The following is a 72089-nucleotide window of genomic DNA, read 5'->3' as shown; positions in this document are numbered from 1 at the left end:
CTAACTGGTCTGGCAGAGCCAGGGTGACAATCAGCTACCACACATTCTTAGCTGTCATTAGTGATGCTGGATAAGAATGGCTTTAGGCTATTTTAACCATTGTGTTTCTCAATGGTGGGGCTTAGCTACCCATTGTAAGTGGGCGCCCATTACCTACTCAAACAACTATGTGTCAAATATGTTGAAATAATGTCAAGAATGTGCCATTAAATGTCAACAATGTTGGCAAACTACTGTAGTAAATGTTCGTAGTAATGTATGAATGGGGGTCTGAGATGATCTACTGTACATTGTGAAAATGATTATAGCGGGGACGATATCGCGCCAATAATGACGGTGATCACCATAAGAAAACAAATGTCTAAATGATATGTGGCAGATAGTACCCCTTGACAAGCTTATGCACCACTTGGCCAACACACAGCTAATCCCCCCAATGTGGTTCCACTTACCTCCCTTTGTTCTTTCCACCTCCGTCGCGCAACCTGTTCTCACAAATATGACGCAGCCAGTGCAGACTTTTAATAGCAGTTGATAATGGTAATCGTTACAGAAAGGATAATGAAAGATGTCAGACCTATGTTCTAAGGCAAGGAATCTCTGTGACAAAATGCCCCATTAAGGTGAAGATGACAACTAGGAAGTTCACAAATTGTTTCTGCACTTTACTCTCTCTTGACAGTTCAGACAATCAGTAAGAACCTTTACTGACAAGTGTCATCTTCCTGAAATTCATTACATTTGACTTTTGAACAGTTTTGTAATTTAGCATATGCTCTTATCCAGAGCAACTTACAATTAGGAATATTCCACCTTAAAACTATCTTTTGGTATTTGTTTCATTAGTCCATTTGTCACAAGTGTCGTTAAGGACAGACCAAGGCGCAGCGGGTATAGTTCTCATTCTTACTTATTTATTTAAAGAGGACACGTAAACAAAGAAAAAACAAACGACAGCAAAACAGTTCCGTAAGGTTCACAGACTATAACGGAAAATAACCACCCACAAAACCCAAAGGAAAACAGGCTGCCTAAGTATGGCTTCCAACCAGAGACAACGAAAGACACCTGCCTCTGATTGGAAACCACACTCGGCCAAACCTGGAAAACGGAACATAGAAAATGAAAACTATAACCAAAATCCCCTAGACCAAAACCCCCAAAACACACAAAACAAACACCCCCTGCCACGCCCTGACCGTACTACAATGACAAAAGACCCCTTTACCGGTCAGGACATGACAGTACCCAAAGGTGCAGACCCCGACTGCACCTCAAAATAAAGAAAAACACAAAACAACCCCAAACCTAAAGGGAGGGAAGGGAGGGTGGCCACCGTCAACGACGGTCCCTGTGCTACACCCCCCCTTCCCAATCCTCCCACTACGGAGGTGGCTCTGGCTCTGGGCGTAGCTCCCGTTCAGAAGACTGGGCTGCATGGCATCGCTGGAGACTCCGGGCTGAGAGGCGTCGCTGGAGGCTCCGGGCTGAGGTGTGTCGCTGGAGGCTCCAGGCTGAGGTGTGTCGCTGGAGGCTCCAGGCTGGGGAGCGTCGCTGGAGGCTCCTGACTGGGGAGCGTCGCTGGAGGCTCCGGGCTGAGGAGCGTCGCTGGAGGCTCCGGGCTGAGGAGCGTCGCTGGAGGCTCCGGACTGAGGAGCGTCGCTGGAGGCTCCGGGCTGAGGAGCGTCGCTGGAGGCTCCGGACTGAGGAGCGTCGCTGGAGGCTCCGGGCTGAGGAGCGTCGCTGGAGGCTCCGGGCTGAGGAGCGTCGCTGGAGGCTCCTGACTGGGGCTTCCAATCAGAGACAACGAAAGACACCCGCATCTGATTGGAAACCACACTCGGCCAAACCTGGAAAACGGAACATAGAAAATGAAAACTATAACCAAAATCCCCTAGACCAAAAACCCCAAAACAAACACCCCCTGCCGCACCCTGACCATACTACAATCACAAAAGACCCCTTTACCGGTCAGGACGTGACACCATTGTTGATATAGTGGGGCAGCAGGTAGCCTAGTGGTTAGAGTGTTGGACTAGTAACCGCAAGGTTGCAAGATCGCATTGCTGAGCTGACAAGGTAATAATCTGTCGTTCTACCCCTGAACAAGGCAGTTAACCCACTGTTCCTAGGCCGTCATTGAAAATAAGAATTTGTTCTTAACTGACTTGCCTAGTTAAATAAAGGAAAAATAAATAAATTGTCCCAAAATGTTTTACATGTCAGCACTCAAGGTTTTCAAGATATATAACTTTCAAAATACAGAAATACAGCTGGTATAATGCAAAAGGTTTCCTTTAAGATAGCTAGGTGAGACAAATGAAATGAAATCACATTATATTTGTCTCATGCTTCATAAACAACAAGTGTAGACTAACAGGGAAATTCTTACTTGTGGGTCCTTTTCCAACAATGCAGAGCTAAGATAAAGATTAAAAATAATAAGAAAAAAAATATAATAGTCACAGAAGGAATAAATACACAGCGAATAACGAATAACAATAACATGGCTGTATACAGGGAGTACCAGTACTGAGTCTATGTGGAGGCTGTATACAGGGAGAACCAGTACTGAGTCAATGTGGAGGCTGTATACAGGGAGTACCAGTACTGAGTCAATGTGGAGGCTGTATACAGGGAGTACCAGTACTGAGTCAATGTGGAGGCTGTATACAGGGAGTACCAGTACTGAGTCAATGTGGAGGCTGTATACAGGGAGTACCAGTACTGAGTCAATGTGGAGGCTGTATACAGAGAGTACCAGTACTGAGTCAATGTGGAGGCTGTATACAGGGAGTACCAGTACTGAGTCAATGTGGAGGCTGTATACAGGGAGTACCAGTACTGAGTCGATGTGGAGGCTGTATACAGGGAGTACCAGTACTGAGTCCATGTGGAGGCTGTATACAGGGAGTACCAGTACTGAGTCGATGTGGAGGCTGTATACAGGGAGTACCAGTACTGAGTCGATGTGGAGGCTGTATACAGGGAGTACCAGTACTGAGTCAATGTGGAGGCTGTATACAGGGAGTACCAGTACTGAGTCTATGTGGAGGCTGTATACAGGGAGTACCAGTACTGAGTCGATGTGGAGGCTGTATACAGGGAGTACCAGTACTGAGTCCATGTGGAGGCTGTATACAGGGAGTACCAGTACTGAGTCGATGTGCAGGGGTACGAGGTAATAACATGGCTGTATACAGGGAGTACCCGTACTGAGTCAATGTGCAGGTGTACGAGGTAATAACATGGCTATTTACAGGGAGTACCAGTACTGAGTCCATGTGGAGGTGTACAAGGTAATAACATGGCTGTATACAGGGAGTACCAGTACTGAGTCCATGTGCAGGTGTACGAGGTAATAACATGGCTGTATACAGGGAGTACCAGTACTGAGTCGATGTGCAGGTGTACGAGGTAATAACATGGCTATATACAGGGAGTACCAGTACTGAGTTGATGTGCAGGTGTACGAGGTAATAACATGGCTATATACAGGGAGTACCAGTACTGAGTCGATGTGCAGGTGTACGAGGTAATTGAGGTAGTTATATATAGGTATAGGTAAAGTGACTAGGCAACAGAATAGATAATAGACAATAGCAGCACTGTGTGTGTGTGTGTGTGTGTGTGTGTGTGTGTGTGTGTGTGTGTGTGTGTGTGTGTGTGTGTGTGTGTGTGTGTGTGTGTGTGTGTGTGTGTGTGTGTGTGTGGCGTCAGTATGCATGTGTGTTTGGGCATATGTAGTGTGCGTGTAGGTGTGTGTTGGGATGTCAGTGTAAGTATGTGTAAAGCAACACCTCACGGCACAACGCCTCTCCCCTGTTTGACCTAGATATTTTGTGTGTATGTATTGATATGTAGCTATGTGTGCCATTTTTAAATGTATGTAATTCTGTCCTTTAGTTGGTCTTGTCTATTAATGTTCTGTATTATGTCATGTTTCATGTTTTGTGTGGACCCCAGGAAGAGTAGCTGCTGCTTTCGCAACAGCTAATGGGGATCCTAATAAAATACTAAATGCCAAACTCGACAGAACATCTTCGTTGTGGCGACAACACCGCCACTTAAATGCCTAGCAGAGGTGAAAGACACACCTTCCAGCACTGATTGCTGATTTGCCTAGCAACAAGACCACAAATTAACAAGAGTGCTACACAAATATGTCTGAAACTAATCTACGTGTACAACTAAGAGTCACAAGTACTGAGCAATCAGACAATTCAAACAGCAGTGATTAAGTAGGCTACTAGGTAAAAGACAGCACTAAAATTAAATTACCCTAGCAAGAAAATACCAACAGCTACTTGCTGAATAAAGAAAGAGACTTGCTACTCTTGTAGGAGCTGATGTTCTTCCAAACTATAGATGACACATTACAACTACTGTAATTCCTGTAAACCCATTCATATCTGACCTAAGTGGAAACCCCGACTGACTGGAAACACTGAAACCGGCCCTCTCAGTCTGTGTCCTGGCCTCAGTGGTCTGGGGGAGATAGAGAACCAGGCATGTGACATATAGGACCTGGCGGGGCCAGAGAACTGGCAGGCAAGCTGAAAGAGAGGGAAGAGAGAGAGAGAGAGGGAAGAGAGAGAGAGAGGGAAGGGGGAGGATGAGAGAAGAGAGAGAGGGGATCCAAGGGAGCCAGACAGACGAGAGGAAAAGATGACTAGCTCTCTGGGAAAGCCATCTGAGCAGTGAAAGGAGAGATAGAGAAACAAAACAGAGGAGAAAGAATGGGATATCATTCATTTAAATAGCATTGAGGGTTATTACCTAAAGATGTCGTTAAACTGTATATATTAACTTGTGCCATGACGTTACCATCAATTGAGTCTATTAACCATTTTAATATTGCTGCTTTGTGAAATGGATGTTGTCGTTTTTTGGATTCCTTTTGGAACCACTTAATTTGATAAATTAGATTAGAGTTGAATTAAAGTTGAATTAAAGGTTTTACGGTGGAAAAACAGTTCAGTTCAGATTTAGATAAGGTTTTAGAAAAGGAGAGCCACCTACTGGCCAGTCAGTCAACTGAACTACTTTGGGTTACTTTATGTGAAGACAATCAGATTCTGGACATTACATTTACATTTGAGTCATTTAGCAGACGCTCTAATCCATAGCGATTTACAGTTAGTGAATGCATCTACAGATAGCTAGGTGGGACAACCACATATCACAGCCATAGTAAGTAAAATGTTCCTCAATAAAGTAGCTATCAGCAAAGTCAGAGCTAGTAAGGGGGGGCGGGGGGAGTCAAGTGCGAGTGTTAGTTTTTATTACTTTTGACCAAAAAAACATAGCCTACCTCATGTTTTCACTTTATAAAGTAACTTTTAGAAAAAACAGATGATAATACCTAACTTGACCATTCTGGGTGTAGTGTCTTTTTAGCTTCCAGTACATATCACCATTTAAGCATTGAGACAATGTTATGGAAAATGCACAAGAATGCAGAATAAACTCACATTTATATTTACATTCCAAACAGATGACACACAATGTCTCCATTGTGCTTGCTGCCTCACAGTGAGTGTGTTCTATTATCTCCACTGAATTCCACTGTGGAGACAAAAACAGAACTCTTGGGCTCAATTCAATCAAACCCACATTGCAGTGTTTACATAGTAACGAGTAAACATGTTTTTTCTCCCTTGTTAAATCAAATTTCTAAATTGGTTTGTTTGCAGAAATAGCAGGTACACAACACTTCCCTAGCAGGTAGCTGCTTCAGGTTTCTGAATACGATGAGTGTATGTGTGTGTGGGCACTGCAGTACATAAACAAGTTGTCTAGCCTGAATTCACCCCTACTGTAATCAAGAAGTCATAAATCCAGAGGTCAGTCAGAGCAACACTACACCCATGCCCTTATAAACCGACAAGATGATCTGATCACCTACAGCGGCTTACAAAAGTATTTGAAGATGCAAAATATGTTTTATTGTTAAACAAACAAGAAATAAGACAAAAAAAAACAGATCTTCAAAGCTCCTTCAGGGTTATCGTTGGTCTCTTTGTTGCCTCTCTGATTAATTCCCTCCTTGCCTGGTCCATGAGTTTTGGTGGGCGGCCCTCTCTTGGTTTGCTGTGGTGCCATATTCTTTCCATTTTTTAATAATGGACTTAATGGTGTTCCGTTCAAAGTTTCAGATATTTTTTTTATAACCCAACCCTGATCTGTACTTCTCCACAACTTTATCCCTGACCTGTTTGGAGAGCTCCTTGGTCTTCATATTGCCGCTTGCTTGGTGGTGCCCCTTGCTTAGTGGTGTTGCAGACTCTGGGGCCTTTCAGAACAGGTGTAGCTATACTGAGATCATGCGACACTTAGATTGCACACAGGTGGACTTTATTTAACTAATTATGTGACTTCTGAAGGTAATTGGTTGCACCAGATCTTATTTAGGGGCTTCATAACAAAGGGGGTGAATACATATGCACGCGCCACTTTTCCTTTTAAAAAAAAAAAGAAATATTTTGAAACAAGTAATTTCTTTCATTTCACTTCACCAATTTTGACTATTTTGTGTATGTCCATTACATGAAATCCAAATTAAAATAAATTTAAATTACAGGTTGTAATGCAACAAAATAGGAAAAACGCCAAGGGGTGAATACTTTTGCAGGGCACTGTAAGCTCAAAGTAGCAGCCAGACAGACAGAGGTTGATAAAGAACTGCTGAGAGGCAGGGAACACAGCCATCTCTTCAGCCTCGAACCCACCCACTCCTCTTATGGAACCGATAAGGATAAGCAGAAGAAAGGTTCTGCATTGTTTCAGATGGAGGAAACATGAAACCAGGGCAGAAGTCAATGGAAGTAGATTATTTTAGGGGACAGATAGGTCATTCATTGCATGATGGGAACTGTTTTGGCATTCGTCCAAGTAGGGTTCATGACAGTAATACAGCAGTATCAACACCAGCTCAGCTTTTCTACTTATACACTATATATACAAAAGTATGTGGACCGACCATTGAACTCTGGAGCAGTGGAAACGCGTTCACTGGAGTGATGAATCACGCTTCACCATCTGGCAGGACGAAGGACGAATCTGGGTTTGCCAGGAGAACGCTACCTGACCCAATGCATGGTGCCAACTGTAAAGTTTGGTGGAGGAGGAATAATGCTCTGGGGCTGTTTTTCATGCTTTGGGCTAGGCCCCTTAGTTCCAGTGAAGGGAAACCTTGACGCTAAAGTGTACAATGACATTGTAGAGGATTCTGTGCTTCCAACTTTGTGGCAACAGTTTGGGGAAGGCCCTTCCTGTTTCAGCATGGCAATGCCCCGTGCACAAAGCGAGGTCCATACAGAAACGGTTTGTCGAGATCGGTATGGAAAAACTTGAATGGCCTGTACAGAGCCCTGACCTCAACCCCATCGAATACCTTCGGGATGAATTAGAACGCCGACTCCGAGCCAGGCCTAATCGCCCAACATCAGTGCCCGGTCTCACTAATGCTCTTATGGCTGAATGGAAGCAAGTTCCCTCAGCAATGTTGCAACATCTATTGGAAATCCTTCCCAGAAGAGTGGAGGCTGTTATAGCAGCAAAGGGGGGACCAACTCCATATTAATACCCGTGATTTTGGAATGAGATGTTCGACCAGCAGGTATCCATTTACTTTTGGTAATGTAATGTACCAGACATTCCTTAGAATACAAAACAACGGCATGCAGAGCCAAGTTGATAAACATTTTCTGACAAATACTGTGTGGCAGTACAGGATATATTTGGACACATGAAATAATTTTGATTCCACTTATTGTATTCTAAATCTGAAACAGCTATTACAACAAAGTCCATTCACAAAGTCATACATAGAAAAGCCAAATGGGTTCCTTCCTATGTAACACAATAAAACAATGATACATTTCAGCAGCCAAGGGGTTTAAATAATGTGTTCATTTGTTTTTGTCGAAGAACCATTTTCCATGTCATTAATCTCAAAGAGCTGTCGGAGAGCCACAGTGCATCACCCCAAGGCTCATACTCATGTGCGCTCTCTGCTGGACGATGGAGGTATAGCAAAACCGTAATGTTATTCACAATGGAATGAGGTCAGTTTCTGAGCTCTGTCCGTGAGTGCGATTTTCAATTAGCTGGCCCCAGAGCAGCATTCATGTCTCCCAAGTTGTTGTGTTATTCTTTGCCTTAGAGTGTGTGTCTTAAGGGTTAGTGCTGGTTTTCTTTTAGCTCGGTATTAGAGCGCTTCCTCTGGGGACCAGAGAGGGTCCACGCCAAAAACAACAGGATGAAAATCAACACTGGGTGGAAGGGTTGAGCAAGGAAGGAGGGCGGTCAGGGACAGTGGGGGTTAGAACTTAGGAGATTTTTCTCTCTAAGTGAGAAAAGTACCCAGCAATGTTTAATATGCAGTTTGAAACAGTGGTCCTGTTGTGTAGGAAACCAGGGAGCAGTCCAGACACCTGGCACACACAGACAGAGACATTGCTCAGCTTGCCTCTGCCTTGTTGGGGGCAGGACTGTGATACTTAGGGTGGACAGTCATAGGAGCATGGGGACTGGCACTGAGGAAAGATGGAACCAGGCCTGAAGGGTTTGTGTGTGTTAGCTTGCATACATGCTTGCCTGCGTGTGTGTGAACCTGGGTCAAAAGGATCCTGTGGGAAAGCAGTGTGTTTCCTGGAGGACCTTCCTGGAGGACCTTCCTGGAGGACCTTCCTGGAGGACCTCTCTCTCTCGGTGCAGAATGTGACTCCATTAGGGCCAGGTCTTCAGCAGCTCAGCGGCGATGTGAAATATTGGTTTCCTGTCCACATTCCCTACCTCCCCAGCTGTGTTATCGTTGGCCCTAAGAGAGGTACCAGGCTGGGAGGCTGCAGCCTAGCGGGGCCTCCCCAACCTCCCCACGGCCCCTCGGGACTGCCTGCCTGTGGTATTGCTTAACCCACAGACTCTTGGCAGCCAGTTAGGTCCACTTTATTTTATCTGACCTCTTTCGACTTGTTTCACACCCTCTCTGTCTGTTTAATTGTTGTTTCCTCTGAGGGTGAGGCTGGGCTGTCTGAGTCTAAGCTGGATCCATGTGAAGTCCAGCCAGAGCAGAACAGCTTGCATCACTGGCAGACTAGAGATGTCTCCTCCATTAACAAAGGCTATGAGAGGACAAGAACTATGGTCAGTTTTACCACACATCACACCGTCATTTGTAATAGTCAAAAAACTTTATTCAGAAAGGTCTCATCACTGTCTACAAGACAACACACTGAAGATGTGGAAAACAGTGAACTATGTTGAAATGTTCCCGATTGTTTCTGTACTGTATGTCAGCTCAGCTTTTTAATGGCTGGTATTGATGCCTTTGACTTTGAACGTGAAAGCATTAATAATTCATGTAAATGCATTTCTGTGCATATTGGGTGACTGTTTTCTTTTCCATACTAAAGATCAGACAGACGGTCTGAAACAGGTTCACTTTGTACACAGACATTAGTCATCGCTGCAATTTTGTAAATTTGACCACTTTGGTTCATTTTAGAACCCCAACTGTATTTTTATATCTATTTTGTGATTGGCTGTGTAACAGGACATGAGCTCATGAGCTCAGGGCTCATATGCTTGGACACTGGTCCCTGTCGGTAGTAAAAACCATCTAACAGGCATACACCCACGCCCGCCCACACACACACAGATACACACACAACCCCTCCGAATGACACACTGTTTTCACAAAGGTTATTGGCCATGTTGATCATGAGAAAGCCACACTATAAAAAGCTCTCTGGCTTCATGTCAAGACCAACACCAAGCAGAATTGTTTCCCCCTCCTCTCCCTACAATGTTTCAAGAAGTTACAACGTCCAGGCTCGACAGGGGGAAATGTCCATCTGTCCTTCTCAGGTTGTTTATTTTCCCCCTCTGCCTCTGTCTGTGTGTGCAATGACTCAGGCCTTCAAAGGGCGCTTTGATAATTTTTTCCCTGATGCTGTCTGCAGGCCGGCTGGTTGGCTGGCTGGCGATGGAGGCTGCCCGAACACCCCAGTCCAAGTCAGACTACATTCCAGTGTGGGTCTAATAACACCATTACGTCTCACAGATTTGCTGATTGCTTTGAGGGTATAAATCACATCGCTGCAGCCGGGGCTCTATGGCAAACATGCCCTGTGACAGCTTAACCATCAGACTGATGGCCCAGAGCGATAGCAGTGTGAAAAATGAAACACGGAGGATGAGGAGGTGTGTGTGTGTGTGTGTGTGTGTGTGTGTGTGTGTGTGTGTGTGTGTGTGTGTGTGTGTGTGTGTGTGTGTGTGTGTGTGTGTGTGTGTGTGTGTGTGTGTATGCATGTGCATATGTGGGCATGAAAAGCATTATACGAATGTACTAGGCAATTTCCCTCCCGGTGGAGATGCTATCGAGGTCTCAGCCCTACAGTTCATACTAACGTAAACCTGTCAACAAGAACAAGCAGCACTATCATGTTTGCTGTGGTCACAGTGCCCCCACGGTGACCTGTGTAGCTGATGACTTTGGGGACACTAGTAAAGGAAACATAAATCGTACTGTTGCAAACAAATCACTGTAAATCACATTTAAAGCGGTTGTGATAACAAAGGCATTCAATGTTTGGTTAAATTACGTGTGTCATGTTAAATAAACACTAGGATTTGATGTACATCTAGTCTAATAGCTTGGTCCATGAGCTTGTGTTTATTTAGTGGTGATTCCATTTGAACTGATAGTTTCTCCAAAAAGATCTCCCCAAAAATATAGCTATTATACTTAATCACTATGCAGCATCAACCTGGACTCAGGGGTAAACGTAACATAGTGAACGGGACACTTCAATTAATATGATATGTTACATTTTGTATGGTATGTATTAATTTGTGGATCTACATCATCCATTTCGTATGATATGTTATGCATTACAATTTGTAAGATATGTTACGAAACGCAATTCATACAATAGGTTACGAATTTGCAAAACGTATGATAAGTTTCGAATTCTAATTTGTTGTTGCTTACGTTAGCTAGGAGGTGGCTAACGCTAATGTTAGCTAGGTGGCTTACGTTAGCTAGGCTAGGGGTTAGCGGTTAGGGTTTTTATTTTATTTAAATTTTTTATTTAACCTTTATTTAACCAGGTAGGCTAGTTGAGAACAAGTTCTTATTTGCAACTGCGACCTGGTCAAGATAAAGCGTAGCAATTCGACGCATACAACAACACAGAGTTACACATGGAATAAACAAAACATACGGTCAATAATACAGTAGAAAAAAAGAAAACAAAAAGTCTATATACAGTGAGTGCAAATGAGGTAAGATAAGGGAGTTAAGGCAATAAATAGGCCATGGTGGCGAAGTAATTACAATATAGCAATTAAACACTGGAATGGTAGATGTGCAGAAGATTAATGTGCAAGTAGAGATACTGGGGTGCAAAGGAGCAAGATAAATAAATAAATACAGTATGGGGATGAGGTAGATAGATGGGCTGTTTACAGATGGGCTATGTACAGGTGCAGTGATCTGTGAGCTGCTCTGACAGCTGGTGCTTAAAGCTAGTGAGGGAGATATGAGTCTCCAGTTTCAGTAATTTTTGCAGTTCGTTCCAGTCATTGGCAGCAGAGAACTGGAAGGAAAGGCGACCAAAGGAAAAATTGGCTTTGGGGGTGACCAGTGAGATATACCTGCTGGAGCGTGTGCTAAGAGTGGGTGCTGCTATGGTGACCAGTGAGCTGAGATAAGGTGGGGCTTTACCTAGCAGAGACTTGTAGATAACCTGTAGCCAGTGGGTTTGGCGACGAGTATGAAGCGAGGGCCAACCAACGAGAGCGTACAGGTCGCAGTGGTGGGTAGTGTATGGGGCTTTGGTGACAAAACGGATGGCACTGTGATAGACTGCATCCAATTTGTTGAGTAGAGTGTTGGAGGCTATTTTATAGATGACATCGCCGAAGTCGAGGATTGGTAGGATGGTCAGTTTTACGAGGGTATGTTTGGCAGCATGAGTGAAGGATGCTTTGTTGCGATATAGAAAGCCGATTCTAGATTTAATTTTGGATTGGAGATGCTTAATGTGAGTCTGGAAGGAGAGTTTACAGTCTAACCAGACACCTAGGTATTTGTAGTTGTCCACGTATTCTAAGTCAGAGCCGTCCAGAGTAGTGATGCTGGACGGGCGGGCAGGTGCGACAGTGATCGATTGAATAGCATGCATTTAGTTTTACTTGCATTTAAGAGCAGTTGGAGGCCACGGAAGGAGAGTTGTATGGCATTGAAGCTCGTCTGAAGGTTAGTTAACACAGTGTCCAAAGAGGGGCCAGAAGTATACAGAATGGTGTCGTCTGCGTAGAGGTGGATCAGAGAATCACCAGCAGCAAGAGCGACATCATTGATGTATACAGAGAAGAAAGTCGGCCCGAGAATTGAACCCTGTGGCACACCCATAGAGACTACCAGAGGCCCGGACAACAGGCCATCCGATTTGACACATTGAACTCTATCAGAGAAGTAGTTGGTGAACCAGGCGAGGCAATCATTTGAGAAACCAAGGTTGTCGAGTCTGCCAATAAGAATGTGGTGATTGACAGAGTCAAAAGCCTTGGCCAGGTCGATGAATACGGCTGCACAGTAATGTCTCTATGGGTTAGGGTTAGCTTAAATGGTTAAGGTTACGGTCAGGGTTAGGGGAAGGGTTAGCCAACATGCTAAGTAGTTGCAAAGTAGCTAAAAATGGTAAGTATTTGCAAAGTTGCTAAAGTTGTCCACGATGAGATTCAAACGTGCAACCTTTGGGTTACTAGACTTCATGTTATATGCCTATCCATCCACCCCAACCAACTACCCTACTTCCATTTTTGTTTTAAGCAACCTTCTGTCTTATGTAATCATACCAAACGTAACATATCATACTCCTTTGAGTTTAATTTTACTATGTTTCGTCTAGTCTATGACACCAGGCGGGCGACATATTAAGAATATACAAATCCAAATACTAATAAAATTTAATCTAGTCTCCAGGATATTATTTGGAATCTGATAGGAGTATAAATATTCCCAAGACAGTCAGGTATTCAGAGAGTAGACAGTACACACATGCTGTATCCCCATCTCAGGTGCCTCGACTCACAGTATACATACTCTGAACGGGGGGGGCTATCTTTAACAGTGGATTATGAACAGACAAAGCCATGCATTGTAGAGCCATGGTGGTCCTCTAAGGAATCTCTGGAGAATCCCCTCCCGTCAGAAGACTGTTGGTTTTGGCCTGAAGCCACCTATAGTCTAGCAGCATGGGAAAAAAAGATGGTTGTCAGATTGGCTAGGTTATGTACTGTACATAATGCTGTACTGATGTCGTTAGAGTGGGTAGTAGTAGATAATATGAAGGCAGGGCGTAACTGAAGGTTTATTCTAGGACAGAAAAAACAATTATTCACTATTAGCAAAGGGAAGCTCCTTATACAGTACAAATACAGTTCAGTATATGTATAAAGTGTTTCTATATAGTATATATGTAAAGTGTTTCTAAATCCCTTTTTCGTCCTGCCTGATAGTTTCATCTGTATGACTAAACCTATCTAGCTCTGCAACCTTTCACTGGGAATTGTGTAATATTACTGACTTTCCTGGGTGAGTATGACTTGAGGCATCTTTTTCATTGATTCCTGTGGTTGTCCTTGGAGTTCCCAGGGTTTGCTGTTGTGCAAGCGGCAATTTATTTCATGCGGTCATCAGATGAAATGATAGATGCACGATAGTTACACAACCATGTGCTTATTCATTAGTGCGCATGCTCAAGCAAGGCTACAGAAGGTCTCAGTTCATTAGGTAAGTAATGGGTATGGCATGGGCACTCTGAAGGTATAACAAAGTGAAAAACGAATCAATTCCAAAGAAACTATTCACATCTGCATGCCACATCTGTATGCCCATATGTTTCTTCAGATTGGGAAATTACACTGAGTATACAAAACATTAAGAACACCTGCTCTTTCTATGACATAGACTGACCAGGTGAATCCAGGTGAAAGCTATAATCCCTTTGATGTTACTTGTTAAATTAACTTCAATCAATGTAGATTAGTTATATAAAGGTTTAAAAGTGGAGGAGACAGGTTAAAGAAGTGTTTTTAAGCCTTGAAACAACCGAGACATGGATTGTGTATGTGTGCCATTCAGAGGGAGAATGGACAAGACAAAATATTTAAGTGCCTTTGAAAGTAGTTGCCAGGTTACACCGGTTTGTGTCAAGAACTGCAACACTGCTGGGTTTTCCTAATGTTTGTTATACTCAGTTTATATGCCTACCAGTAAAAATAGTTGCCTAGGATTACAATAAAAAAAAAATGCTATTCGAACCCAAAAGAAATCCTATCAGATTTTGGAACCTATCCTATTTAATCCTATAGAAGTCCAGTAGGACTGGTTCCAAAATCGGATAGGATTTTCTTTTGGATTATAATAGGATTTTTTATTATTGGAATCCTGTAGGATTTTTTGACTAGGTTCGAATGTTATTATTATTTCATTTTTTGGGAGAGCTGAGTTACTTTATTGTTTTTCTGACAGATGTAAGTACAGATAGGAAGACAGATACAGAAAGTGATTAAGGGCACAGACGCCACACCAGACTCCAACACACTGATGTTTTTGATTAGATTATTGTATATAAAATAATTTAGGATAGAATCTTATGGGAATCCAAAAGAACTGGTTCCAAAATCTGATATGATTTTACTATTGGATCCTAATTGGATCCTTATATTGGAATGATATAGTATTCTATAGGATTTCAATGTTTTTTTTCTGCTATAGGATTCCTATCAATTTTGTCAATGGGAATTGTATAGATATTTACATCAAATTCTAAAGGATTTATCCTCAAAACTTGGCTATACACTATAATTAAATTGGCTGCTTAACATATGGAGCACCCACCCTCCAAACCTCTTAGACAATAACCTATGAAGGTGGACAGTGAACATGTGGACTATAATAACATCATATGCAACCAATATTGAACTGTCACTTGAGATGGTAAAACCGCCGGCCCAGTAGCTATCTCATAAGGGACACAGTGTGAGTAAACATTTGCATTTGGTGCATGTGTCACACATTGAAATGATTGTGCCAACTGCAACACCAATAGCTGTGAAACGTACTGAGATTGTCTGCACGGTTATTTACATTTGTGTCAAAAAGGATTCTATTGGCAAAATCACTACTCCTATAGGACTTTTTGACTAGGGTTCTATAGAGCTCGCCAGCTTGTAGTCCTAAAAAACAGAAATTATTTACCTCTGGTTCGTTCAGCCATTCCTATGGGCAAAATTAATGGGGAAAGAATACGGTTTTGGAATAAACGCCGAAAATAAGGTTAACACAGGCTTATGAGATCTTATACATTTTTTCTATAAGATAATATCAGTCAGTTAACATGACCTTTATGAATTATGATGCCTTTTTTTATTATCACATAATTACTTCAGAATTCACAAAAAGTGACTTTAGCTGATGAAGATTATCTCATAGAACACAACATGGGTGCTCTTCTATTTTCGACGTTTATCCAAAAACCCTATAACGAACCATGGCGGAGTTAGTGCCTACAAAAAGACGCCATTACTATTGCTCTCTATTGCCTAGATGGGCAAAAAGGGGAAAGCGCCATATTTAGCGCCTTATGTTCAGCGTGTTGATGTGAGCGGTGCTTTTTCCCGTGTTCGGTTTGAAGGATACGTGGCGCGCGCCCGCCCGCCACAAACAGAGGCAGGTTGCGTCAATCGGCTCCTGCTTGCCGGATAACCGCTGTGACAACACTGTGCTCCCCATCCCATTATTCGAGTGTGGACAGGTAATCTCAATGTTGTTGTTCATTTAAATCAATTTCAGTAACACTGAACGTTTTCCATAATGCCTTTTTGCGAATTGATGTTGTAGGCTACCCAATAGATTGCTTTTGTTGATCTATTATCTATTTGTTGTTGTAGGTTATTGAGACAGGTTTGTTGAAGATTGCGGGGCTGAACCAATAGGCTCTACATCGTAATATTATGTAATGATTTAAGGCGTATCCTGCGCTTACTTTCCATTTGACTGAAACCGTTGCTTTCTTTGACTGGGCCTTGTTTTGGTCTCTATCTCAGACAGCAGGCTACATTAGAAGCGATGTATCAATTAATCAAAGGGCCACGCCAAATGTTTAATTTAGTAATTGAGTCGTTATGGTAGGAGAATGCATTGGTATTTATCACCACGCTGATAAATGCAGAGAAATTAGCTGAATAAGGCATATTAAGGCAAGTGATCTCCAATCGCGCAAGATTGATGGAGGGAGGTGCGCACTCATGAATACGGGGACTGTTTGCATTGCTGTTCAGTGAGGGGAGGTCCATACCCACACAACAACAATTATATCAATTTGATAAATCAAAATCAAATCAGTTTATCGGTCAGCTAAATGCTTATTTTACTAGCTCCTAACAATGCAGTAAAACAATTAAAATGGGGGGTACAAGAAATCAAGAACAGCGGGACGAAAATGATTAACAAATAGCACTGTAGCAGGAATCAAATGCAATCTTTAAGTATGTGTAATATGCGGGATATTAATCAGGGTCTCCCATGGGGAGCAAGTTCCAAAATGACAAAGAGGAAATTCTCAGATCAGGCAGACACTGGTTTTGAAGTTTGCCTCATCACTTGACCAGACTCATGTCCTCTACATAGAGCCCCACAGTGGAGGTATCATAATACCCATAAAACCTAGTGGTCAAACCGGGAAATGGTTCCAATCTTTTTCCACCATTCATTTTTCCCATAGGGGATTTTAGAAACACTTAAAATAAGGGCTATGTTTCGTTTAGGCTTATCCTGGCATGATGTTTTAATAATCATGTCTAATATTGTGATTGTGATGTCTAATATTAAGGTACATTTTTACATTTTAGTAATTTAGCAGACGCTCTTATCCAGAGCGACTTACAGTAGTGAATGCATACATTTCATACCTTTTTTCCCCCTTTTTTTTCTGTGCTGGCCCCCCGTGGGAATCAAACCCACAACCCTGTCATTGCAAACACCATGCTCTACCAACTGAGCTACAGGGAAGGCTAGTATTGAGGTATTGCACGCCTGAGGTAGAGTACCTCATGATAATCTGTAGACCACACTATCTACCAAGAGAGTTCTCATCTATATTTTTGTAGCCGTCTATTTACTACTACAAACCGATGTTAGCACTAAGACCGCACTCAATGAACTGTATAAGTCCATGAGCAAACAAGAAAATGCTCATCCAGAAGTGCCGCTCCTAGTGGCCGCGGACTTTAATGCAGGCAAACTTAAATCTGTTGTACCTCATTTCTACCATCATGTCACATGTGCAACCAGAGGAAAAACAACTCTAGACCACCTTTACTCCACACACAGAGACGTGTACAAAGCTCTCCCTCGCCCTCCATTTGGAAAATCTGATCATAATTATATCCTCCTGATCCTGCTTACAAGTTAAAACTAAAGCAGAAAGTACCAGTGACTTGCTCAATACGGAAGTGGTCAGATGACGTGGATGCTACGCAACTGTTTTGCTAGCACAGACTGGAATATGTTCCAGGATTCATCCAATGGCATTGAGGAGTATACCGGCAGTCACCGGCTTCAGCAATAAGTGCATCGATGATGTTGTCCCCACAGTGACCGTATGTACATATCCTAACCAGAAGCCATGGATTACAGGCAACATCCGCACCGAGATAAAGGCTATAGCTGCTGCTTTCAAGGAGCGGGACACTAATCCGGACACTTAAAATAAATACCATTATACCCTGAGACGAACCATCAAACAGGCAAAGCATCAATACAGGACTAAGATTGAATCCTACTACACTGATGCTCGTCGGATGTGGCATGGCTTGCAAACTATTATGGACTACAAAGGGAAACCCAGCCGCGAGCTGCCCAGTGACATGAGCCTACCAGACGAGCTAAATGCTTTTTATGCTCGCTTCGAGGCAAGCAACGTTGAAGCATGCATGAGAGCTGTTCTGGACAACTGTGTGATCACGCTCTCCATAGCAGATGTGAGCAAGACCTTTAAACTGGTCAACATTCACAAGGCCGCGGGGCCATCGATTACCAGGACGTGTACTCAGAGCATGCGCGGACCAACTGGCAAGTGTCTTCACTGACATTTTCCACCTCTCGAGTCTCTAATATCTACATATTTCAAGCAGACCACCATAGTCCCTGTGCCCAAGAAAGTGACGGTAACCTGCCTAAATGACTACGTCGGTAGCTATGAAGTGCTTGAAAGGCTGGTCATGGCTCACATCAACACCATCATTCCGGAAACCCACTCCAATTCGCATACCCCTCCAGCAGATCCACAGATGATGCAATCTCAATTGCACTCCACACTACCCTTTCCCATCTGGACAAAAGGAACACCTATGTGAGAATGCTGTTCATTGACTACTGCTCAGCATTCAACACCATAGTGCCCACGAAGCTCATCACTAAGCTAAGGACCCTGGGACTAAACACCTCCCTCTGCAACTGGATCCTGGACTTCCTGAAGGGCCGTCCCAGGTGGTAAGGGTAGGCTACAATACATCTGCCACGCTGATCCTCAACATGGGGCCACTCAGGGGTATGTGCTTAGTCCCCTCCTGTACTCCCTGTTCACCCATGACTGCATGGTCAAGCACGACTCCAAGACCATCATTAAGTTTGCTGACGACACAACGGTGGTAGGTCTCAACACCGACAACGACGAGACAGCCGATAGGGAGGAGATCAGAGACCTGGCAGTGTGGTGTCCGGACAACAACCTCTCCCTCAATGTGAGCAAGGCAATGGAGATGATCGTGGACTACAGGAAAAGGAAGGCCGAACACGCCCTCATTCTCATCAATAGGGCTGTAGTGGAGTGGGCCGAGCGTTTCAAGTACCTTGGTGTCCACATCACCAACGAACTATCACGGTCCAAACACACCAATAAAGTCGTGATGAACGCACGACAATGCCTTTTCCCCCTCAGGAGACTGATAAGATTTGGCATGGGTCCCCAGATCCTCAAAAAGTTCTATAGCTGCACCATTGAGAGTATCCTGACCGGTTGCATTACCGCCTGGTATGACAACTGCTCGGCATCCGACGTAAGGCGCTACAGAGTGTAATGCGTACAGCCCAGTACATCACTGGGGCCAAGCTTCCTGCCATCCAGGACCTATATACTAGACGGTGTCAGAGGAAGGCCCAAACAATTGTCAGACTCCAGTCACCCAAGTCATAAACTGTACTCTCTGCTATCGCACGGCAAGCCCAAGTCTAGGCCCAAAAGGCTCCTTAACTGCTTCTACCCCCAAGCCATAAGACTACTGAACAATTAATCAAATGGCCACCCGGACTATTTTCATTGACCCCACCCCCATCTATTGTTTTTACACTGCTGCTACACGCTGTTTATTATCTATGCATTGTTACTTTACCCCTAGCTACATGTACAATTACCTCGACTGACTTGTACCCCCGCACATTGACTTGGTACCACTGGGCAGAGCTAAATGTACTTGGTGGTGCAGTAACCAAAAGAAGTTGGGATCCACTGGCCTACTGCACAAACCTCAATGTTACAGAACTGTTTTTAATTGTTTAATGTTGCATAGGCTTATGTTTTTTAAGTCATGATTTTTTAAAAGATTTCGGCTTTTGACACAGAAAGTGATCTTGATTCAGAAAAAGTTTTTCACCACTGGTATAGAATCATTGAACCATGGTCATTTCCTGTTTCACACTGTGTATTTAAATACTGTATCCCCGACATAGCTCATCATAATATTTCTACTATTATAGATTATATATACCAGACATTTATTTATACACTGGATTCTTGACATAGTTCAATCTAATATACTGTATCTACTGCTGTACATATCATTCTTAGCTGATCTTGTATAAATTCTCCCGTTGTACATGTAGCGAACATGAGTCAGTCATGGTCAAGTGATGAGGTAGCCCACCACGACCTACGAGGGAATTTCCTCTTGGTCTAACGGTCTAAGACAGAGAGCAAATCAAATGTTATTTGTCATATGCTCCGAATACAACAGGTGTAGACCTTACTGTGAAATGCTTACTTACAAGCCCTTAAGCAACAATGAAGTTTTAAGAAAATAGAGTTAAGAAAATATCTCCTAAATAAACTAAACTAAAAATAAGTAACACAATAAAATAACAATAATGAGGCTATATACAGGGGGTACTTCTGCCCAGAGTACCCTTGAAGTATCCCCCATGTGCATTTTACCATTAAGCCCAGTGGTGCAACTTTCACTGGGGACGAGGGGCATGTCCCCCCCCACATTCTGAAATTGCATTTCTGTCCCCCCCAGTTTTATCATTGGAATGTGATACAAGACAAGGCAACAGTGTGCTTTAGGACCATCCGGACGCCTTCGAGCAGTCGGGTAGGCTGTTTTGAGTGTTTATCCGACTGGATAAAAAAATGTGGTCCCCCCCACTTCAGAAAACAAAGTTGCACCCCTATGGTTTCATGAGTCTTCTCAAGTACCCCTGGTTGCAAAATAGTGCAGTAGGCTATAAGCCCAATACATTATCACTGCATATTGGCTACACTTGAATTGCCCTGTCAATGTTGTTCTTAGACCCTTTTGAAATAATATTTTTTTACTGGACTGATGGCCTTCATCTGGTCAGTCTGAGGGGAAGGAGGGAGCAGCGGTGAGGCTGCCTCTCACCCGACTCAATGTCCCTCCTCTCCCCCTCCCTACGTTGAAAAAAGGGGACACAGTCTTCCAGCTGATGGCGAAACTATGACCAGAGAAGTGAAATATTCCTCAATATTAAAAAAGGGTAGCAAGTAATAACAACGCAAGCTCATTTAAAACTGTTGAACAAAGTGTTGACAGTGCTGAATAACAACTTAAACATGAACTTACTCAAAAAACAGCAGCTCTTTGCTGTATTCGTTGAGTCTCTCTCTAGTCATGTTTCGTTTTGAAATCTCGCATTATCAACTTTGCTGTGTGTTCGAGGCGTCTTTTTATAGTCTATGGCGCAAGGAAACTATGCAGACACAGTGATCTGAGTTATCTGATTGGCCAACGGTAAGCCTATAGGTGCACTTGATTTGATCTCTGGGCCTGCCAGGTGGGCAGAGTTTTACCTTCAAATCAAATCAAATTTTATTGGTCACATACACATGGTTAGCAGATGTTATTGCGAGTGTAGCGAAATGCTTGTGCTTCTAGTTCCAGCAGTGCAGTAATATCTAACAAGTAATCTAACAATTCCACAACAACTACCTAATACACAAATCTAAGTGAAGGAATGGAATAAGAATATATAAATATAAATATTTGTATGAGCAATGACAGAGCGGTGTAGGCAAGATGCAATAGATGGTATAAAATACAGTATATATGTATATATATATGAGATGAGTAATGCAAGATATGTAAACATTATATAAAGTGGCATTATTAAAGTGACTAGTGATCCATTTATTAAAGTGGCCAATGATTTCAAGTCTGAATGTAGGCAGCAGCCTCCCTGTGTTAGTGAATGCTGTTTAACAGTCTGATGGCCTTGAGATAGAATCTGTTTTTCAGTCTCTCAGTCCCAGCTTTGATGCACCTGTACCGACCTCGCCTTCTGGATGGTAACGGGGTGAACAGGCAGTGGCTTGGGTGGTTGTTGTCCTTGATGATCATTTTGGCCTTCCTGTGACATCGGGTGCTGTAGGTGTCCTGGAGGGCAAGTAGTTTGCCCCCGGTGATGTGTTGTGCAGACCGCACCACCCTCTGGAGAGCACTGCGGTTGTGGGCGGTGCAGTTGTCGTACAGGATGCTCTCAATTGTGTATCTGTAAAAGTTTGTGAGGGTTTTAGGTGACAAGCCACATTTTTTCAGCCTCCTCACACACACACATCCAACGCTGCTGTCCCATGCTATAGAGCAGTGATCACCAACCGGTCGATCAGCCAATCCTAGTCCATCACTAAACATTTCTGTAAAAAAAAACAACGATAAAGCCTTGCATTCCTATTTTTTTTATTCATTTCACTCTGTTGATGGTAGGTGTACACTGTCTGTGTGGGTGGACCATTTCAGTTTGTCCGTGATGTGTATGCTGAGGAACTTAAAACTTTCCACCTTGTCCACTGCTGTCCCGTCGATGTGGATAGGGGGGTGCTTCCTCTGCTGTTTCCTGAAGTCCACGATCATCTCCTTTGTTTTGTTGACGATGAGTGAGACGATGAAATGGTTCAAAATGAGAACACTTTGCCTTCCTAGCAGTAGGGCTTGTATCAAGTGCAACTCTTCCTTGCTTTCGCCCCTTGTGAATGGGAGTGGGACCGGCGAGGATATCATGTTACCAAAAGGTGTCCGCTACTCCAAAAATCCCACTCCACTCACGCACGTAGATCAACGGAGATAATCTTGTAAATAGTAACCTTTAGCTTGTGTGTGGTTTTTTTTGTGAGTTAGTGTGCATCACCTTGTAGACAGCTAGTGATGGCTGTTCAACAGTCTGATGGCCTAGTAATAGAAGCAGTTTTTCTGTCGCCGGTAGGACGATAGCCGAGTGAACAGTCCATGGCTTGTGTGGCTGAGATCCTTAATGATCTTCTTGGCCACCCTTTGACTCTGGGTTCTGTAGATGTCCTGGAGGGCAGGCAGCGTGCCCCCAGTGATGCGTTGTGAAGCGGGACTAAAGTCCATTACTAGGCAACCAGACCTTCAATCAAATAATGTTATGGTCTCTAATGGTCTTCAATAGTGAAAGTCCCAAACAAACACTGTATAGTGATTTGCAATGGTAATGGTATTGGGTTCTATTAGGATCGTCACAACATTTTAGTCCCTTTCCCATTTCTCCATTAACATTTTGGGTTTGTAGGAAAAGGTCTTCATATGAGAATTGTACCATAGGGATAACCCTCTCAGAGAGCTGCCACTTGTTGGACTATTCAAGGCGAGTTGGGTTGAAGCATTAGAGACAAACTGAATTTCTTTCATGGAGGTCTGGCTTGAATTGTGAGGATGACCACACAATTCATTTTCATAATGAGCCAAATCTATTGGTTTTCTACCCAAAGTTGCAAAGGAAATTATGTGATCTATTTAATAAACACAAGAGACCTGCAAAATGATAAAAGAGTGTGGCGGTATAGCAGGAACAGTGGCATCTAGTGGTCAAAACCTGGTACTTTCACAATACTTTATGTTAAATAATGCAAGCGACTTCAATGGCTAATTTCTCTGAATACATTACATAGTATGGAGAAGCAATACTTACAAGCCACAGCGTCATACTACTTGTCAAACATAGAGATCGGATAGTGTATACTGGTTGTTGGGGTGGGATGGCATGGGGTGTGGGGGACCCGTGGGTGGCTTTTGAATTTATTTTGGGAATTCCTTCATGTCTTACTCATGGGTAGAAAGAAGTTTGGTCAAAATCGGATGTTGGGTACTATATTTATTGAATATTATCTGAATTCTATAAATTAAAATGGCCATTTTGGGTGCAATCAATTAGCTTAATTTCTCAGAGATCAAATTATATTTCAACAAAATACATTTTCAGGAATGCTAATCGTAACTGTTATTTACTACAGAAACGATTTCAGACAAATCTGAAATAAGTGTCGAATTCCCCTTTCCTGTACTTTTTTTTAAGTGAAACGAACCTTAAGCAAACTTTCTTGTTTACTTTTTGTTAATAAAATACTTTTTCAATTATAGTTTTTAGTCCCGGTCCTGAGTTAATGTGTAGCGGCTAATTATATATCTAATAGGCTAAGGGGAATGAAGCTTCAGTAATGAATGTGATAATGGCTAGGGTCATTTCAAAAAAAGTTTTCCAGTAAATGTGCTTCAATTTTCTTAAAATGTATTGGATGGGGGGAGACCACACTAAAACTCAGACCCTGACTATGGCCCTGGTCATACAGGGTAATGAAACCTATGTGTAATTTTGTAATTTTGATGAATTATCCCTTTAAGCCTCACACACAGACTTCATGTTGGCTCTAACTATGATTATGTCTGTGAAGTGTGAATCAAGGACACATACCGTCTTGTTCACTCTCTTTAGCTTGTCATATTTAATTTGGAGGTTCCCAGCCGCTGTCTTCTCCATAAATATGAATAATAGCAGCATCAATGTTTCAGCAGTCACAGACACTTCTGAGGATCGAGCTCTCAAACATTATCCACTCCTTTCACCCTCCCCTCTCCTCTTCTCTCTGTAGGATGGAAGGACTGCTGGACCAATGGCTATGGAAGGAGGAGTACTGGCTGCCTCCGGGGGTCACCTGGAAGGACATAGAGATCGAGGGGGACCGCTACCCTCTACCCCGGGACCTCTTCTACACCCTGCCGCTGGCTCTGGGCTTCATCGTCCTGCGCTACGTCTTTGAGAGGTGAGGGGGCGCGGGGGTCCTCCCCCCTTTTTTAAAGGAACTCAGTCCGGCTTTCAACTTATTGTTAAAATATTTAATAGAAGAATGCATAATGTCTAATTTCTAAATTGGATAGTGCATCATCAGTTTTCCTCTTGTCATGTTAGTCATTTCATACCTTAGAGCTATTTATAACTTGTCAGAAATGTGTTCATTCAAATATCACATAAATACACATTAGAAATGTCTACATTTATAGAATTGCAAGAAAATGAGCATCAACTGCAAAAGTTTGGGAACCCCTGTCTTATTGGATAGTACATCCCCGTTTTGTCCCGTTAACTTTGTGTTTAGTGACTAGGACTCTGTCTGCTGTCGGCTTTTGCCCTTTGGAAGTATTCCAAGTAGACTACATGCCTGATGAGTAGTCCGTTTTTGCTGGGGCTGTAAAATGTCTCTCTGTTAGGTTCACTTTGACTCAGGCTGTGGCAGAAGGCTGATGGTGTGTCTGTCTGTCAGGCTGATGGACAGCAGATAGACATGGGTTGGGTTACAGCAGACGCTGAGGATGATATGCACAATGGTTTCCCAGAAGCCGCTGGATATCAAAAATCCCATTCTTCCTCATCTGAACTTTTATTTATTCAGGGGAGCCAAATTGAGACCAGGGTTTCATTTTCAATGGTGCCCTGAAAACAAACAGTTCCCAAATCAACATATTCATTCAATAAAACAGCAAAACAATGAAACTACAAGATACAAGAGAGACACTACATTTCAACAACACAAATACATTATTACAATCAACCAAAACACTTGCAAACTTCAGTGAATTCATTCATCATCAGCGTTCTAAACTGGTCTATTGCCACCGGGGATTCAAGATGTAATGAGAATGGTAAATTATTCCAAACTCAAGGCTGGTTTACCTACTGTAGGTTGGTAGAGACACGAGGGACCTCAAGAGTTAACCAACCCTGTGAGCGGGTTTGGTGCCTACATTAATTATACTTTAACAGAGAAGTGAGATATTTTGGAAGCTTGTACAGTAGAGCTTTGTAAACAAAAAGGAAGAAATTAAGGAATTTAGAGCGGTCGAGCCGACCTTCTGATAAAGGATGTGGTGATGAGTATTAAACCTCTCACCTCTGATAAAGCGAATCCACAGTACTTAAGACAGAATTCTGTAGTAAACTGTAGTATACTGTAGAATACTATACTACACACTGTAGTAATCCTCAATCATGTGTAGTACTTAGTATATAATGTTGCAGTATACTATAGAATACTATAATAAATACACAAGTATTATCCACCGAAAAAACACTATTGTAAATACTACACATGTCACGTCCTGACCAGTATAAGGGTTATTTGTTACTGTAGTTTGGTCAGGACGTGGCAGAGGGTATTTGTTTTATGTGGTTCGGGGTGGTGGTTTATTTAGTAGGGCGTTTGATTTATTATTTCCGGGTTTTGGTTTATGTTCTATGTTTTGTACTTCTATGTTCTTTCTGGGTTGGTGTATTTCTATGTGTAGGTTAATGGGAGGTTGGACTCTCAATTGGAGGCAGGTGCTTTCTTGTTGCCTCTGATTGAGAGTCCTATATATGGGTAATTGTTTGGTGTAGTGTTGTGGGAGATTGTTTCTTGTTTTGCCTGTGTGAGCATGACAAGACTGTTTTGTTGATCGTTCGTTCTTCATTTTTGTTATTTTGGTGTTTTCTTGGTTTAAAATAAAATACAAGATGAGCATCCACATTCCTGCTGCGTTTTGGTCCTCCATTCCCGACGACAACCGTTACAACAGAAATGTTCACACAAACACTACAGTCTGAAAAAACAAATTTTTTCAACTATAGTAAATAATACAGTATTTTATTTGCATATACCCTGCCTAACCCCCAACACACACACACACACACTTCTATGTCAAAGATATTAAAACAGAAACACTTTAGCAAATACTACAGTAAATGCTTCAGTATACTACAGTCTGCAAAAACACTACAGTAAATACTATAATATATCGCACTGCAGTCATCAAAAACAATACAGTAAATACTACAGTAAACTACAGTCCGCAAAAACACTACAGTAATTACTATAGTATATACTACATTTTTTTACTACATTATTATACTATAGTATACTGTAAATAGTACAGTATACTACAGGACCTACTACAGGAGAAAATACAGGTCCTGTAGAGAAATAGGCTACTGGTTTCAATGGCATATGGAATGGCATATGGAAGTCTTTATAAAATAATTGCCTGCATGTTTGCCTGCATGTTTGGTTGGATTTTGGCTAGGTTGTGAAGCAAGGTAAGACATGCCTCATAATATGTAGTAAAAGGTTCAGGTTTCAAACAATTAAGTAAATAGTTCCAAAATGCATACTGCATCCAGCTCATTGCAAAGTGGTGGGTGATGCACTGAAGCCTACCTTGTTGCCTGCACTTGAATGGCGAATGGGAAGCGCGTTTCAGTTACCAGTTGAGAAATAAAAATCGTAGCTCTTTTTAATCGTGGTCATTGTTTTTCTTTTTTCTTTTTACACGCGATTGCCTTTATAATTGTTGCACAATGATTGGGCTTATTAAACCACGTTTTACTCCAGCAGCAACAAACAGCGTTTGAGCTGTATCAGCAGCTCTCGTGCTATATCAACGGTTATTTCAGTCAATGAATAGGCTAAAATGTATTATTTAACAATGGGATTCTTTTTCTCTCCTGGACAATTGGCCGGCACCAATTTTATTTATCAGCTTTACATTTTTTCTATCTGCAAAAAGCTGGCTATTACCGGCTAACGGAAACCTTGAACCCAAGGTCATACATGAAATGTTGCACATTGAAGTTCTAAAATGTCACTTTGTAATAAAGCCCGGATACAATTTAGGTAGTTTATTATCTCTAATGCAGGCAATGAGACAATGGTCACTGAGCTCGTTAGCAAAGATTCCATTGGTTGTATACTTACGAGGGGGCGTTTGTCAGAATGATACCCCCCCCCCCCAAAAAAAAATGTCTGTGTGTTTTAAATTGGGCGGGTTTAGTTATCAGTTAATTTAAATGTAGCTCAGTACAAATATCTTTCAGTTTATCTGATACTGGCATCAACCAATCCAGGTTAAGATCAGCCAACATTAATAATTCAGATTTAGCATAGTTAGACTGCAAGTCAGACAATTTGCTAAGAGCAATTGGGAGCAAAACAGGAAAACACTGCACACAGAGATCTGTTCCCAGGTGTGTAAAAACAACATCATTATAACAACGATTCAACGATTTAGAAAACGGTTTCTAAAACCTGATGACGATCATAGGGTCGAAACATAGTTATAGTAAATGTACTTGGGAGCGTTTATCCAGCTTTTTTTAATGGGAAATTAAAAACAGGACCAGGAGTTTCTCCTGACCCAGAAAAGCTCTATAATCCTGACACAGATCCGTTGCAGTCAAATTTGCTAATAAACCCATGAGAGCATTCTAACAATGCGCAGGTGTTTTTCTTCTTGTCCTCATGGCATTTATTGTACATTGCACCTGTGGACATTAGCTGTAGATGTTTGTACTGTACACTACATTAGAGCTGGAAGCCTTGTGGAGGCAGAGGCCAGATATGTAAAGTGGAGGGCTCAGGCATGGAGACAGGAAGAACAGAAGTCTGATGGAGCGATTGATAGGACACTCATTTTTTGCATGTTTTTCCGTATCAGTTATCTCCTCACGGTTTATTGGTGTACTGTATTGTACCTGGGCAGGGCTGAGCTGCAGGCGTACGTGTTCATGAGGTGAGGTGAGATACGCAGGGCCAGGGCAGGGAGGGGTTTGTTTACATGCGAGTAGTAGTCAGTGGGGACTTCATTAGCAGCAGGTGTTTCCTTTGGGGTTCCTGTAACCGGAAAGCCCTGGAGTCTCCGAGGTAATTTACTCTGAACTTCCATCACTTCTGATCTCCCTGCCTGCCCACTTACCTATGATTATCTCTCAGGTAGAGGTACTTATACTGTACACACATACTGTAGAAATACACACACATGTACACACACATGTACACACACACACACACACAGCACACACACACACACACACACACACACACACACACACACACACACACACACACACACACACACACACACACACACACACACACACATACACAGACACACAAACATAGATCCAAGTGTCCTTGGAGGTGTAGTATCAATTAAGCACACAGGTTGTCTGGCCCAATGTGACACTAAGTGTATGGGAATGGGACAGGCTCCAGCGGTTGTCAGTTCATTTGTTATGTTATGTTATGTTATGTTATGTTATGTTATGTTGAAGACTGACATGGAGTGACATGAGGAGCTCTCGTGTTCTTGCTCTTTGTTGTTGAGGAGATAATGGTTATGCCTTAAGTGATATTCTATTCCAGGAATTTTTCCTAACCACCTGACTGTTTTTCACCCCACCTCATGTACCCAATGAAAACTCCGGGGCCTGTTATAGGCTATAATATAACTAGGGCCTGGAGTTTATTGTAGAATGTAAAACACCCGGTCTGAAGCTATTCACCAATAGCGCCCAGTGCACTTCCTTTGACCAAAATACTGCAGCTTTGGTCGAAAGCAGTGTGACATATGGAAAATAGGGTGTAACTAACATTTGCCTTTGCATTGAACTACTGCAGAACTCCATTTTCTGTCTGTCTTCCCTACAGGGTCATAGCCATGCCACTAAGCAGACAGCTGGGGGTGAGAGACAGGGTGCGGGTTCGAGCCCAGCCTGTTCCAAAGCTGGAGACATTTTACAAACAGAACAAACAGCAACCCTCACAGGTCAGTTATAAATCTCCTTCATCCATCTCTGCCACTCTGGGATATGGAATTTTCCTTTATAGAATTGTAGAAACATCTATGATTGATTCTGAAATTAATAAGGAGTATGTCTTAGCAAAGATCTTATACAAGCATCTACACATAGCTTTACAGATATTGCAGCTAGTACTCATGAGATAAGATGCGAGATGAGATGAGATACAATTTCTCCCCTGGAGAATCTCTATTGCTTCATGAGTATAGCCCTCAAGTAGAATTATAAACTGGGTGGTTCGAGCCCTGAATGTTGATTGGCTGAAAGCCGTGGTATATCAGACTGTATACCATGTGTATGACAAAACATGTATTTTTACTGCTCTAATTACATTGCTAACCAGTTTAGAAATAGAAACTCTATTGCTTCATGAGTATAGCCCTCAAGTAGAATTAGAGCATTGGTGCATAAAGGTTGAGTTGTAATTATATGGTTTACTGGGTGAATGGGGATCAGGTTGAAGTTAAAGTAGTTTTTGCTATAATAGGGAACTGTTATATGGAACTCGTTTAGGGGTACCAGGTTAGGGTTGGGTTTAGGGTCTACTATTGTGGGTTGTAGTACACCAGGAAATGATAAAATAGTTGTTTATTAGCCAGGTATATTTGGTGGAATAGGATAAATAATAGAGTACTTCCTTGGGTAAAACCCTTAAATGCTTTGGCAGGCATTGTTCTAATGGCCTATCCCTTCCTTGTCAATCAGTTAGGTACAGGTGCAGGTCATATTTTATGGCTTGGCTCTGTTCACATGGAAATGTTCCACCCTTTTTACTCATTAGGAGTAACAAGGCAGAATTTGCAAGTGTTGACAGGTTGGACTGTACATCTGCTGAGGCATGTGTCTCCTCGTTTACATGTACAACTCTCTGATAGTAGAAATACCATAGTATATGGATATACACAAATCCTATTCTCTCTGTGCATTTAGACATTGTCTTCGGTCTATTGTTGAACCAGGTTATGTTGTTGGTGCAGTATTACCTGGCTGTCAGTCTCTGTGTTAGAACTTCTTCCTGCCTCATTTGCAAACCTCACATTTTCATGAAGCGCAGACGCTCCCTGGATTGTCCGTGAAGGTTAATGCTCTCAACATATACAATCACCAGGACTGCACTAGCCACACCCATATTGTGTAACCATCTCATTGGTATGTCACGAGGATAAAATCAAATCACATCAGTTCCGAACAAGGTTTAGGTGAGCAGTTTGTCTGTCTCTGTGTTCTGCTGTTACTCAGGAGTGACATACTCCTACTAACACTAGGAGCCCTCTAGAGTAATTAGGTATCTCCCCACACAAGAGCCATTCTACAGTACAGTAGAAGCATGAGCCTAAGGTAGTGTAAAGTGCCACCCACATGAACAAATGCTATATTATAAATACTGTAATATTCACTAGGGTTTTTGCTGACTTTAATGTAGTATTCACTGTAGTATTTTTGCAGACTAAAGTGTGTTTACTGTTGTATATGGTAGTATTTACTGTTAACTATAGGGTTTTTGCAGACATTACTGTAGTATTTACTAGACTGTTTTTTTATTTGTATTATCTTCGACATAAATGGAGGCTTTCTCTTTCAGGAAACCTACTGGAGAAATACTAAAGACCACATTTTGCATAACCTGTAGGACTGGGATCTGAACCAATAGTTCAGCGCTTCTGTGCTTTTCTATGACCTGTAGGGAACACAATATGGTCTATACTTGGCATGTAGATTTCTCACTTATGGGTGGCACACAATGTGGTATGGGGAATGGGCAGGGTATATGCAAATGAAATACTGTAGTAAAAAAAAGTGTAATGTTTTTGCAGACTGTAGTGTTTTGGCGTACATTACTGACAGTGTGATGTTTTATTTTGCAGATAATACTGTAGTATTTACTGTTGTATTCTACAGTATACTACAACATTCTATAGTAAGCACTACACATGATTGAGGGATACTAGCGAAAGAGGAAAGGGGGATACCTAGTCAGTTGCACAACTGAATGCATTCAACCGAAATGCGTCTTCCTCATTTAACCCCAATCAGAGAGGTGCGGGGTGCTGCCTTAATCAACATCCACGCCATTGGCGCCCAGGGATCAGTTGTTGTTAGGGGTTAACTGCCTTGCTCAACTGCAAAACGGCAGATTTTTACATCTTGCCATCTCAGGGATTTGAACCAGGGACTTTTCGGTTACTGGCCCAACGCTCTTAACTGCTAAGCTACCTGCTGCCCCCACAGTGTGTAGTATAGTATTCTACAGTATACTACAGTTTACTATAGAACTTCATAGTAAGTACTGTAGTATTCTATATTAAACTGTAGTATTTTTTTATGTGGGCAGGGAGGAGCGGAGGGTAGAGGGTATAGCTTGCACTGAGCAGGGATCAGGGGAAGGCAAATGGAGGGATTTAACATATTTGTCATCTTAACAATCGTCCTTTTTTTACATACTAAAAAATATTGGAATTCTGCTCTAATGAAGCTGTGATAAAACACCTATTGAGATCATTTAAGGTGCTGAAGAAGGTCATGGATTATCTCCCTGACAAATCTGTATATGAAAGATATGCTGAGGGTCTTCTTAGGAAAGGAACAGCGGAGCTTCTCTCTCTGAGGTGATTTGGTCCTGTCTGTGTTCAGAGTGAGGTCCTGGGCCTGGGGAAGCATTGTGGTCTCAGTCAGCGCCAGATACAAACGTGGTTCCGCCAACGCCGCAACCAAGACAGGCCGAGCAACACCAAGAAGTTTTGTGAAGCCTCGTGAGTCCGCTCTCATTCAGAGTTCTATGTATTCATGTCATCTATTTCATTTCAATGTATAGTTTATAGAAAGCATATTAGCTTATCTTATGACAAATATTTTGTTTTGTTTTTGCAGCTGGAGGTTCGTTTTCTACCTCATTGCATTTGTAGCAGCGCTTGCCTCCCTGATTGATGTGAGTATATTAAACACATTCACTTTGGCTACCTTTACCCTAAACAGTGCTACTGCTTCTTGTACTACTACTAAGAGGCCCTCACTGTGACTATTTGTTCTGTCCCTCTATCCCTCAGACCCCCTGGTTCTGGGACCACAGAGAGTGCTGGCAGGGCTACCCCAAACAAGTGAGTAGAGCAGTTCACTTTAACTTTCAGTTGACCAGTGGTTTCCAAACATGTTTGTCCTGTCACTCATCAAAGGCCTATGGAATTGTCCTGTCACCCACTAAATAAATACATCCAATGTTTCTAGTGACAACCCAATCTACTGTATAGCCACAATAAGCCGCATCCCACACCATTGAGTCTCGAGTCCCAAATCTGGAAAACACTACTTTGGACAATCTCAGGAAACATTCTCTTTCTGCTGTGCTGCACCGCTATTGACAGCTATGTCTGGAGGAATTGAACAACGCCCCTCCAGATAACAGTTATGACATTCCTACAGGGGATTTAACCTCTCGTCCTCCTTCCCTAGAAGGGGATGACCTGAAACAGAAAACACTACAAGTACAAATGACACAGCATCTCTTTCTACACTTAAACCTATTAATGCACTGTAACTCCTTAATGCTGTTGACCTTCCCCTGTTATGTGCCTTGCAGGGAGGGAGGGTGGGATTTCTAGGGGTTAAATGGCTCAGTAAACTTCCCTCTATTGTCTATGGAGCGTTGGAGAGTACTGTTTGGTGGTGGGTGTTTGGGTCACTTCACGACCATTTTGATTTATCACCTCTTTCTATATATGTACACATCCGCTCTGATTTGAATGTTAAACTTTGACTGGAAGCGTGGGGGAACACTTGCTAAAGGAAAGGTTTCAAAGCTTCCACTTTAAAGCTTTGGTTGGGAATATGAGGGGGTTTAAACAAAGCAGCAATCAGCATTCTACATTTTTGTCATTTAGCAGACATTCTTATCCAGAGTGACTTACAGGAACAATTAGGGTTAAGTGCCTTGCTCAAAGGCACATAGACAGATATTTTGCCTAGTCGGTTCTGGGATTCAAACCAGCGACCTTTGGTTACTGGCCCGCCGCAGTGGTGCGTTGCTTCAAAGCCTGTGCTTCACGGTGTGTGGAATCCTGAGTTTCTCTATTTCAGTCGAGGGTTACCCCCCAAACATAGAGCCCCCTGTTGTAAATGCTCAGCTGTGTGAACTCTCAGGCCTGGCAGTGGGCTGGGTGTCTAACTGCTGCTGCGGGATAAAGGCCTCCTTGGTAAACTCCCCTGACTGACTGATCTCTCCCAGTGCACAGGTGGGGGATGGAGTCACAGTCAGTCCACACATTAACTCCTTCCTACCTGGGCTGTGTCTCACTAGTCTCAAAAGGCCTCCTTCCTCTCCCTATTATGAGCCTTCCTCCCCTCTCAAAAGGCCTCCTTCCTCTATTATGAGCCTTCCTCTCCCTGGTTTTTTTGTCATCTACCAGTGGAGGCTGCTGAGGGGAGGAAGGCTCATAATAATGCCTGGAACGGAGCAAATGGAATGGCATCAAACACCTGGAAACCATGGAAACCATGTGTTGGATGTTTTTGCTACCGTTCGAGTCATTCCATTCCAGCCATTACCACTTAGCCAATTAAGATGCCACCAACCTCCTGTGTCATCTATGCTTTTGTGTGAGAACCAGACAGGTGAAAGCAAATCCCCCCCATGTAGACTTCCGTTCCCAAAAAGCCTACAACTTTACTTTTATGTCAGATCGGTGCAGATAAAGGTGAGGAGGAAATTAAAGGAAGCCACTTTAGACTATTGGGATGCACTCCCCGGAGTCATGCTCAGTCACCTTCAACCCCCCTGGTGTTTGTTTTGTTTCTGTCTGTCCCTGCAGCCTGTCGCTGAGGCTCACTACTGGTATTACATCACAGAGCTGGGTTTCTATTGGTCCCTGCTGCTCTGTGTCACTGTGGATGTGAAGCGGAAGGTATGTGTCACTCCTGTCTCCACACACACACGCACGCGCACGCATGCACACACACACACACACACACACACACACACACACACACACACACACACACACACACACACACACACACACACACACACACACACACACACACACACACACGTCTCCATTCACAGTGACTCAGTCCAATCCACAGAACAGCATCAGCTTTCACTGAACAAAATCACTACTTTCCCTTCCAGATAACAGTTAGTGTTCACAGCAGATTCCCAGCTTGTTTTACTGAAACGTTCATGTCATTTTTATAGTCATGTTTCCCTAAAGGAACTGCCCACAGAGGTGGTTGATGTTTTCAAGGATAACTATGTATCTGGACGATGTCCAATGAGGTTTAGTAATTAGAAACAAGTCCAGCCCCTCAGGACCCAGATTACCTGCCCCCTCCTCTCCTCATCCTCTCCTGCTATTCCTTCCCCTCATGGAGACCAACCCCTCCTGGCCTGCTTTGGTCTGACTCAGCTCTCTGTCCATGATCTGAAAAACAGTCAACCTCTCCACTCTGAAACTCATCAGGAACACCCTGTAAAGATAAACTGCTATTTCAGACAACCAGCAGACGCAAGCAGGAGAGGTTCACAGATGTTGTTACGTATATCTGATTTGTACGGTTTTTAAGCAACCTTTTCTGTATTCTCTGCCATTGATAAATCACTCCATACAGGAGAAAGATGACTGATTTACGGCACCAGAAGCGCAGAACTGCTGAAGCCCAGGTTATAGTATATCCTCTATAGCTGTGTGGTTTGTGTGTGTTTTCAGGATTTCAAGGAACAGATCATCCACCACATCGCTACCATTTTGCTCATCGGTTTCTCGTACTGTGCCAATTATGTGCGCGTTGGCACACTGGTGATACTAGTCCATGATTCTTCAGACTTCCTCCTGGAGGTAGGAGCTCAGTCTCAGTTTACAAGTCACACACAAATCCTACAGACACAGGGAACTAAAGGGGGAAGGATTTCTCTTATTATAAATACATGTGGTCAAGCTAATTTGGCACTACCATTTTCCCACAGACTGTTTTGATGGGTTGTGTGGTTATTTAGTCAATCACCACCTTCCGGAGACACCTGAAACCCCACCTCTTTAAGGAATACCTGGGATAGGATAAAGTAATCCTTCTAACCCCCCCCCCCCCTTTAAAAGATTTAGATGCACTATTGTAAAGTGGTTGTTCTACTGGATATTATAGGTGAATGCACCAATTTGTAAGTCGCTCTGGATAAGAGCGTCTGCTAAATGACTTAAATGTAAATGTAATGTAATTTAAGCAAGGTTCTTTGTTTACATGTAGGTCACTGTAAGCTTGATTTGAATACAGGGATTGTTTATTAACATAACTTAATCTTATTTTGACCGCGAATCACATTATTTTGTTCATACAGATGTAGGATCTTAATTTGAGCCAGTTTGCTGCAGCAGGAAAATGATCCTGCAGCAACAGGAAATGTGGATTATGATGTGGATTATAATTAATATACTTTTTTTGTAAGTGTTGATACATTTTTCCATAGGGCTAATCAAGTCTGAAATTTCAAAGTAGAAATTACAAACTTTAGAAGCCTTTTTAAAACTCAAATACACTACAAGTTTTCATTTCCAAATGAAGACCCTGCATCTGTAGGCTCATAGCGATCAAACACATATGATTATATTTAGCAATTTTATGTGGTAAAAGGAAAACATGTCTTGGGGGTGAACTTACCTCTCCCAAGAGACTTTCAGCTCTGAAATAGAACTCCTACTTTCACATGTATTCGTCAAGACGTTTTTAAATGACCTCAGTAAAGCAGTGTGGTATTGCCCTGATGTTATCTCACAATGATCATTGTCTCCATCATCTTGGGCCTGGTGAAATATGTATGGCTTGTCATGTCAGGATCCAGGCGTGACATAATGCTTCCTTTAGAAGCAGTCAATGGGAGACATTGGGTCAGAAGGGGACATTGGTTGTCAGTGTGTGCTAGAGAAAACCCCTCCATCAGAGAGTATGGACTGGGAGGTCATACAATATGTTGGAGAACATTACTGTGTGATATTGGTCAACCCAGCTGGTAACACATAATGACTGTATCAGTACTAGTGCCTCATGAGGGTGGTGAATAAGGCCAACTCTGATAGGAGTATTATTATATTTCACTTACAGTCTGCCAAGATGTTCAACTACGCTGGCTGGAGGAAGACATGTGACACACTGTTTGTCATCTTCGCCCTGGTCTTCCTGCTAACACGACTAGTGGTCTTCCCTGGCAGGTGAGACTGGATGCTTTCTCACACAGTCATTTCACAATTTATTAGGAGTGTAAAGGTCAGTCATAATAAAAGTAGTAATAAGATTACTCAGGGTCTATCCTTTTCTGACAGTTTACACTTGTAACTCAAATGTAGGCCTACATGCAAATATTCCAATACATCTGATGTACGCACATCTCAAGTGAGAACATAGCACATAGTGTGTACTATAAATCAGTTAAGAGAATGTGTTCAGAAGTATCACTTAGGGAATGTTAAAAACGCAAGGCTTGAGGTTGGATTCATTTCCAGTTTTCTATGCCCCTTCTTGCCCCTTCAGAATAGTCCACTCCACCCTGGTTGTGTCCTTGGATTTCTTCCAGCCTTTCTTTGGCTACTACTTCTTCAATGCCCTGCTGTTGGTGCTGCAAGCTCTGCACATCTTCTGGGCCTGGCTGATCCTTCGCATGGTCTACAAGTTTGTCTTTATGGGCAAGGTCAGTAGACTAAAGTCATTATCTGCCTTACTTACTAATAGTGATTTCATCGTATGCCATGATACAGTAGAATAATAGATCACATGCTCACTCATATTATTTGTCAGAAGTTGTTTGGTGATGAATCATCTTAGGAAAGCCCACAATGAAATAAATGGACAGTGCACCAGAAATATTCTTCAATGACTCATTTATTCTTTGTACAGATGTGCTTTCGTCCAACTGCGGCCAAAACACGTCCGTACAAAGAATACATTCGTCATTGAAGATGATTATGGTGCACTGTCCATTTCTTTCATTGTACACCTTGGAAGTATCACAGGGGACTGCCTTTAAGGCATGGTGTTTGTAAGATTTATTGGCATTATCAATACATTCTGTGCTATACCATCTGGTTATGTTCCGTTTGTTGATTTGTTTTGCAGCCTTAAACGGTCACTTACATGTATCTTTATGCTGTAGGTGGAGAAAGACGAGCGCAGCGATGAAGAAAGCGAGCCAGAGGAGGAAGAGGAGGCAGAGGAGGAAGAGGAGACTAGCTGGGAGCAAAGAAAGGGTGCACTCAATTCCAAATTGGCTTCGCTTGCCAACAATTGTGTCCTGAACAACCTAACCAACCAGAGAAATATGAACAGCAGACTGCCCAAAGCCAGATAGTACCCCTCTCTTTTCGCACTAGTTAAACTTAGAACGATTTCCTCTCCTTCCACAGTATATGCTGGTAAGATATAATTCATTTATATGGCTTACATATTACCAATGTGGTCCATTTATGATTTCATTAATGGTTTCAGATAATACTTCACTTCACTACGTTTGGAGTACATAACTGTTCACTGCACTGTCAAAATAATGTTCTGGTCAAACATGAAGAACACGGGTTTTACTTTAAGATGAAGTATGTTTTTCTAGATTTTATATTTAGAATTGATTTGTTTTTGTTTGGATTGTGTGTAAATAGTTAAAGACATTAACTCAAATCAAAGTTTCTTGGTTGCGTACACCAATTAGCAGATGTTATGGCAGGTGCAGCGAAATGCTTGTGTTTCTAGCTTCAACAGTGCAGTAATATCTAGCAATAAAAAAAACAATACACATAATCCAGAAAAAAAAGAAACATTTTATTTTATTTTTTTAATGAAAAATGATCTGAATGAGCAATGTCAAAGACTGTTATATATATACTAACAGTACCAGTCAAAAGTTTGGACGCACCTATTCAAGGGTTTTTTGTTGTTTTGACTATTTTTTACATTTTAGAATAATATAATAGTGAAGACATCAAAACTATGAAATAATACATATGGAATCATGTAGTAACCAAAAAATATATTTTACATTTTAGATTCTTCAAACTAGCCACCCTTTGCCTTGATGACAGCTTTGAACACTCTTGGCATTCTCTCAACCAGCTTCATGAGGAATGCTTTTCCAACAATCTTGAAGGAGTTCCCACATATGTTGAGCACTTGTTGGCTGCTTTTCCTTCACTCTGCGGTCTAACTCATCCCAAGCCATTTCAATTGGGTTGAGGTTGGGTGATTGAAAGGGCAGGTCATCTAATGCAGCACTTCATCACTCTCCTTCTTGGTCAAATGGCCTGAAGGTGTATTTTAGGTTGAAAAACAAATGATAGTCACACTAAGCACAAACCAGATGGGATGGTGTATCGCTGCAGAATGCTGTGGTAGCCGTGCTGGTTAAGTGTGCCTTGAATTCTAAATAAATCACTAACAGTGTCACCAGCAAAGCACCCCCACACCATCACACCTCCTCCTCACTTCACGGTGGGAACCACACATGCAGAGATCATCCGTTCACCTACTCTGCATCTCACAAAAACAAGGCGGTTGGAACCAAAAATCTCAAATTTGGACTCATCAGACCGAAGGACAGATTTCCACTGGTCTAACGTCCAATGCTTGTGTTTCTTGGCCCAAGCAAGTCTCTTCTTATTATTGGTGTCCTTTAGTAGTGGTTTCTTTGCAGCAATTCGATCATGAAGGCCTGATTCATGCAGTCTCCTCTGAAAAGTTGATGTTGAGATTTGTCTGTTACTTGAACTCTGTGAAGCATTTATTTGGGCTGCAATCTGAGGTGCAGTTAACTTTAATGAACTTATCCTCTGCAGCAGAGGTAACTCTGGGTGAGAGCCAGTTATGAGAGCCAGTTTCATCATAGCGCTTGATGGTTTTTGCGACTGCACATTTTCCAGATTAACTGACCTTCATGTCTTAAAGTAACGATGGACTGTCATTTGTCTTTGCTTATTTGAGCTGTTCTTGCCATAATATGGACTTGGTCTTTACCAAATATGGCTATCTTCTGTATACCACTCCTATCTTGTCACAACACAACTGATTGGCTCAAACGCATTAAGAAGGAAAGAAATTCCACAAATTAAATTTTAACAAGGCACACCTGTTAATTGAAAGGCATTCCAGGTGACTACCTCATGAAGCTGGTTGAGAGAATGCCAAGAGTGTGCAAAGCTGTTATCAAGGCAAAGGGTGGCTACTTTGAAGAAATCTAAAATATACATTAATTTGTTTAATTCTGTTTTTGGTTACTACATTATTCCATATGTGTTATTTCATAGTTTTGCTGTCTTCACTATTATTCTACAATGTAGAAAATAGTAAAAATAAAGAAAAACCCTTGAATGAGTAGGTATATGAATAGAAAGGTGTGTACAGCAGTAGTTATATTGATGAGCCATGTGTTGAATACAGTATATAGATACAGTGTATAAAGTGGGTGAAACAGTGTGTAAACATTATTAAAGTGACCAGCGTTCAATGACTCTGTACATAGGGCAGCAGTTTCTTAAGGTGCAGTGTAGAGTACCGAGTGGTAGCTGGCTACAACAGTGACTAAGGTTCAGGACAGTGTCCTGGGCGGAGGCAGGCTAGTGGTGACTGTTTAACAGTCTGATGGCCTGGAGATAGAAGCTGTTTCTCAGTCTCTCGGTCACAGCTTTGATGCACCTGTACTGTCTTCACCTTATAGATCGTAGCTGGATGAACAGTCAGTGGCTCGGGTGACTGAGGTCCTTGATGATCTTTTAGGCCTTCTTGTGACACCAGGTGCTGTATATGTCCAGAAGGGCGGGCAGTGTGCTCCCGGTGATTCATTGGGCTAACCATTGTTGGTAATCAGGCATTGTTGGTAACAGTGTCGTCATCAAACTTGATGATTGAGTTGGAGGCGTCTGTGGCAACGGAGTCATGGGTGAACAGGGAGTATAGGAGGGGACTGAGTATGCACCCATGTGGGGCCCCCGTGTTGAAAATCAGCTTGATGGAGGTGTTGTTGCCTACCCTCACCACCTGGGGTCGGCCCGTCAGGAATTTCAGGACCCAGTTGCAAAGGGAGGGGTTCAGACCCAGGGCCCTGAGCTTAGTGTTGATCTTGTAGGGCACTATATTGTTGAAGGCTGAGATGTAGTCGATTAACAGCATTCTTACATAGGTATTTCTCTTGTCCAAGTGGGATAGGGCAGTGTGCAGTGCAATGACGATTAACTCTGGTACAGTCAAAGGGTGCATTCGTAAATTGTATCCAGTGTGCGTACGTAAATTCAGAGCATTGCCAGATTGTCAGTTCGTAAATTCAGAGCATTTTGCTCTCGGAGCGCACACTGGATGCTCTGGTCGAGGAGTTTGGTTGATCCGAGTGTTCTGACCTCAACGGCAGTCAAGCACCCAAGCTAACTGGCTAACGTTGGCTAGCTTGCTAGCTACTTCCAGACACAAATGAGAGAACACTTCACTCTGACTATTTTACTCGCCCTAGCAGAGCTGGTTAGGCTGTTTTCATGTTATCCAGAGCATTAGGGACTGTAACAAGTGTGTCAATTCTTCCCTGGATAATTTCTCCCTGGATTTTCTTTTTAATGAATAATGGCGGAATATGGATTTTTTACAAAACCCAAATGAATCTATGGAATTCTTATTCGTTATATCAACCACTGTGGCACTAATAACACATGTAAGATAATAGATTTTGGATAAAATAATTGATTTATTGAACAATTAGCTTTTTATTGAAATTAAGGATATCATAGGCAACAGTATGACAGCCTCTAGATTGAAATGTGCAGATAATATAGCTTTGTAGCTGATCGTTTTTAATCAGACAATTTTGTCTGTGGAAGCTAATACAAACTTCCCAAATGTGCTCCAAATTGTAGAGGGTTGAATTGGTCATTTTACTCTTGTTAGAATGGTGATAGCTCCCTCTAGTGAAGAAAAGGAGAACATGCCTATTTGTTAGGAAAGGGTCCCAAGTGGAAGTTGCCATAGGATTGCAGGTGACAAACACAAAACAGACCTTAGATCAGTATCTTGGGCTAACTACTCCTGCTCCCTTATAAAACATTTTACAAGTAAAGCCTTGGGAAAAAAATATTATGTGTTTTTCTATAATCAATGTGACAATAGAGAAGATCTTGCAGCATGTTTCTCCACAAGGTGTTTTACTCTGTGCTACTGAACTTTGTTATTTTGTGCCTTGGCTGCTATTTTTTTACTTTTTCTGTCACAAGCACTTGTTATGTAGCTCTATGTATTAGTATAGCTTTACAAACTATTGGGAAAAATCTTCACTTGCTGCTCTTGTTCAAAGGGTTTTTATTGAGAATCTGGACAGCCATCCAGTGCCTAGGTACAGATGTTGGAGCTTAATTTGAGCCAGTTTGCTACAGCAGGAAAATAATCCTGCAGCAACAGGAAATGTAAATTATTATGTGGATTATAATTATATAATTATAATATTAATGGACATTTTTGAAAGGGTTGATACATTTTTCTTAAGTGAAAATCAAGTCTGAAATTTCAAAGTGGAAATTACAAACTTCAGAAGCCTTTTTAAACCTAAAATACACTACAAGTTTTAAATGTTGCACGTCATTGCGCTTTCACTCTCTCTCAAATCAAATTCTTGATACACATAGGAAACTGTTGAGCGTGAAAAACCCAGCAGCGTTGCAGTTCTTAACACACTCAAACCGGTGCGCTTGGCACCTACTACCATACCCCGTTCAAAGGCACATAAATATTTTGTTTTGCCCATTCACCCTCTGAATGGCACACATACACAATCCATGTCTCAATTGTCTCAAGGCTTAAACATCCTTCTTTAACCTGTCTTCTCCCCTTCATCTACACTGATTTAAGAGGAATTAACAGTTGACATCAATAAGGGATCATAGCTTTTACCTGGATTCACCTGGTCTGTCTATGCCATGGAAAGAGCAGGTGTTCCTAATATTTTGTACACTCAGTGTATAGTCTTGTGAGTGTGCATAGTCAGTGCAAGATAGGGTCAGTGCAGATAGTCCTGGTAACCCTTAATTAACTATTTAACAGTCATATGGCTATTTAACAGTCTTATGGCTAGAAGCTGTCTCGGAAACTGTTGGTCGGAGAGCCGATGCTCCGGTACCGTTTGACGGACGGTAGCAGGGTGAACAGACTATAGCTAGAGTCTACATCCATTTTTCAGGCCTCCGCTGTGTCCACTGAGCCGTTGGGCTTGCCCTGCAACCTCATTGGATAACGCTGAGCAGGCCTCTTGCTAGCTGTCACTCAAATGGGGCGCAGCACAGCTTCAAGAAAACAGTAGTTTTCACACTAGGGATTTCATGGCTAATTGAGGTAAGACAGTAATTCTGCTCATCCGTTATGCATGTATGAACTACACATTGACACATCCAGCCCAAAGCAGGAGGTTTAAACAATTATTTTTTAGTCGTCAAAGTAGCAGAGCATGTCTTTAAGATCTTACATCTTTAGGAGAGCCATGTAATGTAACCATGTTGATGGGTACACTCAAAATGTGACAATGTTTTTAGATTCTGTCTAAATCTATATGTATGGAATGTCTGGATCAATACAAATGTACTATTCATATAACTGACATGCAATTTTGCAAAAAATATGTCTAGTTTGAAATGTGACAAATTGTTCTTGCACCGAAAGCATGATACTACTGTGCAAGATGGGGGCTTGAAATGACCTGTAATTTTCTTTTGCCCAGAGATGTGTCAATCACAATCATCTCTATCTGTCTCACACTGAAATACACTAACTAGCCTGGTGCCAGATCTGTATGTGCTTGATGTGTATCAGGCAAATGACAATGAGGATCAGATGAGTTAACTAAAGCACATATGGACCACGGTAGGAACACACTTCTTTGTTGCCAGGGTCCGTGTGCCTCGCTCTCTGTACTATTGTCTCTAGTATGGCACATTCATACTGAGTGTCTGTGGATTTTTATCTGTGGTCTGTTTCTAGAGCACCAAAAGGGCTGATACACTCAAAGACTCACTTTAATCATGATTATTGGATGTTTCTTTTATTAAAAGTTCAACTATTACAACAAGAGAAATGCCAGGGTCATCATGTCAGTAACATATGACTGGTCTTTTTGTTCTGCGTATCATGAATGCACACACCACATAAGTTTGTTCACTCAGTGGCCAGTACCACACAATCAATAAATGACTTTTATTGAACTATTGATACATTTGTTTGTACCTTTTCATTCGAAAGAAAAATCAATAGCTGATAAGTGTTTAACCATTTCAATATAGAAATATATCTTATATTGGTGAGAGGGAGTTGGTGAGAAGGATGTGAACTGCAAACTAGTTTACTGGCAACTCACCAGTGTCATGTGACCGAGCGCATGGTGACACAGCCACGGAGAGGCCCAGAACAGGGTATGGCATTGTCTATTCCCATGCAGATGTCGATGTAAGGATCCATCAGTACCGTGTTGGGGAATGCTTTGTTCATCTTTTGCTCGCTTAGCAGGTAGATCTGGCCATTGGCTGTGGTGCATCCACCAAAGAACTATCTGTCCAGACATTCTTCTTCTAGATCTGTCCATTCGTCTGTCTCCACATCCAGCCTTAGCGCCTGGCCTATCAGGAGATAGAGGGCCCCGTTGAGCTCTGTTGCGAGAAGGTCATACCTACGGGACATACAAATCTATTTTATAAGGAACCTGTTCCAGAAAAAAGTTTGTTGGTGCAACCTAGTGCAATAACTTTCAACCAAGTAGAACTAGTACAAATTCTGAGTTCACTTACCTGGGCAGAGGGGAGTAGGTGACCAGGTCCCATTGGTCCTCCTTCACCAGGTATCTCTGAATGCTGCTGTACACCTCCCCATTCTCATCCAGTCCACAAGCCACATAAATACACAAACCCAGAGTGACGGTGGCAGCCCTCTCCACAGCCCGCACAATGGGGCTGACCTCCTCCCAGCCCTCTGCTCCCAGCAACAGCTTCTTCACATGAGCTTGGCCTTATTTCTATTACAGCACATTGGATGACTGTCATTCAGATTCCATTCCCCTTGTTCAATGTAACGTCGATAGGTTTAGGCTACAACATGATGCTACAATTTGCCCTATACCCATCATGAGGTTTCTACAACCTAGCCCATGAATGAAAGGTTATAATGTATGTGCACACAGGTCGAGAGAAACACTTGAGATGACAGAGATTGACACATTCAATACCGCCTTGTACACTCTTGCCTGCATCTAGCTTATCAAGGGCATAATCATTAGTCCAACAGTTGCAAACAAGAGTTTCTATTGGACAAATTCAGGTATTATTTTTATCCACGTTTCATTTGCTTCCGTTTAAGAATCGTTTTTCAACAGAATCGGAGGAATGAATACACCCTTGATCAAGCATGAACACAGTTCACTTTCATAGCAGCCATGTTGTATTACTTCTCGCCTCTATGCACTCTCCTCTCACCATCTCCCTTTGTTTGTGGACTTCAATGAACAACACAGCCGCTGTATGTGACCAGGCGAAAAAACCTTTCCAAGCCGAACCAGATCATAACCGCTACACACAGCCTACATCGTTGTCACCATATTATCTAAAGTAACGTCCTAGTCAACATAGCTAATAGAACTAATGCGTTAGTAAACCCACTACAATCATGCAGAACGTTACAGTGTATAGTCCCAGTGGCAATAAATTAATAAAACCAAAAGCTTACCTTGACTTGGAAGAGTTCCAATGTTGTGTTGGATAGTCATAGCCAGCTAGCTAACATAGCATCCCTCTGTTTGAGCCGGGTGTTCGAGTAAGTAAACTAGCCAGCTGCATTTGCGAGTTAAGTAAGTGAAACTGAAAGTGAAAAAATAAGTGATGAAACCTCTTGCTTCTCCATCATTTTTGAAGAAATTAATTTGTCTTTCTCTCTCTCTGAGTCAACTACTACCACATTTTATGCACTGCAGTGCTATCCAGCTGTAGCTTATGCTTTCAGTACTAGATTCATTCTCTGATCCTTTGATTGGGTGGACAACATGTCAGTTCATGCTGCAAGAGCTGATAGGATGGAGGACGTCCTCCGGAAGTTGTCATAATTACTGTGTCCTCTGACTACACCATGGTGCTACCCTACAGAGTGCTGTTGAGGCTACTGTTGACCTTCATTGCAAAACAGTGTGTTTTAATCAATTATTTGGTGACGTGAATATATTTAGTGTAGTTTTGTCTAAAAATTATAACTTTTTCAATGTTTCACAATTTATATTTTTATGAAATTCACTGAGGAGGATGGTCCTCCCCTTCCTCCTCTGAGGAGCCTCCACTGATACATACTCCTGATAACATGTTTATAGCAGTGGCGACCCATCATTCAGGGCAGAGCCCCACCTGTTTTGAGCCCCACCCGTTTAGTTATAAAATATATATATATGTGTGTGTTTTATTTATTTTTTTACCTGTTTTGCATGTTATTTTGGCATTAAAACGTGTCACATATCAGTTTGCAAACAGTGTAAAAAAAAATCTGAATCTTTGAGTTAATAAAGCCACATACAAACATGGTCTCTTTTTTTGATTTCTTGAGTAAAGCAGCTCCAAAATACAGGTGTTTCAGCCTAGCTCAGTGCTTTCTGTGGTGGTGGGTCAGCCAGCGGAAAATACGGTGCATAGGAGTTTTTAATGTTCTCTAGTTGCGCCGTGATTGGCTCAGTGTTCTGTCACTCATGAGGACACTACGTTACCGCAAAATCTACAGGGAGAGCTCGAAAATTCAAGACCCTTGGGTGCTGCCATAGAGTTACATTAGAAGTGCCCATCCAAGAAGGTTCAAGGTCAGTGGCCACAGATACAATTACGTCAAATCAGATTGTATCTACCATAGCTTTGGCATCATACTTTCAAAATATAAGCTAGCAAGCTAGACAAGCAGTCATCGTCATGAATCAAGTCGACAATCTACTGGCTAATCCTTTTCAATCCTTTTCATATGAAGAGAAATTATAGATAAAACGTATCGGTGCTCATCGGCCGTTGGACATAAACATTACACAACAAGTAGGAAATCACAAATTCAACAATGAGGGGTTTGGAAAGTCATCGAACTTGGAATTCCAAGTCGGGAACTCAGGCCTCTTCCTAGAGCTCCGACCTGAAGATCACTGACGTCATGATTCACACTTGTTTTTTTCAGAGTTCCCAGTTGTCTTGAAGGCACCATAAATGCCAGACTTTAATGACTGGAGAAGTTGGAAGGAACTCCGCAGACTTTACTCCACTTTAGAGCACAGAAGAATCAATAATTTATAGATGTGCAGCTTGTGCCAAATACTTTGCAGACTATTCAGATTGGAATGGTAATGCATGGAACCATACATTTTAACTTAACTACAACTTCCATTTAGAACCTCAGCAGCTTTTACGTCACATTGAACAGCGTTTGGAGTAAACAGTTTCTGTTGCAACAAACGAAACGCTTTGCAACGGAATACACCCCAGGTCAAAGGTTAACTGTTATTAAACTTCCGGAAGAGCAAAAATGGCGGTGAGTTTGTCAGAGAAGAAAAAGGAAGCGAGACACCCCACTTGCTATTTTTTTCGGGACTCCCTAAAAACACGCCACTTCGATATAACTACGACCGGAAGTGACTTCTTGTAGCACAAGAAGCTACAATTTCATATACCTTTGACTATTGGATGTTCTTATAGGCACTTTAGTATTGCCAGTGTAACAGTATAGCTTCCGTCCCTCTCCTCGCTCCTACCTGGGCTCGAACCAGAAACACATCGACAACAGCCACCCTTGAAGCAGCGTTACCCATGTAGAGCAAGGGGAACAACTATTCCAAGTCTCAGAGCGAGTGACGTTTGAAACGCTATTAGCGCGCACCCGGCTAACTAGCTAGCCATATCACATCGGTTAGACCAGCCTCATCTTGGGAGTTGACAGGCTTGAAGTCATAAACAGCGCAATGCATTGAATGAATGCTTACGAGCCTGCTGCTGCCTACCATCGCTCAGTCAGACTGCTCTATCAAATCATAGACTTATTATAACATAATAACTCACAGAAATACGAGCCTTAGGTCATTAATATGGTAGAATCCGGAAACTATCATCTCAAAAACAAAACGTTATTCCTGTTACATTGCACAACCTTCAATGTTATGTCATAATTACGTAAAATTCTGGCAAATTAGTTTGCAATGAGCCAGGCGGCCCAAACTGTTGCATATACCCTGACTGCGTGCAATGATGCAAAATGACAGAATTTCACCTGGTTAATATTGCCTGCTAACCTGGATTTCTTTTAGCTAAATATGCATGTTTAAAAATATATACTTCTGTGTATTAATTTTAAGCAAGGCATTGATGTTTATGGTTAGGTACAGTCGTGCAACGATTGTGCTTTTTTTGCAAATGCGCTTTTGTTAAATCATCCCCTGTTTGGCAAAGTCGGCTGTCTTTGTTAGGAAGAAATAGTCTTCACAGTTCGCAACGAGCCAGGCGGCCCAAACTGCTGTATATACCCTGACTCTGTTTGCAAGAGAAGTTAAAATAAATTCATGTTAGCAGGCAATATTAACTAAATATGCAGGTTTAAAAATATATACTTGTGTATTGATTTTAAGAAAGGCATTGATGTTTATGGTTGGAGCAACGTGTACCTAAGCGATTATATGCAACGCAGGACAGGCTAGATAAACTAGTAATATAATTAACCATGTGTAGTTAACTAGTGATTATGATTGATTGATTGTTTTTTTATAAGTTAAGTTTAATGCTAGCTAGCAACTTACCTTGGCTTCTTACTGCATTCGCGTAACAGGCAGGCGCCTCATGGAGTGCAATGTAAAGCAGGTGGTTAGAGCGTTGGACTAGTTAACCATAAGGTTGCAAGATTGAATCCCTGAGCTGACAAGGTAAAAATCTGTCGTTCTGCCCCTGAACAAGGCAGTTAACCCACCGTTCCTAGGCCGTCATTGAAAATAAGAATGTGTTCTTAACTGACTTTCCTCGTTAAATAAAGGTCTAAAAAAAATATATAAAAAATATATATATAATAAAATAAAACCAAAATCGGCCAAATCGGCGTCCAAAAATACCGATTTCCGATTGTTATGAAAACTTGAAATCGGCCCTAATTAATCGGCAATTCCGATTAATCGGTCGACCTCTAATTTTAGCGTTTGAGTCACTTTTCAAAAGTTGCTAAAAGTTCCAAATAATTTTTTTTTTTTTTAAAGTAGCTAAATTTGTTGCTGGGTGCTGTTTGAAAAAAAAGTTGCCAGGGTAGTCTGAAAAGTTGCTAAATCTAGCAAAAAAATTGCTAAATTGGCATCACTGAGAGGGCGGGCCGTTTGAGAGACTGGTGAATGTGCTGAAGTTCAAAATCTGGAAGGCAAATTCGGGGGACGCAGGAGAACTTTCACTGTTCATAAATCTGCCATTCGTTCCCAAAGAGGCAGGCACGATTTAAAAAGATATATAACCCTTATTTAATTAGGCAAGTCAGTTAAGAACAAATTCTTATTTACAATGACGGCATACCGGGGAACAGTGGGTTAACTGCTTTGTTCAGGGGCAGAACGACAGATTCGTACCTTGTCAGCTCGGCGATTCGATCCAGCAACCTTTCGGTTACTGGCCCAACGCTCTAACCACTACCTGCCGCCCCAAATTAGAACTCAGTTAGATCTGTCTGAGCTTTGATCAACGTTGGAAGAAATATTTAGATGTTGACCTGTAATTTACTTTCTTTTGTGCACAAAATATACATTTGTCTTATTTTTTCAAATTAGAAAAGATTACCGAGGTCTGGACTTCGATGCCATATGCAGCCTAGTTACGGCCATGATGACAGCTTGCGCATATAGATACAAGTTTGTCATCACTCCTGCAACACGTTTACGTTGGTGAGTAACGAAAGTATACTGAAGCCAGTGACTAAACATTCAAATCCTCTATTGAGGGAAAAATGGAAAGACGCAGGGCGTTGAAGTTAAGGCTCCGTACGTAACGCCCTGGACGAGAGCTAGCATTTTTCAATCCCCACATGACACATTGATTCATTATTTATTTCCTCGGCAGGATAAAGAAAGTATATTTGACGTGTGAAAATATATTTACAAACCAGTGTGAGTGAAATTTCAGGGAAGACGAGAAGGTAGCCTAATTGTCTAGCTAACAGCTAAGCAGCTATTTTGAACTAGGACTGGTCATTCATGTTGACAGTCAATGCACCTCAATTGCAAACACATTTTATTCACTAACAATTTTCACAGCCAGTGGTGTCCTGAAAGGTTTCGATCATCTGTTGTATCTGGTGTTGGATGGAACAATTGAATGCATGTGTGGTAAGGGATACAAACTCCTCTGACAATAGTCCTTGTCAGGGTGCTGAGGGATGTTATTTTTACTAATGAAACACATCCCTCAGCACCCTGATGAGGACTACTAACAAAATACCAGTGTATGGGAAATGCATGCTGTTGAACTTACATTTTCCTCCAAGAGAGTGGCTGACTTATACTTTTCTTCTCCCTCCCCAGTCTCAGATGACCAATTCAAGCTGACAGAGACATTTACATTTACATTTAAGTCATTTAGCAGACGCTCTTATCCAGAGCGACTTACAAATTGGTGCATTCACCTTATGATATCCAGTGGAACAACCACTTTACAATAGTGCATCTAAATCTTTGGGGGGGGGGGGTAGAAGGATTACTTTATCCTATCCCAGGTATTCCTTAAAGAGGTGGGGTTTCAGGTGTCTCCGGAAGGTGGTGATTGACTCCGCTGTCCTGGCGTCGTGAGGGAGCTTGTTCCACCATTGGGGTGCCAGAGCAGCGAACAGTTTTGACTGGGCTGAGCGGGAACTGTGCTTCCTCAGAGGTAGGGAGGCGAGCAGGCCAGAGGTGGAAGAACGCAGTGCCCTTGTTTGGGTGTAGGGCCTGATCAGAGCCTGAAGGTACGGAGGTGCCGTTCCCCTCACAGCTCCGTAGGCAAGCACCATGGACTTGTAGCGGATGCGAGCTTCAACTGGAAGCCAGTGGAGAGAGCGGAGGAGCGGGGTGACGTGAGAGACATCTGGGCTTAGCAGTGTGCAGAGGACCTCTGTGGTGCTCATCTGCCCACAGGATGGCTTGGAAACCATTCCTTAAGCCCCTTCTTACAGCAGCAGGAGGGCTAGCTGGTAGCAGCACCTCTGCCACCTCTCCTACAACAAACTATCAGGGGCTGCATCTCCCCTTCATCTACACTGTACTGAAATGACAGGATGGGTGAAAGCTGAATGACAGATGACTACTGGAAATGGTTGCTGTTATTTGAATGCCGGTGACATGATGAGTGGTGCTTGGCTGCTAATTATCAAATAAAATGATCTTATCCATATCTCATCATAACCCCCTGTCCACTTTATCAGCTAACTGTTGTCTAGAGAGCATGCGCCAAAACCAAATTGGGCAAGTTTGCCATTAATCGGAACAGTTTTTGTAACTAAAACATCCATAAGAGTTGAAAATGTGATGGAAACCCATTTAACTTGTATTTTTCGGTACATGATAACTTAACTGCAACAACAACAAAAAAAGTGCAGTCATCACGCATTTTTTTCCCATCTGCAACGAGTATGTTTGATGGGAATACACCTCTGGTGGGAAAATGCACACATCGTTCTTATGCGGATTTTGTTTTTACGCGTCAATTGGATGGAAACCTAGCTACTGTTCCCAAATGTACATTTACAGTCTGTATGGTGACACACATTTCAAATCAGGTGACTTCTTTTTGTTCTTATGCTCTTATCGACCTTCCCAGGACCAATGCACATTTTGGGAGACTCAGGGAGATTCTGGTTGCCCCCTCCCGTGTTGTGAACCCTCTGGCCAGTGGTTTGTTGCCGGGGTGACCAGGTGGGGACATGGCTGTGGATGGACTGATTTCCCAGGAGTCTACATGCGGGTCACTGCCATCAGGGAATGGATATCTAACTATCTGCCCTTCTGAGGCTATGGAAAAGAGGAATTGAGACATCATACAGTACTTGAGGACACAATGGGTTTTCTACTTTGCAGCCACCACTGGTATTTTTTGTGTGCTAGTGGTCAAGGATGATGTATGCACTCCACCATCAACATAAAACTACCTGGAGATATCAGGAGATCCAGGTGAACTTGGACTAGTAAAATGGAGGTCTGTGGACATTTTACTAAAATATGCATATAAACATGTAGAAGTTGTGTATTTTATCGTATTTGAGAAAATATTTATACGGTGTAAGCATTTTGATTTCTGTGGGTTCAAATATTAAATTTGACATTTACATTACTGTAATTTTTCATATGTGGCCAACCAGCTTTTTAATGTAAATTCTGTGGCCCAACCATCTGAAAGTTGGAATAAGCTACATTTTTATAGCAGATGCTCAGGAACTGAGCCTTGCATGAAAGCATCTTTATGTAGTGTAGATAAATCTACCCTTTTGGAAGCTGTTCAGGCGCTACAAGAAATATGATCCAACGACACTGTTTCCCCCAGCATGGGAGAATGTATATGAAATATGCAAGGAATAAGTAAACATAAAAAATAAAAAAACAGGGCGCAAATGCTTGACCGGAATTTATTTATGTCTCACAAGTGAAAAAGGCCATTCCAGTCAGTCACAAACACACTTCTAAGCAGCGGCACCCATCTTTAAGCACTCACAGGCCATTTATTTTTACTTCCTTACACAATTCAAAGGGATGAATGAAGGAGAGCTGTTCCCAGTAATCTGACAAACAACTCCAGCCAGGTTCAATACAAAGTCTGCACCACAGCAGACCCTGTTAAACAGATCCACTAGGGCAGATAGTGACAACTGGAACGCAAGTCTGACAATACTGTTTTGTTCTCGACACGTATTATGATATAGGATTGTTTAGCTGGTCTGAGTGCCTGGTTCAGTTATGAAAACAAACAAAAAATGTTCCTCAGTTCTTCCACAGGGAAGAAACCAGGTTTAGCAAGATGGTAAAAGAAGCCTTGCCTAATCCCATCAGGGAACTGGTGTTTCACCCACACTCACAGCCAGTAGCCAACTGAAGAATAGGTACCTGGCACTGAACTTTTAGGGGACGGTTACAGAGAGTTGTACATTATAATTGCAGAGAATATTTCCTTAACATTATTAATTCATGACACTTTTAATAATAATAAAAAACAATTGAAGATATGCATTTGTTAAAATATCCTTTTAGTGAAAGGAAAATGTCCACTATCATTATTTCTGCCATTCACAGGGTCTCCAAACCTGTCCTTTAGGCGTTCTCACAGAAGTTTGTGTGTCATCATGCCACATATGCTCTTTCAGCCTCAGCCACTAACACCTTCCCTGCCATACGTTTTGGCTTTGCAAAGGTGTCGCTGGCAGAATAGGACGATGTTCATATACGAGCTCTTTCCCTCTGTAGTCTGGAGTTGTAGGCACGGGACACAGTATTCCATGCATCCATATATCGATCCATGCACATAGCGATGCATTTCTGCAATAAACAGACAAATATATCAGTGAGCATTACCCAGTCCCACAGCATAATATTAGCATTTTCGCATATTATCTGAGGTTTGAAATTACACTTCATATTAGAGGTCAACCGATTAATCGGCATGGCCGATTAATTAGGGCCGATTTCAAGTTTTCATAACAATCGGTAATCGGCATTTTTGGACGCCGATTATGGCCGATTACAGTGCATTCCACAAGGAAACTGCGTGGCAGGCTGATCACCTGTTACGCGAGTGCAGCAAGGAGCCAAGGTAAGTTGCTAGCTAGCATTAAACTTAACTTATAAAAAACAATAAATCTTAACATAATCACTAGTTAACTACACATGGTTGATGATATTACTAGGTTAACTAGCTTGTCCTGTGTTGCATATAATCAATGCGGTGCCTGTTAATTTATCATCGAATCACAGCCTACGTCGCCAAACGGGGGATGATTTCACAAAAGCGCATTCGCAAAAATAGCACAATCGTTGCACAAATGTACCTAACCATAAACATCAATGCCTTTCTTAAAATCAATACACAGAAGAATATTTTTTTAAACCTGCATATTTAGTTAAAATAAATTAATGTTAGCAGGCAATATTAACTAGGGAAATTGTGTCACTTCTCTTGCGTTCATTGCATGCAGAGTCAGGGTATATGCAACAGTTTGGGCCACCTGGCTTGTCGTGAACTAATCTGCCAGAATTTTATATAATTATGACATAACATTGAAGGTTGTACAATGTAACAGCAATATTTAGACTTAGGGTTGCCACCCGTTCAATAAAATACAGAACGGTTCCGTATTTCACTGAAAGAATAAACGTTTTGTTTTTGAAATTATAGTTTCCGGATTTGACCATATTAATGACCTAAGGCTCGTATTTCTGTGTTTATTATATTATAATTAAGTCTATGATTTGATATTTGATTGAGCGGTGGTAGGCAGCAGCAGGCTCGTAAGCATTCATGCAAACTTTACTGCGTTTGCCAGCAGCTCTTAGCAATGTTTGATTCACAGCGCTGTTTATGACTTCAAGCCTACCAACTCCTGAGATTAGGCTGGTAATAGTAAAATGCCTATTAGAATATCCAATAATCAAAGGTATATGAAATACAAATGGTATAGAGAGAAATAGTCGACATGTCATAATTCCTATAATAACTACAACCTAAAACTTCTTAACTGGGAATATTGAACCACCAGCTTTCATATGTTCTGAGCAAGGAATTTAAACGTTAGCTTTTTTACATGGCACATATTGCACTTTTACTTACTTCTCCAACACTGTGTTTTTGCATTATTTAAACCAAATTGAGCATGTTTCATTATTTATTTGAGACTAAATAGATTTTATTTATGTATTATATTAAGTTAAAATAAGTGTTCATTGTTCATTCAGTATTGTTGTAATTGTCATTATTACAAATAAATAAATAATAAAAAATAAAATATATATATATTGGCCGATTAATCGGTATCGGCTTTTTTTGGTGCTCCAATCGGTATCGGCGTTGAAAAAATCATAATCGGTCGACCTCTACTTCATATACATATACCATCCCATCAATAATCTGCAAATAAAATACACTGGCATACCTGTTCAGAGTTGTCCAACGTGCCTCCAGGTTTGCTTATGCATTTCTTGAAACATTTGTCTGTCATTCTCTAGAGCAAAGAAAAATGAAAAAAGTTTAACCCACCTTCCTTTCAGTGAGCTAGAAAGTAATTCTCACCTCATAGTTCAGGCTGAACGACCTCTGACAGGGAGTTTAAGAAGATAGCAAGTTGAAGGCCGGCAATTACAAGCATTAACAGTTAGCTGGATATGCCCAGTTTTGATATGGCCTATTAAACCAACTAGCTAGCTAACTAATTGTTGCTTTTGCATTAGTAAGCTATATACCTGGATACAAACAATGTCAATCTTTCTACTACCTAGCTAGCTTGCTCAAAACAATTAAACGTTACCTGCAAGAGCTCTTGCGCATTAGCCACCGCAATCTGTACCTTTACTTGCTCCATGATTGTGCCGGTATCCATTTTACCGGACCCAGCACCTGATGAAAAATCGGAACCAAATCCGTCCATATCTAATTGCTATAATATTATCTTTAAGAAATTACACTGTAGCTAGTAATTACACGTGTTAGATAATGTAACCGCTTCGGATAAAATTGCCCTTGAAACAATATTGTTCGACCACGTGACTTCCTGTAATTGTGATTCCAACATGGGGAATGTAGTTTTCAGTGCCCTGGCCAGTTTAGTCCATACAAAATTGTAGTCTACACGAAGCGTGATCATTTTATCTTGATTCACTTATTTAAAAACATAACAAATATAATATGTCTGAACTGTGTTTTGGCCCATCTACGAGTTTGAGACACATGGGTGTGTTATATTCCAACACAGATTTGAGTGACACAATGTTTGTTCATTATGCAACAGAGGGAAGAAAAAAAAATAGTTTGGGGGATTATGGAAATTGACTTTCAATGATAAAAGTAGAATGAACACACGCTCTGTACAGCAGCCACCTGGCCGTCCCCCGGGTGTCTTCCTTCCGCTCAGATCCTAACAGGAACCCAATGAGTAGCCCTGTGGGGAGCCCCCTCCTGCCTCGCAAAACTGGTCCCCAGTAGCCACACTCTCTCCCCACCGGCTGCTCCAGTGTTCAGCAGCAGCCCCTTGACCAGTGGCAACAGGACCTTTGTCAGGAGCAAGTGCTCTGGGGACTATTCCCAGGATAGTGTGGGATTAATGGGGAGCTCATGGGTCCACCGCCAGAAGACTGCTGCCCATTCCTTCTTTCCTGAGAGAGGTGGGCCCTTCTTGCCTGGCCTGCTTAAGAGGCCACTGGGCATGGTGGAGGTGCTGCGCCAGCCACTTGGCCCTGATGGTGCTTAAGGCTTCTACAACTGCATTGGCAGGTGGAAGCTGGTACTGCAGCAATGATAAAGCCTGCCAAAATTATCACTATTGCCCAAAGCAGTGACTGGAATCTTATGTAACAAACCATATATTGTGCAAAACGACTTTTTATTGTCCCCATGTTTATCTAAATGAATGGGGGAAAAAAGAAGTCACATTGGTCACTCCTGCTATGAAAATGTTTTATATTGAAATTAATAAAGATTACTATGTACTTTCAACAGTGATAAATGTTATTCTTTCCCTTGATATGTCCAGTATGAACTTTTCTAAAATCCTTCCCAGAATATACAATGAAATCTCAGTACATGAATTTTCTGGGGTAAAAGAAAATAGGGTTGCATTCCTGCCTATAGGCGTCTTGAGCAGTTATCTGAACATCCCTCACATAAATTCTAACGTATGCATCTCCATAGGGATAACGTTGTAAAAATAACATTGCCACCGTAGCCTTTGTGTCAGGCACCATTCCCCTCTAGTGAAGACGCAGGCACGAGGAATGTTTTACAAAGATTTAAGTATTGTTTTTTCAGTCACATTATCCCTGAAGTAGGAAAAGTAGCTAGTGACACTGCCAAGCTATTACCTTTAGACTTTTTCCAAATAAATGAAGTAAATATTGTATAAATAAATAATTTATTAATGTAGCAGACTGGTCTGTTGCTAAAAAAAAAAAACTTCCTCATTGAATCAAAATACCTCTTCTCAGAAAATATTTTCTTAAATGAACAGAGCAACACACGTTTGACAGTTCAGAGGCAAAACTGATCCCGTGCTAAAGCACAGGTACAATGATCACAAGAGGAACAGTTTAAGCTGCACAATCATGCAGTTGTACTGAAAGACACAGCAGACATAACACAATACTTTTAGCCACCTGATGATTTAAGCCAACACAATATATAATATTGCTTATATAATGACTAAGCAAAACAGTACAGTATTATTATGAGAGCACAAGGCATGATTTCCCCTGCTTTTGACCATACTGGAATGTCTCATCTATGTAGCATCTTATGTAATGCAAGAGTGAGTGTACTGTAAGAGTGACGCAAACTTCAATGTTGCATAGACTTTGCTTCTCTGAAGCAAATATTGACGCCAACAAGAGGCTAATGCATGTCTTAGATTAACCATTAAATGTCATGCTTACATGGGATACGTGTGGAGTAAGAACACTCCCCGAAAATAACCTCAAGCACTTTAAATTTAATTGTCACTTTAAAAAAAACTTTGTTAGTGAAGAATGACTGAAACGTGTATACTATATAGTCAAATGCATGGGATGCAGTAGAACCTAGCCTTACATGTGCGACAGATGTACTTTCTGAACTCTGACCTTCAACACTTTTTGACCTTTGAAAACTTTGAGCTGAACATAAAGAGGTCATTTTTACACCATTTCCAAATATTACAGTACAAAAATACAGCAGTTAAAACAACAGAAACTGATGTCAAATGGACACCTGGTTATTGTCTGGTTAAGATGTGGAATCAAGGCAGATTAGTTTCCCTTTATTTGGTTAAACCAAAGGCTTCATAACGTGTCAAGCAGTTCCCCCATGTGACATCATGTTAACTTACAAGTCATCTGCTTAGTATAAAGAACTACTTAGAGCACAAATGTTTCCTTTGAGATAAAAAATAAATAAATCAATAACACAACATGCAGATGTTTTGAAATGACTCATGCCTCTACTTCAAGTACCACCCTCTTCTAGAACCTCTTCACTAACATAACTCTTCGCAGGGGCCTTGTACTATACAGTTGTTCCAAACACTATCTCATCCAGCTCCTGGTCATCCTCACTGAGAGAGAAGTCTTTGTGGTTAGAGATGCGGTTGGGACTGCAGCTTGACTCCCCGTCTGTGAGGGATGTTTTGACAGTGGGTTCACCCATCCCCACCACTGGCCCAAGTCTTTCTGCCTCAGCCATATGGAACAGCATACTGTCCAGTAAAGGCCTGCTCTTACAGATGTTGTCCAGGAGCTGGCAGCGATGTTGCAACTGGCCTATCATAGCATCCTTCTCCTTGACCATGTTCTGAAACCTCTGGATGGTGTCCTCTGACTTGCACAGCTTCTCGTGGAGGTAGTAAATCTCTCTAGAGAAAAGTTAGATAAAAAGAGAAATCGATGATAAACTCTCAGCACATCTTTCTGCAGTCTCGGCCACACAATGCACATATGAAACAACAATAGTTGGTAAATGAAAGGGGAGCTTTGGCAATGCCTGAAGAGACAACACCTTCATCACTTACTTATTCTTGGCCTCGGTGATCTCCTGGGTAGCAGCCCTCAGTTGCTCGTCCTTCCTGATGAGACTCTCTGCTTGCTCCCTCACGGTGTTCTCTGCTGCCTCGAGCCGCTGCTCCAGTTCTGCTACCCGCCTGTGCACCGCAGCCAGGTGTGCGTTCGCCTCCCGAATTTGTACCGGTGACGGCGAGGACATGTCACATGAGGAATATGACACGACCTAAAAGTAAATGTACACTAACTCACCGTAGAAGACTGATCGTGACGATTGACTCATTGCTCGTGAACATGCATTTCACCGGAGGGCTGGTGTTTACTCTTCCTGCCATGGCTGCACTTTCTTCAGCGTTTGGTATAGGTCCTCTTAGTTCGGTAAACAACTGTGCAATTGCACCAAAAAACATTGTTCCGCGTCCAGAAAAAAACTGCTTGATGACGCTATGCTAGAAACCAAAACAGCAAGCTAACTAGTTAACCAGCTACAGTACCGATACGTCATCCTACGATATATCTAATATCTGAAACCCATGAGAAACGTAACGATACATATAATTCCATGTAAAAATTACGAACAACATGACTCGTGCAATCTAATAGTTCGTTGTCTGCACTGTTTTGATAGAAAAGGCTGGATAATTTGAATGAACTTCGCAACAGTTTTGTAACCTGTGGCTTAAACTTCGCCCCGGAAAGAGTCACTAGTTCTTTTTTCTTCTTCTTTTAAGTTTTATGGCAGACTACACATCTTGGTGTATTGCTGCCATCTACTGTACGGGGAATTCAAACAAAAACCCCAAAATACAACAACCAAAAAATCTACCAACCATCCCAGTCACATCCCTACACAGGCTCAGGTACCTGTAAGGACAGAGCATTCATTGACAGGATTCCTTGTAATGCCTCTGCAGAAAAATCCTTGAGCCCCCCCTTAAAACGCTAAAACCACACTCACAATGATGCCTATTTTCTCATATTTCCTCTCCGTTTGCACTGTGCAGTTGATCACCAAAGTAATAAATGCTACAAAGCCCACCTTAACATGCAACATGTCAGGATCCCTCTTGACAATGAATATCATTTTCTGCCTCTACTCCTACGACCATTACTTCTTCAACTTCACACCTTTCTTCCAATGTTCTCAACGCCTCTGGATTATTCTTGCCACCTCTGTCTCCTTCACCCTAACAGGACAGTTCCGAAACGGGTGCATGTTCGCAACCACAATTGCAGCAGTTAAGCTCGGCTGGCATATTTTTACATTTGACATTTTTGTCATTTAGCATTCGCTCTTATCCAAAGCGACTTATCATTCATCTTAAGATAGATAGGTGGGACAACCACATATCACAGGCATAGAAAGTACATTTTTCCTCAACGTAGCTATCAGTAGGGTCAGAGCTAGAAGGGGGAATGTCAAGTGCAAGTGCTGTTATATTTTATTTATATTTATTTTTTGGGGGTGGGGGGGGGGTTGGAGGTGATGAGGAGGATTATTTAAGTTACTGTTTGAAGAGGTAGGGTTTCAGATGTTTTCGGAAGAAGGGAAGGGACTCTGCTGTCCTAGCTTCAGGGGGAAGCTGGTTCCACATTTGGGGTGCCAAGACAGAGAAGAGCTTGTACTGGGCTAAGCGGGAGCTGCCCTCCCATAGGGGTGGGAGGGCCAAGAGACCTGAGGTAGCAGAACGGAGTGCTCGGGTTGGGGTGTAGGGTTTGAGCATAGCCTGAAGGTAGGGAGGGACAGTTCCTCTTGCTGTTCCATAGGTAAGCATCATGGCCTTGTAGTGGATACGAGCTTCAACTGGAAGCCAGTGGAGTGTGCGGAAAAGTGGGGTGACATGAGAGAACTTGGGAAGGTTGAAAACCAGGCGGGCTACTGCGTTCTGGATAAGTTGCCGGGGTTTTGTGGAACAAACGAGGAGCTCAGCCAACAGCGAGTTGCAGTAGTCCAGACGGGAGAGGAGAAGTGCCTGGAGGAGCATATAATACTCCTCCCATCTACATACACCTGACATTACCAAATAATTTACGCTGTATGGGTTTGGGCATACACGTGAGAAGGAAGAGAATGGATGGAATGGGCTTCCGCACTCCATCTACCATGCAGGTCAGTTGTGCACCAACCACTTGATACAATTCTATACAAATATCCTTTGCACATTTACTTCTAGCGCAACCCCAGAGATAACACCTTTGATAGGTGCCCTGCTTTGAAGATCCACACAGGACACATTCCAACTCACCATCTTCTTGAGGCACAGAGCACGCCCCTTCTGTTCCAACACACAAAAAAACTAAATAAGGCCACCCTTTTGTTATTCTCATCGACGCCACCTCATCCAACACATCCATCATTTTAAGACTTCAAACGGATCTCCCAGATAACATCAATCGAAAACCCTTATTCCAACCAAAAAAAGAATCAGAATTAGGTTTGGATTTACTAGTTTCCACTACCACTTTAATAATCTTATTTCCTTTCCAATTCTTCTCTCTCACCTCCACTCGACACATCATCTGATTCAAACAGAACATCCGCTTCCGCCATTTCAGCATCTTCAAACGACCAGCGCCACGTCTTATATATTCTACCTGTTGCATGTTACACGCCTCCCCCTCCGTCCTTCTTTCTTCGATGAGGTTTAACGGCAGTTGGCATCCAATAAATGTTGCAATACCGCCACCTACTAGACTGGAGTATAACTCCCTTATACTTTGCTTAGAAAAAACATATTACAAAATTTTTTTTCTTAAATCTATAAAAAAAAGCATACAACACATACCCAACCATCTAACACTACACTCACACAAATTATTAATAAATACCATGCTCCACTATTTAAATTGATTTAGTCCTACTTCAGGCCAATAGCCTGAAAGGATGGGCCACCACCACTTAACACATCCTGTAACTCTTCTGATGTCAAGTCTCACACACCCAAATACCTCTCTGCAGCTGCCACCACAACTTCAATTTTTTTGCGACTTACGTTCCATCCCTGCAGTACAGTTGATAACCATTACTATAAATGCCAAAAATCCAATCTTACTGAAACATATATCACTTGTTGGTTCATCCCTCTGTACTGGTACAGATCTACTACTCACACCACTCCTCTCAGGATCCCTCCCCCTTGACCCATCTTCCTCTACTTTCTTCACTGCCTCAGCATATGTCAACTTCTGCACTACTCTAACCCTGGAAACCTCAACCTGCCTCTATCGCACAGGACATTTCTGATCCCAGCCCCATGGGCACCCCTACAATTAACACTTACCACTATTTTCCCCAATGCTACACATTTATTTGTCTCATGCCCTTCTGTACACTTCTCACACCTAGGAACCTCCCTCCTACACACTGCTGCCACATTGCCATAAGCTTGACACCTGTAACAATGTAATGTAATTGGCACAAAAGCTTGTACAGGATAACTTATATATCCTAACATTACTTTGTCGGGCAAAGACAACATCAAAACTCAAAAGAACAGACAATGACTCTTCTGTTTCTCCACTTACACCACCCTGTATGCGTCGCACACAACGACGAGCGTCACACACACCGGGAATCTTCCCCTTCAGTTGGTCAGCTTTAACATTTACCACTACCCCAGTAATCACTCCTTTCAATGGCATCCTTCCCTTAGGAGCAAAACAATTCACATCTCTTGCCCCCATTAATGTAACACGGAGCGCCTGCTCCCTCTGACTAGCAGAAACACAAACAATTAAACACAAGACCACTTCAAATCAAATCAAATTTTATTGGTCACATACACATGGTTAGCAGATGTTAATGCGAGTGTAGCGAATTGCTTGTGCTTCTAGTTCCGACAGTGCAGTAATATCTAACAGGTAATCTAACAATTTCACAACAACTACCTTACACACACACAAGTGTAAAGGAATTAATAAGAATATGTCATCATATGGATGAGCGACGGCCGTGTGGCATAGGTAAGATGCAGTAGATGGTATAGAGTACAGTATATACACATATGAGATGAGTAATGTAGGGTATGTAAACATTATATAAAGTGGCTATGTTTAAAATGACTAGTGATACATTTATTACATCCAATTTTTTATTATTAAAGTGGATAGAGATTGGAGTCAGTATGTTGGCAGCAGCCACTCAATGTTAGTGATGGCTGTTTAACAGTCTGATGGCCTTGAGATAGAAGCTGTTTTTCAGTCTCTCGGTCCCAGCTTTGATGCACCTGTACTGACCTCGCCTTCTGGATGATAGCGGAGTGAACAGGCAGTGGCTCGGGTGGTTGTTGTCCTTTATGATCTTTTTGGCATTCCTGTGACATCGGGTGGTGTAGGTATCCTGGAGGGCAGGTAGTTTGCCCCCGGTGATGCGTTGCGCAGACCTCACTACCCTCTGGAGAGCCTTACGGTTGTGGGCGGAGCAGTTGCCGTATCAGGCGGTGATACAGCCCGACAGGATGCTCTCAATTGTGCATCTGTAAAGGTTTGTGAGTGTTTTCAGTGACAAGCCAAATTTCTACAGCCTCCTGAGGTTGAAGAGGCGCAACTGTCGGTGTGGGTGGAACATTTCAGTTTGTCCGTGATGTGTACGCCGAGGAACTTTCCACCTTCTCCACTACTGTCCCGTCAATGTGGATAGGGGGGTGCTCCCTCTGCTGTTTCCTGAAGTCCACGATCATCTCCTTTGTTTTGTTGACATTGAGTGAGAGGTTATTTTCCTGACACCACACTCCGAGGGCCCTCACCTCATCCCTGTAGGTCGTCTCGTTGTTGTTGGTAATCAAGCCTACCACTGTTGTGTCATCTGCAAAATTGATGATTGAGTTGGAGGCGTGCATGGCCACGCAGTCATGGGTCAATAGGGAGTACAGGAGAGGGTTGAGAACAAACCCTTGTGGGACCCCAGTGTTGAGGATCAGCGGGTGGAGGTGTTGTTTCCTACCTTCACCACCTGGGGGCGGCCCGTCAGAAAGTCCAGGACCCAGTTGCACAGGGCGGGGTCAAGACCCAGGGTTTCGAGCTTAATGACGAGTTTGGAGGGTGCTATGGTGCTAAATGCTGATCTGTAATCGGTGAACAGCATTCTTACATAGGTATTCCTCTTGTCCAGATGGGATAGGGCAGTGTGAATGCGATTGCGTTGTCTGTGGACCTATTGGGGCGGTTATGAAATTGGAGTGGGTCTAGGGTGTCAGGTAGGGTGGAGGTGATATGATCCTTGACTAGTCTCTCAAAGCACTTCATGATGACAGAAGTGAGTGCTACGGGGCAATAGTAGTTTAGCTCAGTTACCTTAGCTTTCTTGGGAACGGGAACAATGGTGGCCCTCTTGAAGCATGTGGGAACAGCAGACCGGGATAGGGATTGATTGAATATGTCCGTAAACACACCAGCCAGCTGGTCTGTGCATGCTCTGAGGACGCGGCTAGGGATAACGTCTGTCCGGCAGCCTCGCGAGGGTTAACACGTTTAAATGTTTTACTCACGTTGGCTGAAGGACAGCCTGCAGGTTTTGGTAGCGGGCCGTGTCAGTGGCACTGTATTGTCATAAAAGCGAGCAAAGAAGTTGTAAAGTTTGTCTGGGAGCAAGATGTCGGTTTCCACAACGGGGCTTTTTGTAATCCGTGATTGACTGTAGACCCTGCCACATACGTCTCGTGTTTGAGCTGTTGAATTGCGACTCTACTTTGTCTCTATACTGACGCTTAGCTTGTTTTATTGCCTTGTGGAGGGAACAGCTACACTGTTGGTATTCAGTCATGTTTCCGGTCGCCTTGCCATGATTAAAAGCAGTGGTTCGCGCTTTCAGTTTTGCGCGAATGCTGCCATTAATCCATGGTTTCTGGTTGGGGAAGGTTTTAAACGTCACCGTGGGTACCACATCACCGATGCACTTGCTAATAAACTTGCTCACCGAATCAGCGTATACCTCAATGTTGTTGTTTGAGGCTATCCGGAACATATCCCAGTCCATGTGATCGAAGCAATCTCGAAGCGTGGAATCAGATTGGTCAGACCAGCATTGAACAGAGCTCAGCACGGGCATTCCCTGTTTTAGGTTCTGTCTATAGGCTGGGAGCAACAAAATGGAGTCGTGGACAGGTTTGCCGAAAGGAGAGCGAGGGAGGGCTTTGTATGCGTCACGGAAGTTAGAGTAGCAATGATCCAGAATGCTGCCAGCCTGGGTCGCGCATTCGATATGCTGATAAAATTTAGGGAGCCTTGTTTTCAGATTAGCTTTGTTAAAATCCCCAGCTACAATAAATGCAGCCTCAGGATATGTGGTTTCCAGTTTACAGAGTCTAATGAAGTTCTTTCGACGGCCCCTCACCGATTCCACACCACCCAACTCTGTTTTCACCTTGAAACCGCAGATGGATCAGCCAAAAGGCAAAGGTCCAGTTTTTCTAAAAACTTCACTACTGTCACAGTCATCTTTATCCTGACCCTCAGTGCACGCCTCAGGCTCCATAACTTCACCATACCTACCACCTCTGATACTTTGCCCTCATTCACTTCCATTTCTCCTCCTGTCTTCATCTAACTCTGCTTACACTTTCTACCATTCTTATTTAACAAACCAACTCCCTTTTTTCAGCCATTTTTAACCGACTCGAGCTCACCCTCTTCCTCTTATACCTCCTCTGCCTCTCCTTTTCCCTCCATTCCTCCTTATGATAATACTGCACTTCCCCTGACATACATCTTGTTTTTGCCTTGTCAAGGGACGCCATTTAACCGTCTGTCACAATCTCCGTACAATCAGCACGAACCCCTCAGGATGTAGCGCTCAACACTGCATCCCACTTGTAAAGCAGGTGCTTCGTCTTGATGTTGTTCTTTATCAATAGCTTCCGCGACGCTTCTCCATTTCAAACAAGCGCGCTCTTTCTCACATTTGACGTAATCACGTTATCCTCCGTCCTTCCTGCTTCCACAGCCGTCACTAGTGTTGACAGCATTACAGACCATTTAGAAAGAGGTTGTCAATGTGAGATTGTGTTTTATTTATTATGTAGCTACTAACACATGTAAAAGTAATTGTATATTAAACGTATAAAAATCAAATTTGTCAAAGTACTATTTATAGAATGTTTGTTTGATAATAATAAAGTTTTACAATATCAATTCTTGTGTCTTCAACTTTTTTTCATCTCGCGATGTTTCCCCACTCTTTGTCCTTCACGTGAAATCCAAAATGGGTTATTGGGATCTGCAAGAGGGTAAGGATTGTGTCGAGAAAACATGGATCACCACCAAATTGGGCACAGCTCTAGGTAAGTCGTACACAAAGGAAAACATTATGGAAGTTAGCTTGTTAACTGTTGGTAAAGAGCAGTAACGCTAACTAGCCATAACATAGTTAGCTGCCAATGCCATGCTAGCTCTGCTAACATACTAGCAAGTAACGTTAATGTGTTGTTTTTAACTAATGTAACGTCAGTTAAAGTTGTTAGGTTAGCCAGTTGTTTTGCCAGCAGCTGCTGTAAGACAGTACAGCTAACTAGGACATTAAACATTGGAATTTGAACGAGGTTTACCAGTTAGCTAGCAAGCTAATCATAGCTAACATTATTGTAGCTAAATACTTGACAAGTAAGTAGCTAGCTAGTCAACTCTGTACTCAGTAGTCTAACATCCTCTTTTTTTACGCACAGGGTTGGTGGGTTCAGCCTATCACATTGTGGCATTCCAGCCTGATTCTGCAATCCAAGCTGTTCAGAGAGCCACAAATGGCACAGTAACCATGGGTATGTGTCTCTAGTCTCATACACAGCAGTAATAATAACCTGGCTTACTGCCATGAAAATATCATGATTACACTTGAAATCTGAATACACAGCTACTCCTCCTAGATCAGTAGCCAATAGTGTTCAGACTATGATCTAAAAGGCAACACTGATCCTATATCAGCACTCCTACTCTGAGACACTGTGGTTACGGCCCAGGTCCCCCCCATGTAATCTTATACATTGTGATCGCAAAACTGATCCTGCTAGTAGAGGATTTGTAGATATGGGCCCAGGTCAAAATGCTCCAATTCACCTAATATTGCACCTGAGTCTCTATAGTTTCCACGTGTGAGTGATGGTGGAAGTGTGCTGTTTGATCTTAGTGCTTCAGTGGTGATAAACATGTTTCTGTGATCAGATGTATGTTATAAGAACTTGTAAACAACATACAGTTAAGGTGGGTTTATGCTAGTCTGGGTACCGGTCTTTTTAGCTAACATTACACTCCTTGCCATTCCTGTCATTTGCCGAAGAGACTTACCTTTTGGCAATCTCAATGTTCAATATGCAGCCGGATTTACGGCACAGTTGCTGATTTGGTAGTTGGAAACCACTTGCAATTTTTCCATTAAATGTTATGGAACATGGGTGGTGCGTACAATTATAACATTTTAAGAATAACAATAAACCATGCCGTTATGACCTGCTGCAGTCATTCTATTGTGAGAAGGCAGTGTCAATGCAAGATCATATTGTTCAAAGTGGCTAGAGAGGACTCAAATCAAAATCATCAAATTTTATGTTACATACATATTTAGCAGATGCTATTGCGGGTGTAGCGAAATGCTTGTGTTTCTAGCTCCCAACAGTGCAGTAATATCTAACACTTTCACACAATACACACATCTAAAGTAAAGGAATTATAAATATTTGGATAAGCAATGTCAGTGGCATAGACTAAAAGATACAGTAGGATAGAATACAGTATATAATTATGACATGAGTAATGCAAAATATTTGGAATGCAAGATAGTAAGCGTTTTGGAATCGGCCGATATTAGCTAAAAATGGCCAATGTCTAGTTTAACGCTTATGTGCAAAACCGATGTCAAAGCTGACGTGCATACCTACAGTTGAAGTCGGAAGTTTACATACACTTAGGTTGGAGTCATTAAAACTTGTTTTCACATTTTTGTGGATATATAGAAGCAACATCTCAAGACATCAGTCAGGAAGTTAAAGCTAGGTCGCAAATGGGTCTTCCACATGGACAATGACCCCAAGCATACTTCCAAAGTTGTGGCAAAATGGCTTAAGGACAACAAAGTCAATGTATTGGAGTGGCCATCACAAAGCCCTGACCTCAATCTTTGCTCTTCCCTTGCACGATTCATACATCTCCGCTGGCGTCTCTTCATTCCTCTCTCTATTCCTCTTATAGATTTTGAACCAGTAGCCTAGCCCAATTATTTATATATTTGAGGTGGTGGTGGTAAAAATGCAACAAACGGGAATCCTCTGTTCTTCCTGTGCCAAATGTTTTATGTTTACAATTAAATGTATTATGTCAGAATGCCCAATGTCAGGTTTCCAATCAAAACATTGGGAAAAATAACATTTTATTGTATGTGACCAATACAATTTTATTTTATTTTACCCAATGTTAGGTTTCCAATCAAATTTATGGATTAAGTTTGATAGAACATTTTCCTGTCTAATTTGCATAATATTGGATGATAACTATAAGGGGTTATTGAAAAGAGGTGACAACCAGGCTAGGTTTATGCCAGTGTAAGTACCTTTTTTTTGTCTTTCCTTCCTAAACAGCTGCCTTGGGGGCGATTTTTGGAATGACCACTTGTCTAGCTGCACAGGCCCGGGATGCTCCTGATGACCCTGTGAACTACTTCATCGGAGGCTGTGCATCAGGAGTCTTTCTTGGAGCTCGTAGTGAGTATGCTATATATTACACAGTATGTTGAAGATCTGGGTTGCATTCAGTAGGAACAAACGGGAGTAAATGTTTCAAAACAGGGAAAATTTGTATTCTCATTGGGAACGTTTGGGTGGAACATCCTCTGTTTCAAAGCATTTTCTTCCAACATTTCATTCCAAAAAGCGGTCATTTCCATTCAGCGCTAGTTTTCCCTTCAGCGCTAGTTTTCCCTGCAGCGCTAGTTTTCCCTGCAGCGCTAGTTTCCGTTTTCCCTTCAGCGCTAGTTTTCCCTTCAGCGCTAGTTTTCCCTTCAGCGCTAGTTTTCCCTTCAGCGCTAGTTTTCCCTTCAGCACTTGTTAACTTCCCTATGCATATCTAAGATGACTGGTTGTAAAAGCAAATGCCTCTACATAGTTACCATCATATTGCTGTCATATTTTAATCTCTAAGCTCTTTGTAGGGCAGGGAACTTCTTCTCATCGCTAGATGTTTGCTCGAGATACAGAGGGGCAACAAAGATAATATCCGGCCTCTCCATATCTTTTCCACAAATAACATGTATTTTGTGTCTCTTTGATCTACAGCTCACAGTGCAATGACAGGCACGACGGCATGTATTGGGCTGGGGACACTGGCCATGTTCACCAAGGTGGGCAAGATGGAGGGCTGGAGATTAGCGGGACCACCGAGGATGTAAACAGCCTGAGGGGGAGACTATATATCGACATGTATATTGTATATTGAATATTACTTGAATAAACTTGTGTAAAAGAGTGTAGTCTATTAGTCTGTATCTGCACCTCCTTGCTTTAGCCACATGGTGGAGACATTGGTGCAAATTGGCTGGGATGTTAGCCAATCAACTCCAATTTGCAATGGCCTCTTAAATCAGTCATTTAGATCACAGTTAATCTGAGAATGACATCAGAAGGCATTAATCTCCCAAGCAAACACATTTTAGAAACACTTTAAATTAATAGCTGTGTTTCATGTAGGCTTACCCTTGCTTGATGTTTTGATAAACATGTAAATCTCTCTAGGACAAGGTGACTTGTATTTACCGGCCAAAAATTAAACGCTAATTAGCTGCTAATGTGACTATCATAAAGAACTACAAATGCCATGATGAGCTGGACAAGACTGTCAAATTGAGGCAATGGTAAGAATCTCTAATGTTAGCAAAGTTTTGTAATGAATATATTGGCTACATTTCTTTAAATTGACAATTCTGTGAACTGTCTTGTGCAAGTTTTAAATTTACAATACCTGTTAGCAAAGGTGTCAGCTAGAGATGACATGCAGGGATTTCTAGTATTGCGTGATGTCTACTTCGATGCTAATTATCATTTTCGAATCAGAGTAAATGGAGCCGAATATATTGATCAAAGTCACCATGTCCGAGAGATTTACATGGTTATCAAAACATCACACCAGGGTAAGCCTACACGAAACACAGCCCTTATTTTAAGTGTTTTTAAAATTCCCTATGGGAAAAATTAATATTGGAAAAAACAATTGGCACTGTTTGACCACTAGGTTTTATGGGTATTGTGGGGCTCTTGTAAAACATTTATTGCTTTTCTACACTGCTAAATTGGTGAAAAACTGGTTGAGCAAGTTCATTTTTAACTCATTCCTACACTGGTTGCCAACATCGATGCAAAATAATGTCTTAGGGAAATGTGATGCAATTGTGATTGCCTAAAATGTATGAGAGAAATATGTATATATTTTTTGCCACTCTTAACTCTGGATTGGGCAAGGCAACCACTCTGGACACCTCAAATATAGACCTCATCAGGGTTGTTATTTTGCATCTGGATATCTTGGCTCTAGTTCAACGTCCACGGCAGTCTTAATTCTCACAATGTGTAAAAGAAATACCAACAGATATATTAGGTGATATAGATTCAGTATGGATGTAGGGCTACAAGCCGGTCTCTTATTCTAGTAGTGAAGGTTGTCTAAACAAAGTACATCTGTGTCAGTGGAGGCTGCTGAGAGGACGATGGCTCATAATAATGGCTGGAACCGAGCGACTGGAATGGCATCAAACACATGGAAACCATATTTTATGTATTTGAAACCATTCCATTGATTCCGCTCCAGCTATTAACATGAGCCCGTCCTCCCCAATTAAGGTGCCACCAACCTCCTGTGATCTGTGTCCCTTATGTTCTACAACCTTGGTTTTACAATGTATAGCAGTTATACTAGAAGGGTATTAGATAACACCAGAATTATATGCATGGTTTTAACAGTAGTAATAGACATTTTACTTTTCATCCCACTCTGCTTTCATTTAATTGAATGAAGGATGTTTGGCCTCTGGAAATATTGAATGTTTCTTTCAAAAGGCTCACCTGATTTATTAATTGGACAGGATTTTGAGGGGAAGCATTGTAAATCATATACAGTTCTTTTGAGAGAATCCAATCAGGATTTACAGAGTTGTGTGTCAGGATGGAATGTGACCATCCGCATCCTGCCATTCCCAGTCTGTGAGTCAGCTGTGACTCAGTGGTAGACCCTCACCACTCAATAGGGCCACCCTACATTCCCTCATCATACCTAAGTTCTGTTAGAATACTTTGACATGCTTCTGATGTTTTCCCACTACTCTTGAGTAATTACTGATCTGACTTGGCTGGGATGGTGTAAGCAATGTAGTGGAATCCTTGCCGCTTCACCTACCTGGTACACTTGATCTGATAGTAGCTTAGTTTTATGCTGGACCTTTCTCTCCATCCATCAATGCTTGGAAGTCAACTTCCTGTGACAGTCCCTGGAAAGGATCCCTGTGATCAATCTGTTCTTTCTCCATTGGCACAAACATTTTCATTAACACAATGCAATCATATGTTTTTTGTTGTACTTTTCTCCCTAATTTCTTTATATCCAATTGACTAAGTCTTGTCACATCGCTGCAACTCCCCTATGGACTCGGGAGAGGCGAAAGTCGATATATATATATATATGACCCTGCCATGCCGCTTGCTTAACCCGGAAGCCAGCCGCACCAATGCCTTCCAGCTGGTGACCGAAATCAGCTTGCAGGCTCCCAGCCCACCACAAGGAGTCACTAGAGCGCAATGGACAAGGAAATCCCGGCCGGCCAAACCCTCCCCTAACCCAGAAGACACTAGGCCAAATGAGCGCCGCCTCATGGGTCTCCCAGTCACGGCTGGCTATGACACAGTCTGGGATCAATGCAGTGCCTTAGACCGCTGCGCCACTCAGGAGGCGCCGGCTTCAAGGTTTACATATTTTTGTAGTCTAATTATTTACAGTGATGTATCTTGCCTGATCTGCATTGTTTTTTAAGGCAGGTTATCCCTCAGTAGCTGAATCAGGCTGAGCATTCATGTTAGTCATTTGGCAGACGCTCTTATCCAGAGCGACTTACAGTAGTGAATGCATACATTTCATACATTTCATTTCATGCATTTTTTGTACTGGCCCCCCGTGGCAATCGAACCCACAACCCTGGCATTGCACACACCATGCTGGCGTTGCAAACACCATGCTCTACCAACTGAGCCACAGGGAGTCGGGTGGTCTGGCTCTGGCTGTGGGACGGTGTGGTGGAGGGAGGGCAGTAGAGGGGCTATAAAGGGGATCAAGCCCTTTCAGAATGCCCAATTACACATCACATGTTTGGCAGCCATTTCCCAAGCGTTGAGGGAAAACTAAAGCCTTGCACCTTACTATTGGCATATTGAAGAAGGCCTTCATGGTGTTCAACCTTTATTGATGTAACCTGCAAGTAAAGGAGCCTCCCACCAAACTGTATTTACAGGCAATTACTGTAAGTGTCAGCACATAAGCACAGCGAACAACAAAAGCAAATGGCAAATGGCATCTTGTTTGTTTTCTGAGGTAACCTGACAGGAAACACAGAGGACGATGGTGGAATTTTGGAAGAAGATTGAGTGAACATTTGGCTATGCTTTAATCTCAGACATTATGGAGGTAGTATGTGTGTGTGAGACAGACAGACAGACCAAGACTTGGCCCAAATTTGCTGCAAGCAGGTCGTCCATCAGTAGTGCTCAGAGTTGCTATAGGCAGAGGTGAGTAGAGCAGTAATCCACCCGTCTACTGGTACAGTAGGATGGTCGCTGACCCTCGTTTACGATCCCAAATCACATGCCCCTCTCAATCAGGCTTTCAGTAATGAGGGGAGATAGGGAGGCAAAAAGAGGGGGAGAGACGGAAGTTGCTCAGATTTCATATCTGTTTGTCTGAGAGATGGGGGTTGTCATTAACCATTAAGCCGTGACTGAAAGAGATTGCTTCACGCAACACCCTTAAACCACATTTGGACGTCTAATAAACCTGGCCAATGGAAAACTGTAGGACCAGAGCAGTGGTGTCATTAGGCCTGGGCTTCTGGGGCTTCAGTCCCAGATGGTTTTGGTCCAGCTCTGAACCTTTTGATGCTCT

The 72089-nt window shown here is 42.2% G+C and overlaps 4 protein-coding genes and 1 long non-coding RNA gene across 5 annotated transcripts; 3 read left to right on the top strand and 2 right to left on the bottom strand.

The window, feature by feature from the left end:
- The first annotated feature begins 15703 nt into the window (after nt 1–15703).
- Nucleotides 15704–38197, top strand: cers4a (ceramide synthase 4a). The gene is made up of 11 exons (XM_029706809.1): nt 15704–15833; nt 24261–24431; nt 29127–29244; nt 31910–32028; nt 32147–32204; nt 32323–32373; nt 34081–34173; nt 34978–35106; nt 36365–36471; nt 36791–36947; nt 37410–38197. Exons 2-11 carry the CDS (start codon nt 24262–24264, stop codon nt 37602–37604), a joined length of 1197 nt encoding a protein of 398 aa, XP_029562669.1. The 5' UTR covers nt 15704–15833; nt 24261; the 3' UTR covers nt 37605–38197.
- Nucleotides 38198–48881: 10684 nt separating this feature from the next.
- Nucleotides 48882–51860, top strand: LOC115158181 (uncharacterized). The gene is made up of 2 exons (XR_003868637.1): nt 48882–49166; nt 51073–51860. It is a non-coding gene; the product is annotated as an uncharacterized LOC115158181 (long non-coding RNA).
- LOC115158180 (mitochondrial import inner membrane translocase subunit Tim13-like) lies at nt 51861–55013 on the bottom strand. Its single transcript, XM_029706808.1, has 3 exons — nt 54761–55013; nt 54389–54457; nt 51861–52778 (listed from the first exon to the last, which is right to left on the bottom strand). The coding sequence occupies exons 1-3, from the start codon at nt 54878–54880 to the stop codon at nt 52680–52682; spliced, it is 288 nt and encodes a 95-aa protein (XP_029562668.1). The 5' UTR covers nt 54881–55013; the 3' UTR covers nt 51861–52679.
- Nucleotides 55014–55814: 801 nt separating this feature from the next.
- On the bottom strand, nt 55815–58659 carry LOC115158179 (vimentin-type intermediate filament-associated coiled-coil protein). Its single transcript, XM_029706807.1, has 2 exons — nt 57986–58659; nt 55815–57829 (listed from the first exon to the last, which is right to left on the bottom strand). The coding sequence occupies exons 1-2, from the start codon at nt 58174–58176 to the stop codon at nt 57484–57486; spliced, it is 537 nt and encodes a 178-aa protein (XP_029562667.1). The 5' UTR covers nt 58177–58659; the 3' UTR covers nt 55815–57483.
- Nucleotides 58660–65126: 6467 nt separating this feature from the next.
- On the top strand, nt 65127–68417 carry ndufa11 (NADH:ubiquinone oxidoreductase subunit A11). The gene is made up of 4 exons (XM_029706806.1): nt 65127–65251; nt 65633–65725; nt 67535–67657; nt 68228–68417. Exons 1-4 carry the CDS (start codon nt 65173–65175, stop codon nt 68338–68340), a joined length of 408 nt encoding a protein of 135 aa, XP_029562666.1. The 5' UTR covers nt 65127–65172; the 3' UTR covers nt 68341–68417.
- Nucleotides 68418–72089: the final 3672 nt, after the last annotated feature.

Source organism: Salmo trutta, chromosome 22, assembly GCF_901001165.1.
Source record: "Salmo trutta chromosome 22, fSalTru1.1, whole genome shotgun sequence".
NCBI classification, from domain to species: domain Eukaryota; kingdom Metazoa; phylum Chordata; class Actinopteri; order Salmoniformes; family Salmonidae; genus Salmo; species Salmo trutta.
The sequence above is the reverse complement of the archived record's forward strand: the minus strand, read 5'-3'. Positions and strand labels throughout refer to the sequence as shown.

Coding starts and splice junctions, on each gene's coding strand:
- cers4a (XM_029706809.1), top strand. CDS start 24,262: ATGGAAGGACTGCTGGACCAATGGCTATGGAAGGAGGAGTACTGGCTG. Junction 32,374..34,080: donor GGCAGGGCTACCCCAAACAA/GTGAGTAGAGCA, acceptor CTGTCCCTGCAG/CCTGTCGCTGAGGCTCACTA. Junction 35,107..36,364: donor CTTCAGACTTCCTCCTGGAG/GTAGGAGCTCAG, acceptor TTTCACTTACAG/TCTGCCAAGATGTTCAACTA.
- LOC115158180 (XM_029706808.1), bottom strand. CDS start 54,880: ATGGACGGATTTGGTTCCGATTTTTCATCAGGTGCTGGGTCCGGTAAA. Junction 54,458..54,760: donor ATGCGCAAGAGCTCTTGCAG/GTAACGTTTAAT, acceptor TCTTTGCTCTAG/AGAATGACAGACAAATGTTT. Junction 52,779..54,388: donor CGTTGGACAACTCTGAACAG/GTATGCCAGTGT, acceptor TGTTTATTGCAG/AAATGCATCGCTATGTGCAT.
- ndufa11 (XM_029706806.1), top strand. CDS start 65,173: ATGGGTTATTGGGATCTGCAAGAGGGTAAGGATTGTGTCGAGAAAACA. Junction 65,252..65,632: donor CAAATTGGGCACAGCTCTAG/GTAAGTCGTACA, acceptor TTTTACGCACAG/GGTTGGTGGGTTCAGCCTAT. Junction 67,658..68,227: donor AGTCTTTCTTGGAGCTCGTA/GTGAGTATGCTA, acceptor TTTGATCTACAG/CTCACAGTGCAATGACAGGC.
- LOC115158179 (XM_029706807.1), bottom strand. CDS start 58,176: ATGTCCTCGCCGTCACCGGTACAAATTCGGGAGGCGAACGCACACCTG. Junction 57,830..57,985: donor ATCACCGAGGCCAAGAATAA/GTAAGTGATGAA, acceptor ACTTTTCTCTAG/AGAGATTTACTACCTCCACG.